General features: G+C 39.2%; 1 protein-coding gene and 1 long non-coding RNA gene across 2 annotated transcripts; one reads left to right on the plus strand and one right to left on the minus strand.

Moving 5' to 3' along the window:
* The first annotated feature begins 23,933 nt into the window (after positions 1-23,933).
* LOC145794692 (uncharacterized) lies at positions 23,934-31,109 on the plus strand. The gene is made up of 5 exons (XR_014334619.1): positions 23,934-24,623; positions 25,821-25,895; positions 26,013-26,084; positions 26,809-26,878; positions 30,759-31,109. It is a non-coding gene; the product is annotated as an uncharacterized LOC145794692 (long non-coding RNA).
* A 19,358-nt stretch (positions 31,110-50,467) lies between these two features.
* Positions 50,468-51,273, minus strand: LOC145795899 (uncharacterized). The gene is made up of 2 exons (XM_082880838.1): positions 50,848-51,273; positions 50,468-50,518 (listed from the first exon to the last, which is right to left on the minus strand). The coding sequence occupies exons 1-2, from the start codon at positions 51,271-51,273 to the stop codon at positions 50,468-50,470; spliced, it is 477 nt and encodes a 158-aa protein (XP_082736964.1).
* Positions 51,274-72,089: the final 20,816 nt, after the last annotated feature.

Here is a 72,089-nt window from a genome sequence, read left to right on the forward strand (position 1 = left end):
CAGTTTGATAAGAGCTCGTTCGAACTCGGTTCATAAAAATAAAAAATTTGCGTTCGAGTTTGAGCTCGAACTTATTAAAATTTTAACAAATAAGCCCAAACATACTAAAACTCAGCTCGCTTAACATTTATTATTTATATATTAAATAATGCAAAAATATGAATAAAAAATAAGATAATTATGTTATTTATATATTTAAAAAATGTAAATATAAATGATAGCTAACTATAGCTAATACATTTATATAATAGTGGTGGTAAATATTATTATTTTGGTAAAATATTTATTTTTTTTAAGTATGCTTATATATATTGTATACATAATTGTATAATCAAAATTTCAATTGCAACTTTAGTCTTATAGACAAGTTTGAATTTATAATTTTTTTTGCTCGTTAAGGCTCGTGACCAAGCTCCAGCTTGAATCAAGCCCAAGCCCACTCGACTCGAGCTTATTCGTTAAATTTTTATTGAGCTTGAGTTTGAGTTCAAGTTCGAACTCGTTAAAATCTTAATAAAAAAAAAACCCAAACATACAAAAATTTTGCTCAACTCGACTCGTTTACAACACTAGACAGCATCAACTTCAACTCTCTATATTACTCATTCATTACATGCAACATAAAACGTGTTGAAAATATGAGTTAATAATATTAAATTTTAAAATTAAAATAACATATGTGCATTTATGCACCGACAGATTTGATAGAATTTTATGAATTAAAATTCTCTCCATTCCATGGTTGTAATGGAGGATATTCATTATATCATCTAAGGGTTGTGAAATAAATATGCAAATTTATTAATATTTTAAATTTAGAAAGAATATAATTACAAACTCTTAGATATTGTATTGGAGATTTTCCATTACAATTTTGTAATGAAAATGGAAAGGATGACAATTTGAATTTTTTTCCTTGTTTACTACATTCAACATAAAAGCATAGCAATTATTATGATAGAGTAAATCTATACACATGCGGACGGATCCCACACTTTTCCGAGCGAATTGTGTCTGATTCTGTGTCTAGTTTATGTATTCCTAACATTGTATAATCATCATATATATGAGTTTATCAAGATTTAGAATTAAATTAACATATGTACATGTATGCATCAATAGATTTGATAGGATTTTTATTTCCTTTCCTTTTATCTATTTGAAAGCACTCATCCTTGTAATATATATACCTCTCATGTATGATTGTAGAACAGTACTAAACAATACAAACTCTTTCTCTCATATAGCTTTCTCTTTATCTGCTTCTCATTCTCATCCATATTGTAACATATACAATGGTGAGAACTGCTTCCACCATTTAGTTTCTATCTATATTTTTAGTGAAAAAAGTCATTACATTCTTACAAAAAAAGTTTTCTTTCTTCTTCTTTTGTGTGCGTGCATGCATTTGTGTGCACACATATGTCTAAGGATACAATTTGATGTTTTTCTTGCAGGAGATATTTCACATTGTTATAGTATGTTGCATTGCTGCATTTGGTGTAGGCATCGGAATAGAGGATGTTGGGGCAGTAACTTTTAATGTGATTGATTACGGTGCAGTTGGAAATGGTGTAACTAATGATACACAAGTAAATCTTCAAAGCATTCTAATTAAAAATATACAATGAAATAACAATATTTTGGAAAAATTATATACAAAAAATCCAAAAGTTTGAGTTTTGTAAAAATATAAATCTTAAGTTTTTAATTTTGTCAATTTAAACCATAATCTTTTGATTTGTTTTCAATCTGCACCATTTGCCTATTTTTGTTAATTAAAACTGATGAAATAAATATTCTAGTCATAAAACTCAATGAAAATGATATTTTAGACATGATTCATACATCTCCATTAACAAATGGTTTACATTGAAAAAAAAAAATAAAAAATTAGGATTTAAATTGATAAAATTAAAAATTTAGAGTTTATTTTGTTGCAAAACTCAAACCTTGTTTTTTTTTTTTTCCTTTTTCGTGGTAATTTTCCACAATATTTTTTAGTTGTTACTATTGCAAAGCTGCTTCTAGTTGTTGCTGCTGCTGCAGAGTTGTATTGGCTATTTGATTGGTGGTGTTTTGTTTTGTTTTTTTCCCCCCCTGTTTTCTTTTACATTCTTGGTTGTTTGATTGGACTCTCTCCAATCTTCGGCTAAGTGCTAGCATATGATTGTGCTAACTCTTCGGTGCCAACCTAGTTGGGATTGTTGAGTTTAGCTATGATGCTTAATACACTCCCCTGCTTTATTGATGTAAGTTATTCGCTTGTATATAACTTCTTCACCAGTAAAGTTCCATTTTTTGTTGATGAAAAAAAAAAAAAAAAAGGTTACCGGTTGGGTTGGGTTGGGTGTTCAAGAAAGTGGGTTTGGTGGTGTTCAATTGTGGTGAGTTTTTAGAAACGTCGGTTAAGGTGTTTAATATAAAGCATTGGGATGAATTACATAATAATAATAATAATAATAATAATAATAATAATAATAATAATAATAATAATAATAATAACAATAATTTAGGGTGTTCAACATTGGTTGTACAGTTGCCCCTCATAACTAAAGGTGGTTGTCGGCTTGCGGAAAGTGGTTTCAGAGGTGGTGGCCAAAGGAGGTCACTGGCGATGATGGTCGGATGTGGTAGCTAGTAGTGGGGATGAATGGTGGGTGGTGGCTAAAGGGGTTGGGAGAAGAAGGAAAGAATGGAATTTTTTTATTTTTTGTTTTTTACTTTTACTAAATAAGTGACGCTATTTTTTTGTTATTATAAAATTTTTAATAAAATTTATAAATTGTTTATAAGTTTTTTTTTTTTCATGAAAGTAGTTTTTGTTTACGCCATTCAATTTTATTTTATTTTTTGCAAATATAAATGTTAAAGTTATTTGGTATAACCGTTGTTTTTTTATATTTAAATAATCTTGTTTAGGCCAACATGGCTTGATAACCTAATGAATTATGCAAATTAAGGGAAGGAAAGAGAAAAAGAATTTGACAAAATTGTTTTTTTATATTATAATATATATATATATATATATGTATCAAAAAGGCATTTATGAAAGCATGGGAAGCTGTATGTAAAGCTACTGGAGCACCTACGCTCATTATACCAGCGGGAAAGAACTTCTTATTGACCCCTATTACCTTCGGAGGTTTCTGTAGCTCCAACACTATTACTGTTCAGGTATATAAGTTATCTTTTTATGAGTTTTTCATTTTCTCTCTTTCCTTTGATTTACTCTCCTATGACCCTATTAATATTGATGCTTTTTCTTTATTTTTTGTCATCGCAATGCACTTTTTTTTTTTTTTTGAGTTGTTAAATTTTTTTTGTTTTAGTGATAAGAAAAAGATTAATTTATAAATTGTATTGGGTTATTTTTGAACCATACATATTAGTAGCTCCATTTCCAAATCTCTTTATTTTTTGTGCAAACTTCGTTTTATTGGCAAGATGTGATTGACTTCATATGTGATTTATCACTCTTGACATTTGGAATAAGCACATAATCTCTCATGCTTTTACGACTAAAGTGTACTATCTATACTGTTAATAATTTAAGCAAAATGACTAAAATACCTTAGTATATTGGTAATCTCATCATGTAAATCACGACCATTTTTTGTCATTATTTTGAACTCAAAATGCTCCTTGTATTTTACTCCATGTGCAATACTTACCCACTTGATATTTGATATGTAATCACCTTATGTTCAAGAACACATTTTACACTGATAGTTAATGTAGACGGAATGTCTACTTGTATATTTTAGTCCAAAAGTATAAAGTGAAGTTGGCCCTTACTTTTTAAATTCTTATGTATTGGGCATTATGTATATATATATGGAAATTAAAATGGTTCTTTACAAGAAGAGTCCACACAATTTGGATTCTATACATCAATCTTTGCTCTACAAGAACAGTTCACATTATTTTTTGAACGAGCAGGTTGAAGGGAATATTGTTGCACCTAGCTCTCTGTCTCAATGGCCCAAGTTCGTTGGCTTAAGTAAGTGGATTTCTTTCCAATTTGTGAATGGGCTCATCATCAATGGAGGTGGACAAATCAATGGACAAGGTTCAATTTGGTGGAACGCTCCGGTGTGTGACCATAATACATATATATGCACACATAGTATATGTTTTTTCAATGTGCAGATATAATTTATTTTAATAATCAATTTTTTTTTTTATTTTTTATTTATTTTGTAAGTGTTCATCAAATATGAATTGAACAAAAAAATGACTACTTTTCTCTTTTTTCCAGGGAGGAGTCATCATCCGCCCAACGGTAACATGGATTTTTCAGCTATCAAAAATTTAAAATGAAAAAAAAAAATTGAAAACTTTCTCAACTTTAGAATTGTAAACTGTGCATTACATAAATAATTAGTAACTATATAATTTGTTTCAAAATTTCTAACAAAATGTTTGGTTTCAGTTTTCAAATTTATTTTTCAAAAAATTTCACTTTTTCATTTCCCGTATTTTTTTTTTGTTTTCATTGAATTTTTTAAATATTTTAAGCAAGTTTTTTTAATTTTTAGACACACCTAACATAAATACACTTAAAAAGGATAATATATGTGAACAAAAATCTTTTAAAAAAATTCACTAAATACCAAAAATACAAATAAAAAAATAATAATAAAAATCCAATACATTTTTCATATTTTTGTGTATTTTTTAATTTCTAAAATATTTTTCTTACAAATATTTTACTATTTAGATACATGTAAAAAAGTTTTTTAAAAAAAAATTGGTTAAAATTGAAAAAAGATTCCCTAAAAACAACCAAAAAAAACTCGAAAAACAAAAAATTAATTTTCAGAAAACTAAATTCAGAAAATTGAAACCAAAGACACTAATGATTTTTTTTTTTTTTATAGCCAAAACTTTGCAGAAAAAAATTGTGACCATTTAAATAATAGTGCAGGCTGTACACTTCAGCGGATGTAACAATCTTCAACTTAGTGGATTGCACTCTGTTAACCCCCCAAGAAATCATATTACAATAAATAATTGTAAAAATGTAATCATCTCTCATATTAATTTAAATGCACCGGGGAATAGTCCTAACACAGATGGAATTGACATTTCTGGATCTAGCCAAATTCAAATCCATGACTCAAACATCGCAACTGGTAAATAACTTGTCTTAATCATTTTCACGTTGTTATTATTGTTGTTATTGTTATTAAATTATAACAGGCTAATTTTAGTGAACTACTACATAAATAGGTGACGACTGCATTTCTATTCGTGGTAATTCCTCCCTTATAAACATTACTAGCATTACAGGTGGTCCATGCCATGGCATAAGGTAACCTGTCATAATCACAATCTTGATTTGCTTTTTATTTTTATTTTTTTATTATATCAAATTATATTATCTATACTATGTATTAAGGAAAAAGAGGTTGTTAGTGAGGAGTTTTGTGAGGGTTTCAATATCTCATACTGATTTTCTTGATTTTTTTTTAATTTTAAACAATTAAAAAAATATCCATAAACTAACTTCCATTTAACCATATAAAAATAAAATTCTAATTAGTACATGATTTATGTTTTTTAAAAGGAAAATATACTAATGCTTTTCAAAATATATATATTGTTTTGCTTTTAACTATAGGAAGCAATTCATCAGAATAAGAAAATAAAGATGTCCAATTTCAAATATTCAAAGATTGACTTCTTATGTACATATATTTTTATCTTTTCATAATTAGTCCAGGATTTATAATTTTTACAAAGAAAATGTCCCACTGCTTTTCAAAATACATTTTTGTTTTACTTTTAAATATAGGAAGCAATTTGCTAGAATAAGAAAATAAAGATGTCAAATTTTAAACATTCAAAAATTGGCTTCTTATGCACATATATTTCTATCTTTTGAGACACATAAATTTTCTTTAGAATAAATATTCAAATTTCTTATTCTCACAAAAAAAAAAAAAAAAAAAAAAAAAAAAAACCTTACAAATTGCAAAAATCTTGTGTTACACAAAAAATTAAAAATAATAAAATATTTTAGAAAAGTTTATCTGTATTTATATCTATCTGTAACAAAAAGCCATAGTTTCAAAAACCCATGTCTAATTTCCTTATTTTTTTAATTAAAAAAAATCTATTAGGTAATTATTCCATGATTTATGGCTTTGAAACAGAGAATATACTAAACTATTTTAAAATTAAATTAAAAAGAGAACACTTTTATCATAAATCTCGTAATTTACGGTGAAATTTTTTATTGTAGCTTTTTTGAGATTTAAAGTCTCACTCTAATTTTCTCAATTTTATTAAATTTTATAACCAGCTAAACTTCTGGCACAACAAAAGCACCAAGCTCTCTCCTATAGATAAAACAAAAGTGATGATATCCTTATAATAATGACATAAAGGGAATTACAAGGAAATTTTACTACAGTGTAAGGGGCATTGAAAGGAGTTTTTATTGATTATATGGCTATTTAAAAATCAAAGTATGTATGTGTATCTTTTTTCTTGGTTTAAGTATTTTTTTACTAGAAGATCAGCCGGTGGGGTACATTTTCTTTAGATTGGAAAAAAGTAATAATAAAAAAAAGAATTGGAACAGATGTGAAATTTTTGTAACTTTATGTCTATATAAATTTGAAAACAGTGGAAGGAGTAATTGATTAAGAGTCACAAAATTTAAATTAAAAGCCAAAATTGATTAAATTGAAATTGTAGGGAACAAAATGACATAAGTGGCAAAATGTAAGAATTATTAATGTAATTTGTTCATGTTTTATTAATTTCTTACTCATAATTTAACTTGTTTTTAATTTTTTTTCCCTTTTATTTAGTAACCTTTATATTTGGCAGCTATTGCAAAACTTTGAACGTATTTCATCATCAAATAATTTTTATTATTACTTTTGGCTTAAATGGATGAAAAATTAGAGTACACTTAATTGCATTCTTATTTGGATTGATTTGCATTTAAATTTGAAATAATTTAATTTGTTTAATTGACTTACAATTTATCATTACATTGTCAATGTTTCACATAATTTTTAATCTTTTGTGTTTATTATGCGCTACGCAGTGATTTTTTTTTTATATTTATTAAAATAAAATTAATATATCAAAAATATATATACATTAATTGTGCATAGCACGGGTTTAACGCTAGTTTTATATAAGGGAGTTTAGATATTTCACGATCTTCTATGAAAGAAAATTTAAAATAAAAACTTTCATTTAATTACCTAGGCTCTTCACATTATAGTTACATCTTTCTATTGATAAAATTAGTAGTTTTACAAACAATAAAAAATTTCACAAAAAGTTGTACATAAGAGTAATACATTGTTGACATTTAAACTGGTGAAATGTTAACTCCTATATAAGATGAATGCAATACTGTCAACACTGCATTTGGTACATGTGTTTGTATTGTTTTCTCAATATAAACAAACAAATTCAACTCTCTTTTCCTTTCTCTATCACTCTAGTGTGGGAAGCTTAGGACAAAACATGCAGATTTATGAAACAGTAGAGCAAATATATGTGGGGAATTCTACACTAACAGGAACTACAAATGGAGTAAGGATCAAGACATGGCAGGTACGCAAACATATATCAACACACACACATGTACACACATGGACAAATGTTTTGTCATCTACATATTTTGAAATTTTGGAGACATTAATTTTCTAATTTTGAAATTATCACATGTGCTATCTAGGGGGGATCCGGATATGCAAAGAATATCACATTTGAGCACATCACATTTTTTAGTGTTGGAAATCCCATCATCATCAATCAATCTTATAAGGACAATCCCGAAAATGACGAATTGGTAAAAACATTGAATCTTCATTTCTTAAGAAGAATTTTGAGTTTTTCCACATGCTTGTACATGCCAAAAGAACTAACATACTATTTTGATGGTAATGTGATTCATATTGAAGGAATCGGCAGTGCAAATAAGTGATGTGACTTATACGAATATCAATGGATCGTCTGTCAGTGACCAAGCAATTACTTTGAATTGCAGTGTGAGCAAACCTTGCACAAATATTGTACTGGGTCAAATTAACTTATTTTCTTCCATTCCTGGAAGGAAAATCACTTCCTTCTGCCAAAACGCCCATGGAACTTCCATTTCAACTATACCTAACGTAACTTGCTTATCGGGTTAAAGTAGTGTTTGTTGTAATAATTGGCACTGTTCCAACAACAATAGCATTGTTTAGCCTGTCATTATTAATAAGAGTATCTTGGGAGTTCCATCTCTTTGCAATATAAAGCATTGAATCCTCATGATTTTGACAATATTCAAATTCAATAGCATTATTAAATTACAAACACTTGGTAAATTTGAATCTTCATATAATTACATTCTAAATATGAAGAAAATTACAATATTTTATAATGAAAGTTACAAATGTTTGAACCCTTAAAAATGTGTGTATGTATGTATTCTACCACAACATTCATAAAATAATTGCAAAGTATAAAAATAGGATAAAGTACATTTGTGGTCATTAGAAGTATGTGTGCCTTGTCACATTGGTCTTTCAAATTTTAATTTTGTCAATTTTGTTATTAAAATTTTCATTTGAATCAATTTGGTCATATTTCAAATGAACTAACATAATGATAATAAAATACACATGTGGTTCCTAAGATATGGGTTCTATGTCATTTTGGTTCCAAATTTTTTTTATTTTGTTAATTTAGCCCCACAAATATAGATGAAAAAGATTAAACGCAACCTTACAATATTGAGGGATAAAATTGAAACTTTAAGGACTAATGAGACAAAATTTATACTTTAGGGACTGTGTTGAAATTTATGAGTATTCCGCTTATGATTTAAATGGTCATTTGAAATTGGATCAATTTGAAGCTCAAATCTCAATGAAATAGCTTTACCATTGCGCCAAGACTTGTCTTGAATTGGGGAATATGGAAAATATAGAGAGAGGATTAATGCTTGTGGGATATTAGACAAAGGAAAGAAAAGTTTGGTGTTCTAGTCTTGTTGGTGCTAGAAAGTCTATCTTTGTGTGTGTTGAAACTTTCTTACAAAGGAGTCTTTCATTGCTTGATTGGAAGGAGAGGTGGTACCATTCCTTTTGGTTGTATCTATCTATCTGTCACACCCCAAATTTTAATTACTTAGAAATATTACCAAAAGCCTTTAATTTAGGTCCAATCTTTTATATATATATATATATATATATGTCTATTACTCTTGAGTAATAGAAACATAATAATATATGTTCTCTCTCTCAATGAATACAATAATGGAAATAATACATGCCAAGTTTCTGCTGCAAAGCTACAAATAGATAAGATACATTATTCATTCTTTTTACATCTATGATGAAATTATACATAAAAGATACACGGATCCCATAACTCTTCAACTAATGAATCTGACTTTCTCTTCCTAAAAAAATGATAAAACAACGAGGGGTGAGCTTTTATGCCCAGTAGGAATCTCATAGTTCTACCAGAATAGCTAACACATAGATAAAAATGATCATGCATGCAAGGTGATACCATATAGTAAGGTGATATTTTTAAATTTCCAAAATAATATACGTAGAGTGCCATTTTCTCAAAATTTATTTGAATGTTTTAAAGAAACCTTTCATCTTTAAAAATTATTCCTCATCATCAGAAAAAACCATAATTCCACTTTTCAAACAAGTGTGCCTAAGGAACAATATCATTTTAAATTTATTAACCCAATTTCAAAATATTCTTCGTTTCATTTCCATTTTAATGTTCCTCTTTTAATTCCCTTCTACAATTCACAATTATTATATCTCCACAACCTCAACCTCAAAGTTCAAGTTCCCTTAATACTCAAAAACACCTCTCATACACACCATTCCCGCTTATCCATCCATTATTATGAAAACCCCGTAATGTAAAAATCAAAATCTCATTTTTATTCAATAGCGATTCTCCTACACTCAACTCCTACTTGTCTAACAACTACATCACATCCACATTTGCATTATTAATTATAATTCAACATAACACAAGAATGATAAACCCATTTAATTCAATTTCTCTATTAATTATAAATACAAAACTTTTAATCTTTCCTTATAGGTACAAACAACCCGGTGAGTTCATTAGCACCAATCCCTTATCCAATTACTATTTCATTATCCATTCTTTTCAAATAATTACCATATGCATCTTCCCTCCGTACCAAAGTACACATCAAATTGTAATGTCATAAATTCATCACAATGCACGCATACTATCACCGACTCAACACATTTCTCAACACATTCCACCTTTTGCCGATTTGATATGGCGGGATAGCAGGCACCCAATTCTTAACACCTTCCACTTTTTTCCTGTCACGCCCTCAAAATAAAGCATTTAAACCCAACATTCATGACGTAAGAGAATAAAGCATGTTCCCATTTATCAGAGTATTTAGTACAAAAAGTATTACATGTTGACAACAAAAGTAAATGCCCAATGGGCTTACAACTTTCCAAGCCAACACCTGGTTACAAAAAAGAGTCCTAACTCTGAACATATTAAGCCCTTGGCTTGAATTTACATGTAACACCAAAAATAACAAAAAAAAAAAAAAAAAAAAGTAATCAAAAGAGTCTTCAACTCCCAAGACCTCCCAAGCTATGTCCTTGGAGGTGGCATAACACATGAACCTGAAAATGATGTCCCATATAGGGTGAGCCAATGCCCAGTAGAGATATGCTAAACATAATATGAACGATAACTAAAACATTAGCATTCAACAAATGTTTAACTCATATAAACAAACATACATCACTTTCCATTTCATTATCCAAACCAATTCATAGATATGGTTCTCTATTTATCCAGACAGTTCATAATGAGACTACAACTCATATCAACAATACTTCGATTATGATCAATTAATATGAGACTACAACTCACATAATTAACACTTCAACACTTCCATTTCAAATAAGACTACAACTCATATTATCATCATTTCAATACTTCAATTTATCTACGTTATACAAACGCAATTAGGATTTCGGGGCTTTCACCCTGGACACTCCGGCCAACTTAGTTATCACTAGAGTCCATTCCCTATCTCCTCCCAAATCTGGTTTAGGAGTACATGCCCTATCTCCTCCCAAACAAAATACATATATAATGTATTTAAACACTTATCATATACAATGATCAAGCAAAGCACATATTCAATGTATTATTCCATCCGTCATATTCAATGACATACTCAATTGATTAGTTTAGCAGTTATCTCTAAAAAGATAATAAATTTATCAAACAGATATAATATTAACATTTTCATGGGTGAGTGATTTATTTATCTGACCACACCATTCAATCTCATAAATTCCCAATTTCATGATTCCCAACTCAATTTCACTTTTCCCCAAACTAATTATTCAAATTAATTATTCAATATAATTAGGGCATTTTCTCCCTTTTTCTCAACATTGACCCAAAGGTCCAAATACCATCAACAAACATCAACAACCTCATTTTAAGACCCAAATACATGTGTATCGTCAAAAGGAACAAAAACCCCTCTTTACACATTTCAAGTTTTGGAACCCTAACACCCAAAATTTTCCGATTTCAACATTTCTTCAAAATAACTATATGTTTATGTCAAAGACCATAAATATGAGTAGTAATCCCTACCTCAAATTTTGGAGCTCAAAGGAGAAGAAGGAAAAAACTCAACATGCTCCGATCACTAACTTTTTCGGATCAAAACGATGGCCACGCCAAGCTCCACACCTTTTACAAAGGGACTAGGGTGGAAGATCACCAGAGCTAGATGATTTCATAGAGAGAAGATGTATTCTAGAGAGAGGAGCTCTCAAATGAGGGTTTCAAAAAGCTAGAGAGAGAGAGAGACGGTCGAAAAGTGGTTCAAAAATGGCTTCTCTCGGACTGATATACATCACAGTCCGCTCGAGCGTGGAACGCCCCGCTCGAGCGTCAGACACAGACTCCCGCTCGAGCATGAAAAGCGACGCTCGAGCGTTGAATGCACACTTCTAGAAGTTCTGCAGACGAAGGTCCCTGCTCGAGCATCAAAGTGGACGCTCGAGCGTCCGATGACCTATAGGAAAAAAATACTGAGGGTTGAATAATCACGCTCGAGCGTCAAACTGCCCGCTCGAGCAAAGAAGCAAATACAAAAGGGCCCGTTCGAGTGTGAAAAGCCCTGCTCGAGCATGGAGGCCAAAATCTGGGCATTAACTCTTGGTTTCTACAGCGATCCCGGTTTCCCTCTCTTTATTTACTGTATTCCGGACTTACGTCCCGTGGAGTTGGTGGTTGTATGTCTTGTTGTCATCCTTTAATTCCTTATGTTTGAGTTTTAGGATATGTTGGGCGTGTTTCGAACAGGTTGGTTGAGCCTCAGTCCCTTGTTGCCCAGATTTTTGGTTGTCCGCTCGAGCGGACCATTTCACGCTCGAGCGGAGTTTTCACACTTCCAGTATCTGTGCCTCTGCAAAACTTCTGCAGATGTGTTTTTCACGCTCGAGCGGGTTTCCTTACGCTCGAGCGGGTTGCGCTTGAGCGGGCCTGTTGGCGCTCGAGCAGGATGTCCATTATCTGTGAAAATATTGGTGTAGACGCGCCCATGGGCCTCACTACAGTTCGGACTCAATTTGTGTCACGGTTCTTAATCTGAACCAAAGAGTCCAAATCCGGCAAATCGTTTTGAGAAACAGATTTTTGAAAAGAAGTGCCAAACATGGACTGCTTTGCCAGATACAGAGTCGCCACCTAAATATTTTATTTTGGGGAAATTTAGGATACCCTGACTCGGTGCCAAAGGCCACGTGTCCGTCATCACCAAAGTTGCCTCGGCTCGGGAACTTGGGTACGATTGGGGAAGGTCAGCTATGAGCACCCCCTCTCGCCCGATCCGAAGATCGGCCTCTACTAACCATGATATCCAATTTTGAAAACGTTATGTATTCTTAAACCGGTTATTAGTCTAGAATTACTATGTTATGCGCACAGCAAACAAATATAGACCAAATCGCCCAAATTGGAACAAAACATTTCATGCTTGTTTTGAAAATGGTTTGCTACTCGCAAGTAGGCTAAAATGCAGGTTTTGCCACCCTCGAGTGGGCTTTTAGAAAAGATGGTTTTGCCACTATCTAGTGGGCTTAAAACTCACAGTTTTAATGCGTTATCCCAATTTAGGTAATTTAACCTCCATCCACAGGCATTCAAGCAGTTATATCACATAAGCAGCTAGCCTCATGGTGATCATGCTGTTATGGCAACACTCACACGCATGCGGTATGCTAAAGCATAAATGCTTACCGAGTACTCCGAGCCAAAACAAAAACTAGTTAATAATCATATGCATGATCCTAGTTCATGTTAAGATGGCTAATGCAACACATGCGAGATGAAACTAAGATAGGCTCGGCTAATCTACAATGACATGTGAAATGCTACAACTAACACGTATTCAATTTGGAATTGAAATACAAATGCAGTTAGAATGATGCGCCGAGCCCGGTGCGTGCAAGACAAATGTATGAATGCACGCATGCATAGCATAAGGTACGCTAATTTAAATATGCCCTAGTCTACCATCATAAGCTGGTAAATAAAAGGGAAGAAAGACGTGGGGTTGGAAGACATACACACACTCACGCACACTTATTACACAATTGCCCTCGCTCGGAGAGTCCGAATAAATATTACAGTCTGAATAATAAACACATTAATTATTACAGACTTTCTAATTTACTTAACAGAATGAATGCAAAAAAAAAGAAAGGTGGCCACAGCCCCCGCCTCGGGATGTGCGAATGATGCATGGTCGAACCCGTCTCGCCCGAAAAGCCCGTACCATACCATTGCTGCCTCTGTTTTCACTGCCTTGCATCTCTGAAAAATTCCAAAGTTCTGGGACAGATTCCTTGCACACTGCAGAATACCATCGGCTGGAGGAAATTCCCATCGGCAATGTATAATTTCCATCGGCTGCTGATGGAGTTATCGGCCATTCACCAATGGCTGGTCAGCACTGAATTCTGCCAGTCGGCAGAAACTTCCTGTAGAAAACAGTTTTGACAGCAACAGAGGACAAACAATATATGGCATGGGATTTCAGGCACATGTGAGCTGGTCATATTCCCCATCATGTATTGAACTCAGGGAAGCATGGCCCTCGATCCTCGAGCCATCAATTGTGCATGATAGCCTAAGAGATCAAGCTTGCCATTTGATGCAAAAATGCATGCAACACACAAATGAGGACCGAGACCCTTCATGTCGAAGTCAAAGGCCCCGGTGACCGAGAGTTAAGACACGTTACATCACTTATAGTATGAACGCTCTTTAACCCTCACACTCGGCTTGACACCCCAAACCAAGTAATGCAAACATGACTCAAAAAAAACAACATGAGATTAAGATGCAAGGCATGCCAAATGCCATGCAACTATTATGGCAAGTATGCAATGCTAGGCATGCAAGATGCAAATGCAATGCAAACATGGACGATTTAAGCAATAGGATCATCATGTTACAACACCTAATGAAGCAATCATGCAACAAACATGAGACAAGCATGCAATGGTGTACTTAAACCACGAAGGGGCAGACCTCAATCCGCCCCAAAACAGTGGCCAAAAGTGCCCAAAATGGTGGACAAACACTCATGCCAACACGGAAGCCAATGGACCTAAGGCTAGGTCACATATGCAAACATACAAACATGATTTATGGGCTGAAATATGATCCTAAATGATGCCAAATCATGAGGATGGTCTAAGCTACACATGCTAGAGGCTAATATGCTCAAGGCTTACAAGCCAAAACACAAAGAGAGGACATCAAACGTGGCAAGCATGACTGAAACAGATGGCCAACAGGCCTTCAACATGGTAAAGTAATGCCAATACCTTCATGAAATTAGGCTAACACATGCAAGAATCATGACCTAAACACAAGATGCATTTCTAGGCCAAATAGAGGAATGTAAAGCAAGTATGTTAAGCATGCAAAAGGGCACAAATCCGACCAAAAACAAAGATAACATGTGACCTAGAAACACCAAAAAAAAACTCTGAAATAGGGCCAAAATCAATCAAGCATGCATGCTGCCCTTTAAGCCAAAAGGCAAGGAAATGAGGCAATGAAGGGAGAGGGGTGTCCCTCCCCTATACAAGACTTCAAACCACCTTTCTCACCACTGAAAATCTGCTGGTTTTCAGTAGTGAGAAGACTAAAACACTCAAGCAAACAAAGCCTCACAAAGGAAGCACCAAAAAGGCCAAATAAGGCCTAAGAGGGTGAGTTTGAACTCAAACCACAAAACACCCTTAATGAAAGTTCTTAAGCATGAAAATATAAGCTTTTTTTATGTTATGCACAAAACCTAAATCAGCAAGCAAGATAGGTAAAAAACTAGTGCTAGATAGGTAAAGAACAGTTGGTCCAGCTCTCTTCTTTTGATCAAAATCAGTCCAAAAACTCAAGAATCAACCCTCAAAGTGACTCAATCTCGGAGCAAGGTGTAATGGTGTGTGTATTAGTGCAAAAATAAGGTAAAAATGCACTTTTGGGCTACCAAACACACACTAAGGAAGGAGAGAGAGCGAAATATAGAGAGAGATGATGTATCTATATGTATATGCTCTGGTTTTTCTCTCAAACTTGCCAACCAAGAACAACGAGAAGACCTCTCCTCTTATAGAAGTCCTCCTTGCAAAGCTTTCCAAACAAGCTTCCTTAGAGGGAAATCCCTCCATACACGTGTATGGAGGGGAACAGAGTGGGTGCCAGCTATCACAGCTGGCACAAAATATCTACATAAAGTAGATGAACAGTAGTCGGCTGCTCAAAATTGCCATTTTGACAAAAAGGAGTGCCGACCGGCAACAAAGAATGCCGACCGGCAATATACATTGCCGATGGCAACAAAACACCAGCCGGTGGCCTCTGGCCATGGCCGGTGATGTGTGAGGATGCCTCCCAAGGCATTCCCTGCCCCTCCAAGGCAAAACACAAGTGTTTGGTGCAAAACCAGACACTAAACAGTCGAGTTCGGAGATCCTGGGGCAAGGCGCGTAGCCAAGACCTCCGGGAACTCCAAACGAACACAAACATGGATGATCACCGGGTGTTCAAACGGTGACGTCCAAATCTTAAGGGCGGTCAAAAATGGGGTGTCTACAGTTGCTCCTCTTTGACAGAACTCGAAAGTCATAACAATGACGGGAGTGAATATCAAAGCCCAGAGACAACCCATTTTTGACAAGACCGAAGACTCAGACAAACATGCAAGACAAACAAGGTATGCACCCGAAAGCAGGGGCAAAATGCACGACAATGCACAGAGCCAAACATAACTTATGATCATGCGAAGAAAGCTGTAACGGGGCACACATGCAACAGTTTTAAGCTAGCATAGACCAAACTGCACTACAATGCAGAGAGGGTGTAAGAGAATTATGCAATTCTCAATACGTTTCACTCGGAGGATACAATACCTGTGTGGCTCGTCTGGTTGCACCAACCTCAAATGAACCGTACATACAATATCGTGCCTGCAAAGAAAACAAACTTAACAAGTACAATACTGTTAGCAATATGCATAATAGTGTACTTGAAACGCGTGACAACGCAAAGCAAGTGGGAAGCGTAACAATGCTGTGAAGGCACAGACATGTAAGTGGAGCACGCGGTCTATGCAGGCAACGAAATTGATCATGAGCATGCGGTCTACGCAAGCAATGAGATTGAACATACACAGGCGGTCTACGCAAACAGAACATGTGATCTACGCAAGTAATGGAATTGATTACGAATATGCGATCTACGCAAGGAAAACATGCGGTCTACGCAAGTGAAACATGCGGTTTACGCAAGCAAAACATGCGGTCTATGCAAGGGAAACATGCGGTCCACACAAGCAAAACATGCGGTCTACGCAAGTGATGAAATTTGAACAAGCATGCGGTCTACGCAAGCAAGTCATGCGGTCTACGCAAGTAATGAAGTTGAACAAATCATGCGGTCCACGCAAGCAAAACATGCGGTCTACGCAGGTAAGGAAATTGAACAAACATGCGGTCTACGCAATCAAAACAAGCGGTCTACGCAGGTAATGAAGTTGAACAAATCATGCGGTCTACGCAAGCAAAACATCCGGTCTACTCAGGTTATGAAATTAAACATGAGCATGCGGTCTACGCAAGCAATGAGATTTGAATAATCATGTGGTCTACGCAATCAAGACATGCGGTCTACGCAAGTTATGAAATTGAACAAACATGCGGTCTACGCAAGCAAAACATGCGGTCTACGCAGGTAGTGTGTATGAGAAGAGTTGAATGCACACATGTAAGTAGAAGCATGTCATTCACGATGCTGGAATGTAAAGTACTGTAACACAGCATAATTGAAACGATTTGTGGAATTCACAAGACATGAAAAGGATACGGGACGGGACGTTCCTCGTACGTATTGAGCATTGCTCGCAGAAGTTGTGGCCTGAGGTCAACTCGAAGGTTCACGTTTCAAAAGTGTGCTTTCCCGCATTGCCTCGAGTGAGGAAGGCGCCAAACCATGTTGTTAACCCGAACAAAGGTGCGGAAGGTGCGTTGACCGCAAGGGGAGTTTTACTGGTATCAATTTCGACACTTTACTACCCTGCCATTCTATGCTTTACTTTTCCTTTTTTACTGGTAGTTTAAGCACATTGCACTACCTCGGGCAGGTTTTATTTTTTCCCAAAATTACATATTTTGCAAAACACGTGACGGGAATGAAACAACCATTTTGTTCAAAAGATGTTGCATTTGTAAACTTTCTATGCATCGCATCGCATCGCAAGGTACCACACCACAATGTGAACGAAATTTTGAACACTGAATATTCGCATCGTAACGATCAGGTAGTGAACCGACTTACAACTCGATAAGCAAAACAAAGGCATGATACAACCAAACAAGTGTGAGTACAACTCGAAAAACAAATCAAAAGCTCAAAGAGAGTGAAATACAACTCGATAAGCAAATGTTCAATGACTTGATAAGCAGACAGGTGTGACTCTGCAAGAATCGATCACCGGGGGAGGGATCGGAGGTGGTGGAGTTCCCCAATACCTAGCATAAACAGCTCAGGGAACCAGGGGGAAGCCCATCGGCCAGGGGTAGAGGCCATCAGCCACAAGGAATGGCCACCGGCCAAAAATTTGTTCGATCGGCAAAATACAATGGCCGGTCGGCAGAATATTTGGTCGGCCGGCTATGAATGAGGGAACCACCAGAATGTTGACACCTGTCCTCCACCAAACCTTATCTCCTACAAAAGACCTCAGCTTTATAGTTTTTCTCAATTCCACGCTGATTTGCTCTAATGGAAGAGTTTCTTGCTCAAAATCTCACAGCTTGGATTGCTAGCTTGGATGGATCGGAAAAGTTGAATTTCTGGGGTTTCGGCATAAATGCACTATTCACTCTGGGTCGTACCCCATTGCACCTCCCGTTTCTCCATGCTGCGGCAAGGTTTTGGAATCCGGTGACGCATGTCTTTAGCTTCACTGGGCAAGAGATATGTCCTACCTTTGAAGATTTCCGAACCTTAATGGAGTCTGAGCGCGACGAGGAGCTCCTGCCCCAACTTAATTTTGGCCATGCCCAATCCTTAGGGCGAATGTGTGGACTCAGTATGCGTGACGCTCGGTCTCTGATTTGTGACGGGATGCTGGACTTTACGAGTTTGACCGATCGGTTTTCTGATGCTGGTGATCGCAACAACCATTACTGGCAAGGCTTCCGGCGACACGCCCTCTGTTTGTGCATGCTATCTCATTTTCTATTTGTCTCAGGCTCCGGAGGGTCTAGTGTCCGGCTGACCGAGGTTGTCCAAGGCTTGAAGGAGGGCAAAAGCTATATCGCCATGACTCTGGCTTAAATGCCTTTTATTGTCATGAGACGACCAGATTAGCAGGGAGTCCACTACTACTACAGGTAATGTTTCCCACCCAACCTCACATTTGCATTGCTCACATCACTCGGCCCTCAAGCTCGGTCTTTTTTCACAAAACCCTATGCTCGCTTTCCTCTCCTCGTACATCTCTTTATTCTTTATTCTCTCATTTTTCAACCCTTCCCAAGTATGGTTGATGGACAAACTGCAGGTTGTGGACTCTTGCCCAGCGTATTCAGTTCGCGGCTACTTCTTTCGGCATCGCCTAGTCAATGCCTGGATGAGGGATGGTGGTTCGCTTGGATGTGCCGCTTGTCCGCAGACCGTATCGCTTGGCAGTGCCCTTGGCTGAGCCTTCCGGCAATGAGTTACAATATGCCCCGGCAGACTGGGATTCAATTGATCGGTCTCACTCACTGTGTATTCTACTTCCCATTCCGGATTCAACGCCAATTCGGCCATGATCAGACCTGCCCGCCTGAGGGGATAGAGTATCCTGCTGCATTCCCAGCCCGAGGCGCACAGCTTGCTTGGCAGGCCACCGCGTGGAGGACGAGAGAACTCCTGGCCCCCGCTCCTACTTTTAGTTGCACTTTGTCTGGCGAGTGCTTGGATTGGCTTAATGAGGAGGCACAGGTCGGGCCCATCTTGGCATCAGAGGCTTCGACCAGCTCTGGGAGGGGGCGCAGGAGCACTTGACTTGACTATGCCCCGGATTTATTGCTTTATTAGTACTTTCAAGTTTTCTTTATGAATGTAATAAAAAGCAACTTCGATTGTATGCAAGAGCAAGAGGACTCTGTTTTGAAATCAATGAAATTGAAGGTTGTGATACTGAAAATTTTCCGCTTTGGTCCAAAAATGGTCTTAGTCGTAAAAAGATTAATTTGAACAAAGTCAGCTTTTACTAAAACTTTTCAAAGACATTTTCAATGTGGATCAGAACTGGACACGCCTGAAATCTGTCACTGAGATGCACAACCCCGGATTCCTGCAACTGGAAAGTTGCCCCTAGTTTGAATAGTACCGCGGCACTGCATGGAAACGGAAAGTTGGCCCTAGTCTGAAGAGCGCTGCACCGGAGATCATAACCGAACCCTTGAATGCTGAATAGGCAAAGATGACCGAGATGATCAAATTGACAAAGTTGATCGGGGAAAAGGGTTATGGCTGAACTCGAGGATGAAGTTGCCTACGTATCCCAAAGATGGGAATCAAGCCTTACGTAGTTCAGGCTTAGGTTCACTCGAGTGTTTTCACTCTCCTTTTACGCTCTACCTTTTGCCAAGGTCGCCCTTTGCAGGTTTTCAACCTCGCGAGCTCAGTTTTTATATTTTCCAATTTTCAATGCTCTAACTTTTGCCTAGGTCGCCCTTTCGGGTTTTCGGCCTAGCGAGCCTCTCAAGGGTAATATTTCTTCAACTTGTCCATGTTGATCGGTTGGGAAAATTCCAGGCCATCTAGGTCCATCAGAACCACAGCTCCACCTGACCAGATAGCTTTGATGATGTAGGGACCAGTCCAATTAGGTCTGAACTTTCCCCTTGGGTCGTGGATGGGAGCTCGGTTGTCGTTGAGCACCAAATCTCCTTCCTTTAGATTCCTGGACTTAACTTTCTTGTCAAAAGCCCGGGCAATTCTGCGCTGATAACCTTGAACATGGTACAGTGCTTTCAGTCTTCTCTCATTAAAGAGCATGAGTTCCTCAAACCTGCTCTGCTGCCAATATGCTTCGGCTATTTAACACTCAGCCAATACTCGTAATGACGGAACCTCAACTTCGATAGCTAGAACGGCCTCCATCCCATAAACCAATAAATACGGAGTCGCTCCAGTAGAAGTTCTAATTGAAGTCCTGTAGCCCCACAGAGCAAACGACAGCTTATCTGGCCAATCACGGTAGGTCTCCACCATCTTCCGCAGTATATGCTTGATGTTCTTGTTGGCGGCCTCAACTGCTCCGTTGGTTTGCGGCCGGTATGTGGATGACTTATGAAAAGCCACGTTATATTTCTCCAACAAGTCAATTACTTCCTTCTTAAAGTGGGAACCATTATCCGAAATGATCTCATTTGGTACCCCGTAGCGACAGATGATGTTGTTCCTGATAAACTTTGCAATGTGCGACGCCTTCAACACCGCGTATGATTGGGCCTCGACCCACTTTGTGAAATAATCTATCGCGACCAGGATAAACTCATGCCCATTCGATCCCTTCGGAGTGACAGCCCTGATCACATCAATTCCCCAAACTGAAAATGGCCATGGTGAAGTCATGTTGTACAGCTTCGACGGTGGGATATTCATGCGATTTGCATGGATTTGACATTTGTGGCATCGCCGAACAAAACTGATACAATCCTCCTCCATGGTGGACTAGTAGTAACCCTGTCTGAGGATCTTCCGTGCTAGCATTACTCCATTCATGTGAGCACCGCACTCTCCTCCATAGATGGCTTCCATCAGGCGCTTCGATTCTTCGGCTTCGACACATAGCTTGTGCATTCCCAGATGGCCTCTCTTATACAGCTTACCCCCACAGATGATGAACTGGACGGCCATTCTTCTGATTGCCCTTTTATCCTTGGCATTTGCCCCTGGTGGATACGTCTCTTTCTCCATGAAGTTCCAAATGTCGTAATACCAGGGGTTGTCGTCCTGAGCCTCATCTATGGCGTAAATTGACTCATATGCTGGCGCAAACTTCTGGTCAATAATGACTGGACGGATCCGGACTCCGGACGGAATGTCTATCATGGAAGATAGAGTTGCTAGTGAATCTGCGAACCTGTTGTTCTCTCTTACTAGGTGGGTGAAATTTAGCTTCTCAAACCGAGGAATTAGCAAATCCAAGGTCCAGTGGTAAATTATCATCTTCTCCTCTTTGACTTTCCAGTCTCCTTTTGCTTGAGACACAACAAGGTTCGAGTCCCCAATGACGTCCAATCGCCTTGCCCCTAGTTCTAGGGCTGCTTCTAGGCTGGCAATGCATGCCTCATATTCTACTTCATTGTTCGAGACTTTGAACCGGAGCTTGAATGCTAAAGGTATACGCGAATCGTCAGGCGCTATCAACAACACTCCTATCCCGTACCCATACTGGTTTGACGCTCCGTCAAAGTACATCGTCCAAGTTTCATCTTCGACGTGCAGAATGGCTTCATCTCAGAATAGGTACTCAACCACCTCATCCCCTTCAACCGGGTGGTCGGCAAGGAACTCCGCTACCGCTCTTCCTTTTACTGACTTGCGTGTCACATACTTTAGATCAAATTCAGAAAGCAGCAGCAGCCAACGAGCTAGCCTTCCCGTAAGTGCCGATTTCTCGAAAAGATATTTGATGGGATCCAAGCATGAAACCAACATTACAGAGTGAGCTAACAGGTAATGCCGCAGTTTCCTGGTAGCCCATACCAAGGCTAAACAAGCCTTCTCCAATGGTGTGTAGCGGGTCTCGTAATCTAGCATCTTCTTGCTTAGATAGTAGATGGCCCTTTCCACTTTGTCCTCTGACTCTTGTGCGAGCATGCAGCCCATGGTAGTCTCAGTTACTGACAGGTACAATATCAACGATTTCCCCGGCTCTGGTGGCGACAACACGGGCGGGTTCTGTAAATATTCTTTGATCTGTTCAAAAGCTGCTTGACATCGGCCATCCCATTGGAATTTCTTTCCTTTCTTCAGGAGACCAAAGAGTGGTTCACAAGTCAAGGTTAGTTTTGAAATAAACCGTCTTATGAATTGCACTTTACCTAGAAAGCCTCGCACCTCCTTTTCAGTCCTTGGTGGTGGCATTTCTAAGATGGCCTTGATTTTGGAAGGGTCGACTTCGATGCCCCTTTGTGTAATCAAAACCCCAGCATTTTTCCCGCTGTAACACCGAACGTACACTTCTGAGGATTTAGCCACAACCGAAATTCTCTGATCCTTTGGAAAAACTTTTGTAAGGCGGTGTAGTGGCCTTCTCTTTCTTTGGACTTGACAATCATGTCATCCACGTACACCTCAACCTCTTTGTGGATCATATCATGCAATATTGTGGTCGCAGCCCGTTGATATGTGGCTCCAGCATTCTTCAACCCAAACGGCATCACTCTGTAACAGTATGTCCCCCACGGGGTGGTGAAAGCAGTCTTCTCCCGGTCTTCGGGTGCCATCACTATCTGATTGTAGCCTGAGAAACCATCCATAAACGAAAGCAAAGCATGCCCCACTGTGAAATCCACTAACTCATCAATATGTGGCAAAGGAAAGTCGTCCTTCAGACTAGCTCTATTCAAATCCCTGAAATCCACGCATACTCGGATCTTGCCATCCTTCTTCGGCACTGGAACAATGTTGGCCAACCAAGTTGGGTATTCGGATACCAACAGGAAGCCTGCATCGATTTGCTTGGTGACCTCTTCTTTAATTTTGATGGCCCAGTCCGGACGAATCCTTCTGAGCTTCTGTTTGATCGGTCGGGCCTCGGGGTCGAGAGGGATCCGGTGCTGTACAATCTCAGGATCGATTCCAGGCATGTCTTCGTAGGACCACGCGAAAACGTCTTTCAAATCTTTTAATAAAGCGACTAGGCGCTCGCGTTCCTCTGAAGACAACGTGGACCCGATCTGGACCAACTGCGGGTCCTTCTCAGTACCAACATTCACAGTAGTGATTTCATCCATTAAGGGTTTAACAAATCTTTCCTGCTCTTGATCAATTAATCGTTGCAAAACCAGAGGAATTTCTTCCTCGTCGTTTTCATCAAAATTTTGAAAATCCTGATTTAAGCAATAAATCAAAGGCATAGAAAAATACTCAGAAACCACATCCACATCATTCTCATTAAATACTTCCAAGCCGCCCGATTCTTCTGTTACAACAGACTCAAAAGAAAAAGAAAATGACGACGCAGACAGGACTGTGGCATCCGGGTTATCACCCCCAGGAATACTAGACTCACACTACAACAAAAATAGTCTTTAGAGACGAAAACTAATGACGAAATTTTTTTTTGTCACGAAATATGTATCTTTTAATGACGAAAATCATATTTCGTCTCCAAATATATCATTTTTAGAGACAAAAATAAAATTTCGTCACCAATCTAAATCATAATAAAAAAAATAGGTGACGAAATTATATTTCGTCATTATTTATATTTTTTTTGTAACCAAATATCTTCCCGCTAATATTTTCGGTGGGCGCCAAAATTAATAGACTTTTGATGACGAAAAAATTTGTCACAAATTATAAAATTATTAATGACAAATATATTTTTGTCACCAATAATTTGGTGATATTTTAATATCATTTAGTGACAAAACTATTTTTGTGGCCAATATTTTTATCTTTGGTGAAGAAATAATTTTGTCACCAAAATATAATTTAGTCACTAAATATTTTAGGGGAAATAAAAATGTTTTGTTACAATCGGTTCCTTTTCTCAATCACACACAATCATTTCTCGGTTCAAACCTATTTCTCTCACACACACACACACACACACACACACACACACACACACACACACACGTTATACACAGGGCCCTCACCGCCGCTGCTCACATTGGATCAACCCACCGCCGCTCTACCATTTCCGACAGCCCTCACCGCCGACAGCCCTCACTACCGCCGCCGTTAGCCCCCTCCTTTCCTCACCGCCGCTGCTGTGCCGATCGGAGAACACCGTTGTTAGTCTCTCTCTCTCTCTCTCTCTCTCTCTCTCTCTCTATGCTTAAAGGCTGTGGGTGATTTTGGTTGTTGATTACTTTTTAATTTACTCAAAATGAAAATTTTATGAGTGTTTTGATCAATTCGATGTAAAAAGAAAATGAAATTTTGGTTGATTTTTTGTGTTAGTTTTGATTTGATCCCTTCTGGCATTAGGGTTTAGTTGGAATGTCATCAATTTTTTGCAAATTTATTTACTTTAGAGGTTATCTCTACTGATATCTGAGGCTGTGGGTGATTTTGGTTGTTAATTACAATTTAATTTACAGGAAATTGGGGTTATGATTATGGGTGCTTCGATGGATTTGACGGGACTGATCAGTGTAAAAGAAAATGAAAAATTGGTTTAATTATGTGTTAGTTTTGATTTTATCCCCCTTCTGGCATTAGGGTTTAATTGGAATGTACTCAGATTTTTGTAAATTTATTTACTTGAGATTTTGTTATATTGATGGGACTTTAGTTTTGATTTAATGGTTTATCTCTTTATTTAGAGTTTGTAAGTTTTAGAATTTTATAGGATATGAATCATAAAATGAAAAGAATGTTGTTACGGATCTATAATCCTGCCCTATATATTATAGGTTGTTTGTCGCACTCCATTTTTTGACTTAAAATGATGTTCTTTTGCCCTAGAAGTCTCATCTCGGCAGACCTTGTGGTTAACTTTGCCTTCTCTCATCATATAACTCAAATCACCTTAGTTTGCATACATTCATACATATATACATGCCCTTGGTGGTTGCACTGTAGCTTCAAAAGTTTGATACTGATAGACATATCTCATGTCCCAGGTCTATAGGACTTGAATGGAAAATTTAATACCCAGAATAGAGGGAAAACAATGCAGCTGTTATGATCTGCTGTTCTATTCCAAGAATCAAAATGTTATGTTGTCATCTGTTGAGCAAAGTAATGACAGTTTTATGTTTGCTTTTGCGCAAAATTGTATGTTGTGTATCTTTTTCCATACGATGCAATATGAATTTATGAACAAATCATACAATTTTCACAACACTTGCACAATGAACTAGATTAAAACAACATTTTGACTACTTTTTTGTTCTTTCTATCACTTTATTTGGCTATTGGCTATTGGCTATTGGCTATGTTACCATATGGATAAGGCTTAGTGAGTTTATGAAGTTTGGTTCCAGGGATATGGTGTTGTTCTTGTTAATACTGATGAAGCAGGTACCTTGTTTGTGACAAATTATCGTCTTCTTTTTCTGGTAAGTGATGCGCATTATATTTTCTATTACAAATTGTTGTCTTCTTTTTCTTTTTAATTTGTTATAAGCAGTTGTTTAACTCCAATAGTTGAATAACATTTTTCCTTACTTTTCAAGAGTGAGGGATCCAGAAATATTATTGTTGTTGGCACTATTCCGCTAGCTGCAATTGAGAAGTTCAACAAAATTGTGAGTCTGATCCCTATTTCCTTTTTAATGAACTTTTTTTCTTCTTCTTCTTCTTCTTCTTCGTGTTCATGATGCATGATCTTCATTCGCTTATAAAAAGAAAAAGAAAAAAACGGGATCTTTATTCTTCAAATCTGTCACTCTGTCAGAGAACCAGAGTTGGTTTTGCAGTGCTAGGGAGTTAGTATGAGAGTGTTTTGAGGAATGAAATTAGGGTTCATGAGGAGCTATTTAATTTATTTATTGAAAACATAGTTGTTAAAACCAGGCCAGGATGGTAGTCTGATTCTCTGATCGGGTAAATGGGGTCCAACAGTCTTAGCATACGATTGACTTGGATATAATATATATATATATATATATTTTATTGCTTATTTATTTATTTAAATTATAGATACATTGAGTGAGTATTAAGATTGAGGGTAATGCTGGGAAAATGGAGACCAAATTTTACGTTAGTTATTGCATTTGATAGATAATGCTGAATTAGGACTCATTTAACCAACCTTAAATAGATGAGTGGAGGCTTTGCTGAGTTGAATTATGTGTGTTTACTCTAATAAAACTTGGCAATTATGCTTTGCACCTTGTACCTGCATTTTTGTAATTGTTGGCCAACTTCAAATTCTTCTCATTGTTCAAAATTGGGCAAGCCTTAATTATTTATCTTTCTTTGAGTATAAAATGATTAAATCTTCATATTTGTTGCTTTGTTGGGAGGTAGGCTATGAAGCTTCCATCAGCACCTCGGCAGTCTGACAGGACTCCATCACGGCGACTTCTCCAGGTCATAGGTACATTATTTTACAAATTGCTCGTTTGATTTCTTTGTCTTTAGTTCACTTTTTTTGGAGGTCAAGGTTTAACACATATGATTTCAATAATGTTTGTATTTGTTGGATTGAGATTGAATAGAAATGCTAGACTGAATGATGTTTGGAAACTTTTGGAATAGAAGCGTCTATTGTATGTAGGCATATTGATTGTTGGAATGGTGAAGGTTCTGGAAGTGATTTTAGTATTGGAGGCGGTTTAAGTGACAAGAGTGGAAATCAGTTTTCCTTTTTTTTTTTTTCAAAATAAAAAAATCTGTGTTCCCCTCTCCTTGTTACTTGTAAGCAAGAATTAGTTGATGCTGTGAAGGTTCACGGTTGTGGTTGGGGTGGTTGATGGTATTAAAGGTAGTTCTGGTTGCAATGGGTGGATTTTGATGCGGTCTGGTAATGGGAAAGTGGTGGTGTTATGGTAATGATGGTTTTGGTATTTAAAGCTAATATGTAGTGGAAGGAAGTTTTGATAGTTCATAGTCTTGGCCAAGAATTGTGATTGGATTTTTAAGAACATGCTTTGGGAAATCTCATCAGCTGTAGTAGGTCCAAAATTTTGTGTACAATGGAGTAAGGGTCCTTGAACTCGGAATGATTAAACAAACTTATTTACGCCATGTGCGTAAATGTAATAACTCAAAGATAATAACTAGTTGATTATGTGATTCATATTCCTAGTTAGCTTGGCAAGCCATGTGCGTCAATTTAAAAAGACTATTAAGTTTCGCCATCGTATGCAAAATTGTATGTTATGTTGTCATCGTATGCAAAATCGTGCAACAGCCACGAGATGGCCCAGGAAACACCTCAAACACCTCGGGACAGACCAATGTGAGTTGTGAAAACTTACGGAACTAGCACGGGACTCCCGGTTTGAAAACTAAGCCAAAAAATGCACTTTTCCACACTTAAGCTTGAAAATGGGCCTTCGGGGGCCAAAATCGTGCAACAGCCACGAGACGGCCCAGGGAACACCTCAAACACCTCGGGAGGGACCAATGTGAGTTATGGAAACTAACGGAACTAGCATGGGACTCTCGGTTTGAAAAGTAAGTCCAAAAATGTACTTTTTTACACTTAAGCTTGAAAATAGGTCTTCGGGGGCCAAAATCGTGCAACAGCCACGAGACGGCCTAGGAAACACCTCAAACACCTCGGGATGAACCAATATGAGCTGTGAAAACTTACGGAACTAGCACGGGACTCCCGGTTTGAAAACTAAGTCCAAAAATGCACTTTTTCACACTTAAGCTTGAAAATAGACCTTCGGGGGCCAAAATCGTGCAACAGCCACGAGACGACCGGGGAAACACCTCAAACACCTCGGGATGGACCAATGCGAGTTGTGAAAACTTACGGAACTAACACGAGACTCCCGGTTTGAAAACTAAGTCCAAAAATGCACTTTTCCACACTTAAGCTTGAAAATAGGCCTTCGGGAGCCAAAATCGTGCAAAAGCCACGAGATGGCCCGTGAAACACCTCAAACACCTCGGGACGGACCAATGTGAGTTGTGAAAACTTACGGAACTAGCACGGGACTCCCAGTTTGAAAACTAAGTCCAAAAATGCACTTTTCCACACTTAAGATTGAAAATAGGCCTTCGGGGGCCAAACTCGTGCAACAGCCACGAGACGGCCCAGGGAACACCTCAAACACCTCGGGAGGGACCAATGTGAGTTATGGAAACTAACGGAACTAGCATGGGACTCTCGGTTTGAAAAGTAAGTCCAAAAATGTACTTTTTTACACTTAAGCTTGAAAATAGGCCTTCGGGGGCCAAAATCGTGCAATAGCCACGAGACGGCCTGGGAAACACCTCAAACACCTCGGGATGAACCAATGTGAGTTGTGAAAACTTACGGAACTAGTACGGGACTCCCGGTTTGAAAACTAAGTCCAAAAATGCACTTTTTCACACTTAAGCTTGAAAATAGACCTTCGGGGGCCAAAATCGTGCAACAGCCACGAGACGACCCGGGAAACACCTCAAACACCTCGGGATGGACCAATGCGAGTTGTGAAAACTTACGGAACTAACACGAGACTCCCGGTTTGAAAACTAAGTCCAAAAATGCACTTTTCCACACTTAAGCTTGAAAATAGGCCTTCGGGAGCCAAAATCGTGCAAAAGCCACGAGATGGCCCGTGAAACACCTCGAACACCTCGGGACGGACCAATGTGAGTTGTGAAAACTTACGGAACTAGCACGGGACTCCCAGTTTGAAAACTAAGTCCAAAAATGCACTTTTCCACACTTAAGTTTGAAAATAGGCCTTCGGGGGCCAAAATCGTGCAACAGCCACGAGACGGCCCAGGGAACACCTCAAACACCTCGGGAGGGACCAATGTGAGTTATGGAAACTAACGGAACTAGCACAGGACTCGCAGCTTGAAAAGTAAGTCCAAAAATGCACGTTTTTACACTTAAGCTTGAAAATAGGCCTTCGGAGGCCAAAATCGTGCAACAGCCACGAGACGGCCCGAGAAACACCTCAAACACATCGGGATGGACCAATGTAAGTTGTGAAAACTTACGGAACTAGCATGGGACTCCTGGTTTGAAAACTAAGCCCAAAAATGCACTTTTCCACACTTAAGCTTGAAAATAGGCCTTCGGGAGCCAAAATCGTGCAAAAGCCACGAGATGGCCCGTGAAACACCTCAAACACCTCGGGACGGACCAATGTGAGTTGTGAAAACTTACGGAACTAGCACGGGACTCCCAGTTTGAAAACTAAGTCCAAAAATGCACTTTTCCACACTTAAGTTTGAAAATAGGCCTTCGGGGGCCAAACTCGTGCAACAGCCACGAGACGGCCCAGGGAACACCTCAAACACCTCGGGAGGGACCAATGTGAGTTATGGAAACTAACGGAACTAGCATGGGACTCTCGGTTTGAAAAGTAAGTCCAAAAATATACTTTTTTACACTTAAGCTTGAAAATAGGCCTTCGGGGGCCAAAATCGTGCAACAGCCACGAGACGGCCTGGGAAACACCTCAAACACCTCGGGATGAACCAATGTGAGTTGTGAAAACTTACGGAACTAGCACGGGACTCCCGGTTTGAAAACTAAGTCCAAAAATGCACTTTTTCACACTTAAGCATGAAAATAGACCTTCGGGGGCCAAAATCGTGCAACAGCCACGAGACGACCCGGGAAACACCTCAAACACCTCGGGATGGACCAATGCGAGTTGTGAAAACTTACGGAACTAGCACGGGACTCCCGGTTTGAAAACTAAGTCCAAAAATGCACTTTTTCACACTTAAGCTTGAAAATAGACCTTCGGGGGCCAAAATCATGCAACAGCCACGAGACGGCCCAGGGAACACCTCAAACACCTCGGGAGGGACCAATGTGAGTTATGGAAACTAACGGAACTAGCACAGGACTCGCAGCTTGAAAAGTAAGTCCAAAAATGCACGTTTTTACACTTAAGCTTGAAAATAGGCCTTCGGAGGCCAAAATCGTGCAACAGCCACGAGACGGCCCGGGAAACACCTCAAACACATCGGGATGGACCAATGTAAGTTTTGAAAACTTACGGAACTAGCATGGGACTCCTGGTTTGAAAACTAAGCCCAAAAATGCACTTTTTCACACTTGAGCTTGAGACCTTCGGGGGCCAAAATCGTGCAACAGCCACGAGACGGCCCGGGAAACACCTCAAACACCTCGGGATGGACCAATGTGAGTTATGGAAACTTACGGAACTAGCACGGGACTCTCGGTTTGAAAACTAAGTCCAAAAATGCATGTTAAATTGTATATGTTATGGATAAGATAATAATTGTCTAACTGACATTTTTTTTTTTTTTTGTGTTTCATTTTTTTGCAGATTCGAGATTTGATATGGACGTGTTTGGTAATTTGGAGGGCCGATGGTAGCTCATTTTGTGTTTTTGTTCATATTACCTTACATGTATTTTGGTTGTGTTGTAAATTTTATATTTTTGTTAGTATTACGGGGCATGTTTGGTAATCCGCCCTTGATATTTTATTTTTGGTGATATTAGTAGACATGTTTTTTGTTGGATATTAGGAGATGTGTTTGGTAATCTGCATACGGTTGATATTATATTTTTGTGGATATTAGTAGACGTTTTTTGTGGATATTTGGAGACATGTTTATAATCTGAATGCAGTTCATATTGTATTTTTGTGGATAGTGCTAAAATTCGATTGTGATGATTATGAAAATGAACAGATTTTTGTATTGATTTGTAATAGATATTTTATTGAACAGGTTATTGAAATGAGCAGGGAATTGTTACTGAAAAGAAAAAATTTCGGAAGAAAATAGTACCTCCATTTTCAAAATTTTTAATTTTTATTAGTGACGAAATAAAAAATGTCGCTATTAGTTTTAAAAAAACATGATGAATAATTTTGTCACTAATGATATAGTACGAAATCAAAAATTTCGTCATATTTGCTGAATATTTCATCGTTAAATTGAAATATTTGGTGACAAAATATTTTTTGTCATTGAATAAATTTTTTTTTTGCTCATTTTAGTGACGAATTTTTTTATCACCTTAATCCATATCATTGGTGAGGAAAACTTTCGTCACTAAAATATATTTGGTGACGAAATATTTCGTCGCAAAAAATAATTAAAATAAAATATTATTTAGTTTTGGTGACAAAATTGGTGCCTTAGAGGACGAAAAATTCAACATTTGGAGACGAAACATTTTGTCGCCAAAAATGAAAAATAGGTGACGAAACTGTTTTTCGTCACCAGGTACTTTTTGTGACGACGTATAGGCCACGAACGTGGTGACAAATTTTTTTCGTCACAGATCACTTTAGTGACGAAATTTTGATGTTTGGAGACAAAATCAATCTGTCACCAAAGACCTTTTTTGTTGTAGTGTCAGACTCAGTTGAGTTGGAACCTGATTCCGACTCACAAGACTCGGTGGAATCAGATTTCGGCTCACTACCTGACCCGGTGCTGCTTGATAAAAAACCTTCTTCATATTGCCAGATGAGAGAGGGTGCGATGGATGCATCCAAAATAGTTGATGGTAGGCCCGTAGCCGTTTCATTACCGATCATGCATACCGAGGAGTTGTCCCCCAAGCACTTCTGTTCGATCGGAGGATCTGAAAGTAGACATGCCAGTGCTACCCCCATTTCATTTTCAGCGTCCTCAGACTGCACTTCCTTACCTTGCTCAGCCTCGGCTAATGGGTCTGTCTGCTCTACGGCAATGTCATCCCCGGGTAACTGTAGATCAAAGAAAATCTCAAACCCCGGCACGCGCTTCCTCTCCACGTTCAGCCACGGCTCTGGGAAGTCACAGAACGGAAAGTCCTCCCCCTCCCGGACGAAGCGTCCGTTTAGGGTACCCTGAATGGGCCGGTGCATTAAGTCAAAGGGCTTCCCCATCTATTTCGCTCTGGCTCTTCCGACCATCTCCTTTCCTTTCCTTTTCCAGTCCCCTTTGGTGGGTAGATAACCCAATCTGAAGGTATGAGGGTTGTGTGGCACTTCGGCCAATGCCGCGACGCCTTTCCGGCCGCTCTTTCCCAATCCCATCCCGGGGATGTGCTGGAGCTTGTTCATGAGATAGACTGCTTGAGCACTGACATATACCCCTTCATTAGCTGCCATGATGTCCTGTACGACCCGAGCCTCAGCCAAGGTAAAACCTGATATGAACACATCTTCCATACCGTGCTCGATTTCTAGAACAGGCGTAGATACCTCCGGCGGTGGATGAATTGATGAGTTTCCGAAAACAATGGCTACTCCCTTCCCATAGGGGTATTTCACCACTTGATGTAGGGTGGAGGAGACCGCCTTTACCTGATGCAGCCACGGCCGCCCCAAAAGCAGGTTGAACGTTGCAGGAACCTCCAAGACGTGGAAATCTATCTCATGCTGTCCCGGCCCAACCTTTGTTTGAATCTTCATTGTCCCCATTACTTCCCGGGTTGTGTTGTCATACGCCCGATTCACCTGGGCCGTTGGCACAAAGTCCACGATTTTCAAACCGATCGCGTAGGCTGTCCTTGCCGGACAGACGTTGATGGCGGACCCTGTGTCGACAAGCACCACGGGTATCCATTTATCTCTGCACTCCACAGAGATGTAGAGTGGCTTGTTATGGTTCGCACCCTCGGGTGGCAGTTCTTTGTCAGAAAAGGTCAGCATCGGGGTAGCTCCTCCCGAAAAGACTAGGCCCACCAGCTGTTCAGGCGTGGTGTCTATAAAAAGCTTGGCTTTGTCCATGGCTGAAAGGATAGCCTGTCTATGTACTCGGGAAGATATAAGCAGCCCCCAGATGGAGATGTCTGCTTGTATCTTTTTCAATTGTCTCAACACGGCCTCATCCTCGAGTTGCTTTTCTTTTTGCTTCTCTGCCTCCCTATCTTTTCCAGACGCCTCTGGTTGATCTCGGTGTGGAGGCTTGAAATACCGTCCACTCCTGGTCATGTGATCGACTTCGCCGATATACTAGGTATCATCTGGTTGGTTACTCCCCAAATCTTCGTCTGTGTGGGCAAGACATAGATCATCGACTTCCCACCACATTCCATCTGCAGCCGACAGGCACCTGTCCGGTTTTGGCATGATTGTTCTCATACTCGCAGTACCTTCTACCCTTATGCTCGCGGCATTTTCCATTTCTGTGTTTATAGCAGTCTCAGTCCCCACATGGGCTTTTGCCTTCCTGATTCTCTCGGAATCTTCGAATCTTTCCTGTCCCGATTGTGTCAATGCAGCCGATTGTTCAATAATCCCCGTACTCGAAATGCTCCAATCTCGAGCGAAATTCTTGACACCGGCGCTCTCCGGCGATGCACTCTGTTCTTCAACCCTTCCGGCTGTCACTGATATTCTTTCCCCTGCCAGGCCTTGTTGTGGCTGAAGCTCCTCCACCACATCTGGTTGATCGTCTAACCATCCCGTAGCCTCTGTTGATTACTCATAATCGAACCAGTTGACGGCTAAATCCCCTGGATCTTGGTTATTGTAAAACTGGAGCTTGGCAAGGTCCTCTTCCACAGCCGTTACATCATCTGTTCCCTGTCCCAGACTGTCCCCTTGGATCACACACAGCTCCCCCTCGGTTGGTAGTTCCATATCTGGCCTGTCCTGGCCTACTGACAAAATGTAGTCACTCGGGCTATAAGCATTCCCAACACCACTCCCAGATTCCGTAGACTCTGGCTCAACAACCCCCTTCTCCTTTGGAGTCTTCTCTCTCCTGTTCTCGATAGTCACCACCATTGGCTTAGGTTGGGTTATGGAGATGTCCATCATGCAAAAATTGATGCAATCGGGAAGGAACACCTCCGGCTTAGGCACGTGGGAAGGAGTGATATAGATGCTAGGATCGTAAGGCACGACCCCAGCTTGGATGAAGTTGACTCTTTTGGGTGGTGGAGTTTGGTTATGTGTGGGGAGAGGGTTTGTAGTAACGTTGGGTTTCTCGGGAGGCAAAATCACCCCGTTATCGATGAGATCTTGAATCTCATGACGCAATCGGAAGCACAGGTCGGTGTCATGACCGTGCTGTTGGTGAAATACACAATATTTGGCTGGGTTGTGGACAGCGGGGAGTCATTCTGGTAAGGGCTGCAGCTCTAGGGGCTTCAGATGCCCCTTTCTGATTAAGACCCCCAAAGCTTTGGACAGGGGCATATAAAGTGGAGGGAAGGTTCTAGTGTTTTTGGGCGGGTATTTGACTGTTTGTGAGTTGCTTCCGGACGCACCGGAGAATGATGCGGCTGCCATAGTTCTTGAGGGAGGGTTGGTGGTGACCATACTCACTTCGGAGGTCTTGGTAGTTGTAGCGCCACTCGATCCTGCATTAGTGTTACGATTGAAAGTTCTGCGGGGTTGTTCCCGGTCATTATCAATCAATCCTTGCTTTAAGGCATCCTCAATCTGCACCCCCATTTCATGTATATCAGAAAAGGTTGGGAAGGGGAGTACAATCATCTTTTGCATCAACTTCGGCTGAAGATTGCGCACAATCATCCGAATCTGGTCTTTGTCTGTGGGCCTTAAGGTCATCATTGAAGCCTTAGCCGGCCATCTAGTTACGAATTCTGAGAAGCTTTCTTTGGGTTCTGGCCTCGTTGTCTCGAGATCCCGGGTCGTAATCTCGATCTGTGTATTGTATGAGTATTGCAAGATGAAGGCGTCAGCCATCTCATCCCAACTTCTCTTGACGTCATCCTCCAATTTGGCATACCATATGGCCACTACACCCGACAGGGTCCGGCCAAATAGAGACAAGCTTCTGCAGTCTAGTGAGGCCCATTGGCCTTAGGATGTCGGAAAACAATCTTAGGTGCACCATGGGGTCTCCAGACCCATCAAATCGATCAATGTGCGGCATCTTGAATCTGTCAGGCAGCGTCACGGCTGCGTCGGTATACCCATCTTCGATGTCAGGGATGGTCTTGACTCCCTGGGATCTTTTGAACATCTTTTCGAGCTTGCTCAGCTTTAATGCTGTGGGATCTGTCTCAAACTCGAAAGGAGAGTCCGGTGGGTTGGTGGGTGTTTTGGATAACTAGGGTTGGATTTGGGGTAGGATCGACGGTGGGAGTGGTTCGATGGGAATGTCCGTGTCATTCTGAACATTAGTTGTCTCCCCGAGGGTTGGAATTCCTGGCGGGGGAGGAACTTGTTGTGAAGCAGATGCTCCGTTTTGCTGTTGTAACCTCACGATTAACTCTGCTTGTTCGCTCACAACCGTGGCCTACTACTTGGCGAACTCTGTCTGCCGAACAGCATCCTGCTGCATCATTTTCATGCTCTCTTGGAGTTGGCGCACCATCTCCTCTAAACTAGCCATACTGTTCTGTTCTGACTGTATTATCGGTGTATGTTCCCTCTCTGTAGGTGAAACAGAACCCTGATCCCTACTGTACACAGGTGGGGTAGATAAAGTCCTCTGTACTGACTGTTGAACTGATGCCCTCTGCCTAGCTGTCCTCCATCTAGTAACCGGGGGTAGAGAGTGGTGCACTGGTTGTCCGTCTACCAGATCCTCAGATCGATGGAGTCGACGACCTCTAATCCAGAGTGCTTGGGGAATATCTACCGGGTTGGAAGCAATGGTGCTAAACTACCTAGCAAAAAGATAAATAAAGCAGTAAATAAACAAACAATCGAACAGCACAACGGCGTAGAATAAACACATACAACGCGCAGTTGGGGTATTCATAATACACAGTTGGTAAGCCGAACACACTGTTCGTCGATACTGATCACTGTTCCCCAGAATCACTGTTCCCAAAAACTTAACCTGATACCTGCAGATAACTGATTCTCATAAACTGATACTGATGCCCTCAGGTCTAATACTCAATCCTGCAAACTGATATGTACGTTCCTGTAGAGATACACTCTAAAAGCACATAGCAAGTAAAGAGAGAAAAAACACCCCAATGTTGGGGTAGGGTTTCCCTGTCCTATTTTGTCAGGAACCAGGATTTCACTATGCACACAGCGGTTTCAAACAACCTATAATCGGATAAGCAGCCTGTCCTAACTTGGAATGGTCACTATGGATCCGAATATGCACTAGGTTGAATGGTCGAAAAGGGTGCCCCAGTAAAACCGGGGTTTGTGTTCCCATACTGTCAGAGCCCATAACCGGTCAGCCTTATGGTCATGCCTTGACAAGACAAGCCTCTGGCAAACCGTTCAGGAATGGCAAATGGCAAACACAGTGTCCTAGACGTGCCAATGCACATGCAATGCAAAGAGACACATAACTGAAATCAAAACAGGATATCACGAGTTCGAGTCAAGCTCTCTAAGTCCCCAACAGAGTCGCCAGAAACTGTAGACGCGCCCATGGGCCTCACTACTGTTCGGACTCAATTTGTGTCACGGTTCTTAATCTGAACCAAAGAGTCCAAATCCGGCAAATCGTTTTGAGAAACAGATTTTTGAAAAGAAGTGCCAAACATGGACTACTTTGCCAGATACAGAGTCGCCACCTAAATATTTTATTTTGGGGGAATTTAGGAAACCCTGACTCGGTGCCAAAGGCCACGTGTCCGTCATCACCAAAGTTGCCTCCGCTCGGGAACTTGGGTACGATTGGGGAAGGTCAGCTATGAGCACCCCCTCTCGCCCAATCCGAAGATCGGCCTCTACTAACCATGATATCCAATTTTGAAAACGTTATGTGTTCTTAAACCGGTTATTAGTCTAGAATTACTATGTTATGCGCACAGCAAACAAATATAGACCAAATCGCCTAAATTGGAACAAAACATTTCATGCTTGTTTTGAAAATGGTTTGCTACTCGCAAGTAGGCTAAAATGCAGGTTTTGCCACCCTCGAGTGGGCTTTTAGAAAAGATGGTTTTGCCACTATCTAGTGGGCTTAAAACTTACAGTTTTAATGCGTTATCCCAATTTAGGTAATTTAACCTCCATCCACGGGCATTCAAGCAGTTATATCACATAAGCAGCTAGCCTCATGGTGATCATGCTATTATGGCAACACTCACACGCATGCGGTATGCTAAAGCATAAATGCTTACCGAGTACTCCGAGCCAAAACAAAAACTAGTTAATAATCATATGCATGATCCTAGTTCATGTTAAGATGGCTAATGCAACACATGCGAGATGCAACTAAGATAGGCTCAGCAAATCTACAATGACATGTGAAATGCTACAACTAACACGTATTCAATTTGGAATTGAAATACAAATGCAGTTAGAATGATGCGCCGAGCCCGGTGCATGCAAGACAAATGTATGAATGCACGCATGCATAGCATAAGGTATGCTAATTTAAATATGCCCTAGTCTACCATCATAAGCGGGTAAATAAAAGGGAAGAAAGACGTGGGATTGGAAGACATACACACACTCACGCACACTTATTACACAATTGCCCTCGCTCGGAGGGTCCGAATAAATATTACAGTTCGGATAATAAACACATTAATTATTACAGACTTTCTAATTTACTTAACAGAATGAATGCAAAAAAAAAAAAAGAAAGGTGGCCACAACCCCCGCCTCGGGATGCGCGAATGATGCATGCTCGAACCCGTCTCGCCCGGGAAGCCCGTACCATACCATTGCTGCCTCTGTTTTCACTACCTTGCTTCTCTGAAAAATTCCAAAGTTCTGGGAAAGATTCCTTGCACACTGTAGAATACCATCGGCTGGAGGAAATTCCCACTGGCAATGTATAATTTCCATCGGCTGCTGATGGAGTTATCGGCCATTCACCAATGGCTGGTCGGCACTGAATTCTGCCGGTCGGCAGAAACTTCCTGCAGAAGATAGTTTTGACAGCAACAGAGGACAGACAGTATATGGCATGGGATTTCAGGCACATGTGAGCATGGTCATATTCCCCATCATGTATTGAACTCAGGGAAGCATGGCCCTCGATCCTCGAGCCATCAATTGTGCATGATAGCCTAAGAGATCAAGCTTGCCATTTGATGTAAAAATGCATACAACACACAAATGAGGACCGAGACCCTATCATGTCAAAGTCAAAGGCCTCGGTGACCGAGAGTTAAGACACGTTACATCACTTATAGTATGAACGCTCCTTAACCCTCACACTCGGCTTGACACCCCAAACCAAGTAATGCAATGCATGTTATGCAAACATGACTCAAAAAAAAACAACATGAGATTAAGATGCAAGGCATGCCAAATGCCATGCAACTATTATGGCAAGTATGCAATGCTAGGCATGCAAGATGCAAATGCAATACAAACATGGACGATTTAAGCAATAGGATCATCATGTTACAACACCTAATGAAGCAATCATGCAACAAACATGAGACAAGAATGCAATGGTGGACTTAAACCACGAAGGGGCAGACCTCAATCCGCCCCAAAACAGTGGCCAAAAGTGCCCAAAATGGTGGACAAACACTCATGCCAACACGCAAGCCAATGGACCTAAGGCTAAAGCACAAAAAGGGGGCACTTTACTTCCACCAATATGACCATTCATGGCATGAATTAGACAAGTAAAAACAGAATTTTAGCATGCAAAAATGGACTCCAAAACCCACTAATATGGCAGCTTAAGTGGCTCCAATGAGATGCATGCACCAAAACTCATTTCTAGGCATAAAAGGGCACATCCTCAAAGCATGAAAGAGGTCACATATGCAAAGATACAAACATGATTTATGGGCTGAAATATGATCCTAAATGATGCCAAATCATGAGGATGGTCTAAGCTACACATGCTAGAGGCTAATATGCTCAAGGCTTACAAGCCAAAACACAAAGAGAGGACATCAAACGTGGCAAGCATGACTGAAAGAGATGGCCAACAGGCCTTAAACATGGTAAAGTAATGCCAATACCTTCATGAAATTAGGCTAACACATGCAAGAATCATGACCTAAACACAAGATGCATTTCTAGGCCAAATAGAGGAATGTAAAGCAAGTATGTTAAGCATGCAAAAGGGCACAAATCCGACCAAAAACAAAGATAACATGTGACCTAGAAACACCAAAAAAAACTCTGAAATAGGGCCAAAATCAATCAAGCATGCATGTTGCCCTTTAAGCCAAAAGGCAAGGAAATGAGGCAATGAAGGGAGAGGGGTGTCCCTCCCCTATACAAGACTTCAAACCACCTTCCTCACCACTGAAAATCTGCTGGTTTTCAGTAGTGAGAAGACTAAAACACTCAAGAAAACAAAGCCTCACAAAGGAAGCACCAAAAAGGCCAAATAAGGCCTAAGAGGGTGAGTTTGAACTCAAACCACAAAACACCCTTAATGAAAGTTCTTAAGCATGAAAATATAACCTTTTTTTATGTTATGCACAAAACCTAAATCAGCAAGCAAGATAGGTAAAAAACTAGTGCAAGTTTGGGGAAACTAAAGCAAAGTGATTACCCTTGAAGAACCTTTGAAGAACAGTTGGTCCAGCCCTCTTCTTTTGATCAAAATCAGTCCAAAAACTCAAGAATCAACCCTCAAAGTGACTCAATCTTGGAGCAAGGTGTAATGGTGTGTGTATTAGTGCAAAAATAAGGTAAAAATGCACTTTTGGGCTACCAAACACACACTAAGGAAGGAGAGAGAGGGAAATATAGAGACAGATGATGTATCTATATGTATATGCTCTGGTTTTTCTCTCAAACTTGCCAACCAAGAACAAGGAGAAGACCTCTCCTCTTATAGAAGTCCTCCTTGGAAAGCTTTCCAAACAAGCTTCCTTAGAGGGAAATCCCTCCATACACGTGTATGGAGGGGAACAGAGTGGGTGCCAGCTATCACAGCTGGCACAAAATATCTACATAAAGTAGATGAACAGTAGTCGGCTGCTCAAAATTGCTATTTTGACAAAAAGGAGTGCCGACCGGCAACAAAGAATGCCGACCGGCAATATACATTGCCGATGGCAACAAAACACCAGCTGGGGGCCTCTGGCCATGGCCGGTGATGTGTGGGGATGCCTCACAAGGCATTCCCTGCCCCTCCAAGGCAAAACACAGGTGTTTGGTGCAAAACAAGACACTAAACAGTCGAGTTCGGAGATCCTGGGGCAAGGCGCGTAGCCGAGACCTCCGGGAACTCCAAACGAACACAAACATGGATGATCACCGGGTGTTCAAACGATGACGTCCAAGTCTTGAGGGCGGTCAAAAATGGGGTGTCTACAATTGGGAGAGGAGAATCTATGCTCGAGCGAACTGGTTTTCGCGCTCGAGCGGATGTACTTTATTCTTGTGTTTTGGAGCTCGAGCGGGACTTCTTGTGCTCGAGCGGGTCCAGTTTTTGTGCTTGACGCTCGAGCGTTCTATTATCTGCTCGAGCGGGTCATGCGTATATCAGTTGGCAGCTGGGCATTTTTGAATCACTTTTCACTTTTCTTTTCTCTCTCTTACTTTCCCAAAATATCTTTTGAGAGCTCCTCTCTCTAGAATCTCCCTTCTCTCTTAGGATTGATCTAGTTAGAGTGTTCTCCTACCCTTTGGCCTTTACAAAAAGTGTGCTGATCGTCGAGGGCTACGTTTTGATCCGAAAAGTTTAGAGTTTGGAGCACTTTGAGTTTGGTCTTCTTCTCCGTTTGAGCTCTAACTTCGAGGTAGGGATATCTTACTCCATTTTATGAGCTTTGTCTTTAAATTTTGGCATTTTGATATGTTGGGGGTTGTTGGGTAATTTGAGAAGGTTTTGGGGTCTTTGTGTAATTTCAAAAGATGGGGTTTCAAACATATAAACCTTTATGTATGTAATACATTGGGAAATGGACTTGGTGTTAGATTATTGATGGAAAACGGAACCTTAGGGTTGGTGTTGTGAATATGGAAAAAAGCCCTAATTGTTATGATAAATTAATTTGTATAATTAATTTAGGGAAATGAGAAATTGAATAGGAAATATTGAAATTGGAGAGGTACGGGATCAAAGAGTGTTGTTGGATTAATTTATCGCTCACCTAGATAAAATGTTGATACTTTACCCATTTGGTGCATTTATTTTCTGTTTAGAAATAACTGCTTTGGGCTATCGGTGGAGGATAGTTTTAATTGTTGTAGACAATGCATGATGATTAGGCAAACTAAAACTAATCCATTGGATATGCTATCGAATATAACGGTTGATATAATGCATCAAATTTTGTATTGGTTGATTAAATTTGTATATGATAATTGCTTATATACATTGTATTGTGTGGGAGGAGATGGGGGATGTATTCCACGGTTTATTGGAAGATGGGGGATGGACCTCTAAACCGGATTTTGTTTGAGATTGATACAACACTACAATGTGTATCATTTGTGAATTGTAGAAGTGTTTTGTTTGACATTGTGTAGACGTCCCCGAACGCCCCGGGAGGATGAGTCCCGTTCTGTTCATTTGGGGTTACTACAGTTCGGACTCGACTTGTGTCACGGTTCTTAATCTGAACCAAAGAGTCCAAATCTGGCAAATCATTTTGAGAAACAGATTTTTGAAAAAGTAGTGCCAAACATGGACTGCTTTGCCAGATACAGAGTCGCCACCTAAATATTTTTTATGGGAGAATTTAGGAAACCCTGACTCGGTGCCGAAGGCCACATGTCCGTCATCACCGGAGTTGTCTCAGCTCGGGAGCTTGGGTACGATCGGGGAAGGTCAGCTATGAGCACCCCCTTTCGCCCGGTCCGAAGACCGGCCTCTACTAACCGTGATATCCGTTTTGAGAACTTTATGTGTTCTTAAACCAATTGTTTAGCCTAGAATTACTATGTTATGCGCGCAGCAAACAAGTATAGACCAAATTGCCCAAATTGGAATAAAACATTTTTATGTTTGTTTCGAAATTGGTTTGCTACTCGCAAGTAGGCTAAAATGCGGATTTTGCCACCCTCACGTGGGCTTTTTAGAAAAGACGATTTTGCCACTTATCTAGTGGGTTTAAAACTCACAGTTTTAATACATTATTCCAATTTAGGTAATTTAACCTCCATCCACAGGCATTCAAGCAGTTTATATCACATAAGCAGCTAGCCTCATGGTAATCATGCTATCATGGTAACATTCACACGCATGCGATATGCTAAAGCATAAAAGCTTACCTAGTACTCCGTGCCAAAACAATAAACTAGTTAGCAAAATGTGCGTGTCCTAGTTCATGTTAATTTGCCTAATGCAACGCATACAAGATGCAATTTAGATAGGCTCGGTTAACCTAATAATGGCATATGTAATGTGATCAATTATCACATATTCGATTTGTAGATTGAAATACAAATGCAGTTAGCGTGATGTACCGAGCCTAATGCATGTAATACTAATGAATGCACGCATGCACAGCATAAGGTATGCTAATTTCAAAAAATGCCCTAATCTACCATCATAAGCAGGTAAATAAAAGGGAAGAAAGAAATGGGGATTGGAAGACATGCACACACTCACCCACACTTATTACATATTTACCCTCACTCAGAGGGTCCAAATGAATATTACAGTCCCAAAATAATAAACAAACGAAATTATTACAAAAAATTCTAATTAATTAAGAGAAAAGATACAAAAGAAAGGAGAGGGTGGCCGCAGCCTCTGCCTCGGGATGCGCAGATGATGCATGCTCGGAACTTGACTCGCCCGAAAAACCCGTACCGTACCCCTGCCACCTCTGTTTGTACTGCCTTGTCTCTCTGAAAATTGCCCAAGTCCTGGAGCAGGTTCCTTACACACTGCAGAGCACCACCGGCCAGACAGAATTTCCACCGGCACTCTACAATTTTCATCGGCTGTTCTTGGATTCATCGGCACTTAAAAGATTGTCGGTCGGCACTAAATTCTGCCGGTCGGCAGAAACTTCCTGCAGAAGACAGTTTGACAGCAAACAGAGAATAGACAGTGCATGGCATGGGGTTTTCAGGTATATGTAAGCATGGCCATACTTCCTATCATGTTTTGAACTCAAGGAAGCATGTCCTTCGATCTTCGAGCCACCAATGGTGCATGGTTGCTCAAGGAATCAAATTTGCCATTTGATATAAAGATGCATGCAACAAACAAAATGAAAACCGAAGCCTTATCAAGTTGGAATCAAAGGCCCCGGTGACCGGGAATCGAGGCACATTACATCACTTGAAGTATGAATGTTCCTTGATTCCCACACTTAGTTTGACACCCCAAACCAAGTAAATGCAATGCATGTTATGCAAACACGGCTCAAAATGCAACATGATGCCAAGATGCAAGGCACAATACGTACTATGCAACTAACATGACAAATGTGTAATGCCAAGCATGCAAGATGCAAATGTGATGCGAATATGGACCAATTTGGGAATGGGATTCACATGCTACGAGGCTTGATGGAACAACCATACAACAAACATGAAGCAAGCATGCAATGGGGGGGCCTTGAACCATAAAAGGACAGACCTTAGTCCACCCCAAAATAGCATCAAAAAGTGCTCAAAATGTTGGGCAACATCTCATGTTAACAAGCAAACTTACGGTCCTAAGGTTAAGGCACAAAAAGGAGACAACTTACCCCCACCAACATGACTTCTCATGGCATGATTTAGACAAATAAGAACAGAAATTTACATGCAAGATGGGACTCCGAAACCTCCTAGTATGGCAGCTACAATACCTCTCATGAAATGCTACCACCAAGACTCTTTCCTAGGCATAAGAGAGTACACCCCCAAGGCATGAAAGAGGTCAAGCATGCACACATGCAAACATGATTCTTGGACTAAAATAGCATGGCAAACAACTTCAACTCATTAAAGTGGATCAACTAAGGCGTGCTAGTGATTCATGTACTTGAGGGCTCACAAGCCAAAATGCATGGAAACCATATCAAACATGTCAAACATGACCAAATGGATAACCAACAGGTTTTAAGCATGAAAAAATAGTGCTAACATCTTCATGGAACCAACCCAACACACACAAGAATCATGGCCTAATCATGAGATACACTTCTAAGCAAAATGGAGCAATACAAAGCAAGTATTACAAGCATACAAAGAGGCACAAATCCAGCCGAAAACAGAGATCCCACATGACCTAAAAACACCCAAAAAGTTCTGAAATGAAGCAAAAAACCAAGCAAGCATGCATGTCACCCTTTTGGACCACAACTCAAGGAAACAAGACCATAAAGGGAGAGGGGTGTCCCTCCCCTATGCAAGACTTCAAACCAACTTTTTCAACACTAAAAATACACTGATTTCCAGTGGTGAAGGGATCAAGATACAAACATGACCAAAGCTTAACCAAAGAGGCAACAAAAGTGGCCAAACAAGGCCTAATAGAGTGAGTTTGCACTCAAAACACCAAACCACCTTAATGAAAGTTCTAAAGCATGAAAATATAAACCTTTTTTATGTTATACACAAGAGCGAAAACAGCAAGCAAGATAGGTAGAAAACTATTGCAAGTTTGGGGAATAAAAAGCAAGATGCTCACCCTTGAAGAACCTTTGAAGAACAAATGGTCTAGCCCTCTTCTTTTGATCAAAACCAGTCCAAAAACTCAAGAAACAACCCTCCAAGTCCCTCAATCTCGGAATAAGGTGTAATAGTGTGTGTAATGGTGCAAAAGTAAGGTAAAAACCACCTTTTGAGCTAAGAAACACACGCAAAGGAGGAGAGAGAGGGAGATATAGAGATGATATGTATCTATATCTCAAAGCTCTGGTTTTTGGTTGCCAAAGTCTAACCTAGATCCAAGAGGAAAGCCCCTCTCTTAAAGGACTCCCTCTTGCAAAGCTTATACAACAAGCTTGGCTAGAGGGAGATCCCTCCATACACGTGTATGGGGGGGGGAAGAGTTGGTGCCAGCTATCACAGCTGGCACAAAATATCTCCATAAAGTGGATGAACAGTGGTCGGTTGCCCAAAAATGTCACTTCGACAAAAAACAGTGCCGACCGGCAACAAAATATGCCGACCGGCAATAAAATGTGCCGACCGGCAATCAAAAGTGCCGATGGAAGCAAAAACCAGCCGGTGGCCTCTAGCCACTGCTGGTGGTGGGTGGGGATGGTCCACAAACCCTACCCTGCCTCTCAAAGGCAAGACAAGAGTGTTCGGTGCAAAACCAGACACTAAACGGTCAAGTTCGGAGATCCTGAGGCAGGGCGCGCGAGCCGAGACCTCCGGGAACTCCAAACGAACACGAACATGGATGATCACCGAGTGTTCAAACGGTGACGTCCAAGTCTTGAGGACGGTCAAAAATGGGGTGTCTACACATTGATATAGCACTAAAATGTGTATCTTGCCTTGATTAATTAAATTTGTATATGCTTATATACATTGTATTGTGTGGGAGGAGATGGGAGGTGTACTCCACGGTTTATTGGAAGATAGGGGATGGACCTCTAAACCGGATTTTGTTTGAGATTGATACAGCACTAAAATGTGTATCATTTGTGAAGCATGGAAGTGTTTGTTTGATTTGATATAGCACTAAAATGTATATCATTATTATTTGTGAAGTATGGACGTGATTTTTATGTGTTATTGATACAGCCCCAAAATGTGTATCCACCATGAATCTCGAAAGTATTCTAGTGATGAGTCATAATCTCATTAAATTGTTGGCCAAATTCTGAGTCTTGTTTTCAAACATGGAGTCGAATAAGAAATGAAAAATGAATTGTAACATGGACGTGACTGTCATGAAACCGTAATATGACATAAGTTGGAATATAAGTGTGGACCATCTATTGAATGTTATTATTTTAGTCATTGCTTATGCTTGGTTTAGTATATCTCTACTGGGCTGTGGCTCACCCTATATGGGACTTCATTTTCAGGTACCGACGGTATGTCACCTTCAAGAACATAGCTTGGGAGGCTAGAGGCTGACAAACTACTTTTGTTGTTTTGTTTTCTTTGGATGTATTTCATGTAAATTCAAGCCAAGGGCCTAATATGTATTTGAGTTAGTACTCTCATTTTGTAACCAAGTGTTGACTTGGAAAGTTGTAAGCCTATAGGACAGTTACTTTTGTTGTCAACGTGTAATGCATTTCGTAAGGATACTCTGATGATTGTAATATAATATCTTTTCCTGTAACTTGACTGTATGATATTATGGGTTTATTATTGAGGGCGTTACAATTTCTAAACACAACCAACCTGTTTCAAACCTGCCTAACATATCCCAAACTCAAGTACAAAGAATTAAAAGACGGAGATGCGATAAAGACACAATATAATCCACGGAACCGAGTCCGGAATACAATTAAACAATGAAGGGAAAAACCAGGATTTCTATATTGCCGGCTATTATACAGTGGGAAGTGAACTCCTAAAAACCATTTTCAACTTTAAAATAAAACATCTGTTTTTCCACTTTTGTCAGCTATTTTATGGCGGAACTATGTGGACACCCAAAAACATTTTTCCCTCATTTATCCAGCGATAAGCCTAGACAGGGCATTTGGGCACCTTTAATTCAAAACTGTCCCCACATTTGCCGGCTATTATGTGGTGGGACGTGGGCCTCCAAAAACCTTTTCCAACTCCCGCGCGGGTACCAACACAACACCACCCAACATAACTCAACAAAACTCAACATGATTCAACACAACTCAACATGATTCAACACAATGCAATATAGTTCAACACAATTCAATATAATTCAACATAATTCAATTCAACACCACTAAATGCAATCCAACATAATTCAAGATGAACTCTTAAACCGCAACTTCAATATTTCATCACAACATCCATATCATCCATACCATCAACAATTTCTTCCCCCAAAACTTTGTTTCATATTATCACATAATTTAAAATATCAACAATAAGCGTTCAATCGCAACTTTTACATGAATTTCCAAACACTTCCAAAATTCAATTAAACTTGTATATGTGCAATTCAATACCTCAATTTCATGATTCTACTTTCATTTTAGGCAAAACCATTATTGTCTTCTTGTGCCAAGCTAGGGTTTTAAGAGAAATTAAAGCTCGTCACCCAAACACTTTTTATTCCAATTCTTCTATTAATTTTAACCCCAATTTCATAAGCCCATAATCATAACCCAAAATTTAAACCCCAACAGTTCAAACTCTAAACCCCCAATCTCATGATTTATCATAATATGCTCAAAATTACAAATTTTGTATTTATATAAGAAAATACCACAAATCTATCTATAAATAGGAGTATTGAAGAAGAACTAGAACCCCTACCTCAAGGATCAACCAAGAAATTAAGGCTCCAAGAAGAATCCTTCGCAAATCCAAAATCCAATCGGTTGAAAATGTTGAGCTTCATGTATTCTTCACTTTTTGGTAAGAGATCTTGGCCAAATCTTTGAGAAATGTAAGCTATTTGGGTCAAGAAATCAAGGGCTTTCAGACCCAGGGTGAGAGGAAGGAAGAGGGAAAAGGAAAGTGCAAAAAATGATCTAAAAAATGACTTTTTAAGCTACTGAATTTGCGCAGTCCGCTCGAGGTCCACTTTCTGCGCTCGAGCGTACTTGCTTCCACTTTCTGCGCTACTGAAATCACTTTTTAAACTTCTAACGGCGATAACTCTCTCACCCGGACTTCGTTTTAGGTCATTCTTGTCTCCAAATCGAAGCCCAGAAAACAAGCTTTCCAATGGTTCTAGCCTCACACCCAAATTCAAAGTATGGAAAAAGAAAAGGGCAAAAGTGTGACGGCTATTCGTAGGAAAATTATCTGAATTAATGTTTTTGGTTCAATCCTACTTTACCACCATGTTACCACTTCAACCAATGTCCCAAAATAAAACAAGGGGGCTCCAAACACAATAATAAAAATGTCAAGAGCAATCCCACTGGTCTCAGAAATTCAGACTCAACCAGGTAGACCGCTCGAGCGTCTAATTTTGCGCTTGAGCGAACAAACTAACAATGTGACAATTTGTTTCCAGGTCCGCTCAAGCGGGGAAATCGCCGCTCGAGCATAGAATTGTTACCCTCAGTATTTTGTATCGTTGCAGGCGTGTCCGCTCAAGCGTAGGAAGTCCCGTTCGAGCGTGAAATGCTAGCCCCTAGTAATTACACTATAGCACTGCAAAACCTTTGAGACCCCTCTTTCTACGCTCGAGCGGGGAAGCTGTCCCTCGAGCAGGCCTTCTTGATCATGTCTAGATGCTCAAGCGTGGGAAGTCACGCTCGAGGGGGGAGCGCGATGACAGCTTTTTAACACAGCAACTTTAGATGATTTTCACACTTCCCTTTCTCTTTCCTTGATCTCCTCTCTCTCTCTCTCCTCTCTTGGAATCCCTAGATCTCCATTTACAAATAGCTTCCATACCATTGAGATAGTTGGGGATGAAGAACACTTGAAGGATAGCATTATCTTCCGATTGGATTGGGGATTTGCGATGGGGTCGTGAAGGAGTTCGAATTTGGGGCTTGATGGTTGACGTAGGGATATCTTTATTCTTGTATCTCTTCATTTTTGAGGAAATTTCATGGTATTATGTGTGATTGAAACCCTAATTGAAGTTTTGATTGAATAAAACCCACTTTCCCTGTAATTACTCTTTCACTCAACATTTTGCTTGAAATTCCTAAATTTCTCTCTCCAATATAAGTGAAGATATAGTTAAAGAACTAGATTTGTGACTAGGGGAAGAAACCCCCAAAATTTAGAGAAACCCTATGTTCCCAATTGGTTAGAAAATTGCCTAGTTAGTGAAATACTCAAGTAATTCATGACATTGGTGAGGAGATAACGTGTGGGCGTTGATGTAATTAAAGTAATGATAGCTTGAATGCTATTGGCCCTTGAGTTTTATATGTGATGATGGTACATGATGTTGATTGTGGGATTGACATGTGTTTTAATGTTTGAGCATGCATAAGTCTATGTGTGGGTTAGTAATGTGTAAAAGTGGTGCCGTGTTGTACCCGCGTGGGGAGTTTTAAAAGGTGCCCAATTGCCCTGTCTAGGCTTATCGGTGGACGAATGTGGGAAAACGTGTTTGGGTGTCCACACAGTCCCGCCGTATAGTAGCCGGCGAATGTGGGGGTTGTGTGTTAAAAGACACGGTTGTTCCCAATTGAGCTCATGCGATGGGATGCATGTAAACTGATTTCTTGGTTATGAATGTTTCTTCATGTAACTAGTTATCATAACATAAATTTATCTAAATTAAATTATAAGGACTCTTGTGAGATATAGACTATAAATATATGTTTGGTTGCTGAAATACCTTTGTTTGGGTTGTTATTTCACATGGATACCATATTTTGTTCAACGAAGTAGATATCTGGATAAATGTATTCCTACTGGGCATCTCGCTCAACCCTAACTTATTTTTCAGGGATTGAGGAAGGTCTACCTCGATGAAGCACCGGTTCAAATGCTAGATCTAGCTTACTTTGGGGAGTGAAGTGAAGTCAAGAACATCTTGTGTCTGTGTGTAATTTTTGGGGATTTTGTAATGGAACTTTTGTTTTTAATTCTATATTAATGTACGCCTTGAGGGCTCATGTTTTGTTAAGTTATCTAGGTCATTGAACTAGGACAGGACCTTGAGCACTGTGGAAATGTAATATTTGAATTGTAATTACTTAAGTCTCAGTTCACGGGCAAAGATGACCCATTTTGGGATAATATGATTATGTTGCCAATGTGATAACAGGGTTAATTTTCAGGGCGTTGCAAACAAAGCCGACCGCTCGAGCGACCTCTCATGCGCTCTAGCGAAAATTCACAACTCTCAGAATCTTAGACAGACTGCAAAAGTACTGGAAGCCTCACAGGTTTGCTCGAGCGTTACCTCTTATGCTCGAGCGGAGGGAAAAATTTTGCAGTGTTACACTATCTATCTACACAGGTTTGGAATATATATGAGGCTTTTGGATCAATCTCTTATCTTTTGACATTGGGCTAGTCAACTTCATCAATTGCTTCAATTTTTTTGATCAGCAAAACATAAGCTTTATTGATGAAAAAGCACAATGCATGCAAAAATTACATCAACAAAGCAGGGAAATGCAAAAGGCAACATAGCTAACCTCAACAATCCCATCTAGGTTGGCATCGCAAAGGAAGCACAATCATATGCTAGCACTTGAACTAAGATTGGTGAGAAACCAATCAAAAATACCCAAAGAAAAACATAACAGCTATAAAATCAGCAAAATAATCCTACATCGACAACAACAACAAAACATCAGCAACAGCAGCAAGAGATCTCTACAGCAGCAACAAACTAGTGAGCAGTGACAAACCAGTGAGCAACTCCACCCAACAAACACTTCCAAGCAACAAACAACAACCATTCAACCAGAAAGCCAACTGGTGATGGCAAACAAACCAACTAAACAGAGCCTCAGTTGCAGGACACCAGACTTGATCCATAACATTGAACCTCCATTTTTGATACAATACTTCACCAGTTGCAAATTAAAGATCAAGTTATTTATAGAAAACTCTACTTGAATTGGTGATGCTTTGAGCCATATAGAAACTCTAACCTTCACTATTTCACACAGATCTTCCAAATTTGGTTGAGAATCATTAAAAACACAATCATTTCTATGCTTCCACGTAGACCAGAGAGTAGCCAAAGGTATAACCATCCAAATTTTCTTCTCTAGCTTCTTCATTCTACAACCAGACCACCATTGCAACAATCCATGCACTGAACCTGGTAACACCCTCTGCAATCCCCACCATTGTACAATGTTGGACCAAAACAACCAAGCAAAAGGATAGGAAAGTAAAATATGTTCCACTGTTTCAACCCCATTATGACAGAACACACAATCAAGATTTGAACTCCCTGCTAGGATTCCAATTCTATGGAGGAAACTAGAAGTTTTAACCCTACCAAGCCAAGCCAGCCACCCAAAGAATTGCACTTTGAGAGCAGCAAAGTTGTTCCAAATTAAGACAGCCATTGGTACTGCAAGTCCCAGACTGCTTCAATGGTGTTGGGTTGGCAGTGTCAAGACCCGAACCCGCCCCCGTGGGTTAAGGAAATAACCGGCCAGTAATCATGAGATTACCTACGGCCTCAACCCAAACCAAACGTATTTTAACAGAGTCAATAGGGGCCAAACGGAAGCAATTTAAAGCTTTGTCCATAGAGCTGTGCTTATATGGCACATCATAACAAACCATCCATATGCATATTAATAACTTACAACAAAATATGTACTACATAAGGTTCTGTACATACAGGATCATATAAGTCTAAGTCAACCCATCATGACTATATACAACAGATGCAAAGTCTTCGCCGACATGACAGAATAATAATACATAACAAAAGGACGAAGACAGGTCTCGTGCATGAGACACAAGGGCTGACTTGCCAAAAACCTTTGTTGTTCCACATAGACTTCACTGGGGCTGGGTTGGGACTTCTCTAGGCTCACCTACAAACACATGAATGAGCGTGAGCGATAGCTCAGTGAATAATATCAAATACAGAAGTTATACAAACGATATGTAGAACAGCATGCTTCAAACGGCCTTGGGCCCAATTCATATTTCTATTTAACATTTATACACAATTTTGGTCAAGTGACTGCGATTCCGAACAAACTGGCCTTTGGCCCATTTAAACTTTCATTTGTGTCAAAACGGCCTTTAGCCTATTCAGATGACAAACTGGCCTTTGGCCCATTCATTCGTTCATGTCGAAATGGCCTCTGGCCCATTCATTCATGTCAAAACGGCCTCCTGCCCATTCATTCCTGTCAAAACAGCCTCCGGCCTATTCTTTCATGTCAAAACGGCCTCCGGCCCATTCACTCATGTCAAAACGGCCTTCGGCCCATTCTTTCATGTCAAAACAGCCTTCGGCCCATTCATTCTATTATTTAGATCAGACTGGCCTCTGGCCCACTTATTTGGTATAGCAAACATTGTCCACAAATCGAATCAATGAACTTAAAAAACTTACATAGAAGTAAGCAATTGGACAACAACATATTTCAGATATCTCTGTTAAGATATTACTCACAGCAATCGGTTGGTTGGTTCACCCTGGAGCTCGACCCTACACATTCCATGAACACAAAAGGGTTAAAAACAATTCAATCCGTTCTAAATTCACATTTTCCTCTTTATGCTTCATTCTTATCTATTTAACTCAATTACAATGCTCAATGCATGCCAAAGAATACTAGGAAGTGAAAGAGAGCAGAAAATGAAACACATAATGTCTTTTCAAAATTTCAAAAAACAGGGTCCCCGCTCGAGCGTGAACTTCCCCGCTCGAGCCCACCCTTGAGGCTTGCAAAAGTACTGGATGCATCAAATTTATGCTCGAGCTTGAAGTCTAGTGCTCGAGCGGAAGGCCTCGCTACATGGCTCCCCACTCGAGCCTGAAATTATCCCGCTCGAGCGGACACCATGTCTGCAAAAAGTGCTGGATGCATCAAAATTACGCTCGAGTGTGAGGTCTGGCGCTCGAGCTGAAGGTCTGTCTATAAAGTTCCCCACTCGAGCGTGAACTTACCCGCTCGAGCGGACATCCAAGTCTGCAAAAAAATACTCAGAGCACGAAATTCACACCCGAGCGGCGGTTTCCCCGCTCAAGCGAACATCAATTTTTTTTGGGTTTTCTTGAACATGTTCTTGAGCTTCAATTTGATGTTCAAAGGTTCCAAATGTATGATTTTGGCTCAAACTTCACATATACATATTCTAACATGGTATAAACACCAAATTACAACCCAATGGAGCTCAATTTCACAATTTAATCACATGCATGTCTCAAATTAACTCAAACTCATCAACAACACACTAGATTCAAACATGCAAGACTCAAACTCCTATGATTTGCACTTGCATATGAAATACACACAATAACCTCAACTTAATTGGTGAAGAGATGATCAAATACATGGTCATCAATCAAACTCAACATGGATCACATACTTTATGCTCAAACATGGAAATTTATGGCAATTTCTTGCATGCATGTGTTCTATGACTTTAAATTCTACAAATACAACTGAATTTCCTTATAATCAAACTAATTCATGTTCTTGACCATTAATCAAACTTGAATTCACAATTCACAACATTAAACTCATGAATTCACTTACCTAGAGGTTCAATCTTCCAAACTATAGCAAATTCTTGAGTTTAATCTTGAAATTCCCCAAACCTTGAGCCAAGATTACACAATTCTCTCCCTCTCTCTCTCTATGGTCGGCCCTCTCTCTTCTTTGAGTTCAAAATCAGCCAAAATGGAGCTAAAGAGAGAATTGTGGGTATAGTGCCTTATTACAACAAATCCCACTAACTACAATTTAATAATAATAAATAAATGGGCACTAATTCATCAATTAAATCAATTAATTCTGATCTGATTCAATTTCTAATTAAATTTCATTGTAGGTTCTAAAAATTACGCTAATCACATTGGCACAATCAATTTCGGGTTATGTGGCCGATAAGGCCTTCAATTTAATTTCCAAAGCAGACAATCAAACAGATATTCCTACGGTGAACATATAGAAATTCAAAACCACATATTTTCACATAATGGCTCACAAAATCATATTAAACACATAATCATGCTCATATTAAGGACCAATTAACATATTACGGAACAGGGATATCACAGTCTTCCCCCTTTTAGGAAGTTTGGTCCTCCAAACTTATTTTACCGTCGTCTGGAAATAAATGTGGATAGCGTAGTCGCATTTCCTCTTCTTTTTCCCATGTAGCATCCGTCCCATAATGTTTCTTCCATTCCACTTTCACCATTGGGATGGACTTGCTTCTCAATTGTTTCACTTGCCGATCAACAATTCGTTCCGGCCATTCGGCGTATTCCATATTTTCATCAATAGCTACCCGGTGATAATCAATCACATGAAATGGGTCTCGGAGGTAACCCCTCAACATCGACACATGAAACACGTCATGGATTTGTTCAAATCCCGGTGGCAAAGCAACTCTATGGGCAATTGGGACAAGCCTTTCCAGAATCTGAAATGGCCCAATGTAATGGGGCGACAACTTGCCCTTCTTTCCAAACCTGACTTGGCCTTTCATCGGAGATACACGGATGAACACATGGCCACCAACCTCATATTGAAGAGGTCTTCTCTGAACATCTACATAATTCTTTTGTCGGTCCTGAGCTGTTTTGAGCCTTTGCCGAATAATCTTGATTTTCTCAGAAGTGTCTTGCACAATTTCAGGCCCAAGTAAAGCTCTATCCTCGACTTCTGTCCAACAAATAGAAGTTGTTCTTGTGTGCAAACTCTGTAAGTGGCAAATAGTCTTCCCAACTCCCCTGAAAGTCCAAAACACACATCCGAAGCATATCTTCCAAAGTCTGTATTGTTCGTTCTGATTGCCCATCGGTCTGTGGATGGAATGCAATACTGAATCTTAGTTCTGTCCCCATAGCTTCCTGCAAACTCTTCCACAATCTAGATACAAATTTTGGATCTCTATCCGACACAATGGATACCGGAACTCCGTGTAAATGGACAATCTCATCAACGTAAATGGTAGCCAATCTATAAGCATTAAACGTGGTTCTAACTGGTAGAAAATGTGCAGATTTAGTCAGTCTATCAACTACAACCCGAATAGAATCCATACCTCAAGAAGTCTGAGGTAGGCCAACAACGAAATCCATAGTCACATGCTCCCACTTCCATTTAGGAGTAGGGAGAGGTTGAAGTAGACCACCTGGTTTCTGATGTTTAGCTTTAACGTGCTGATATTGAAGACACTTGGACACATATTCTGCAATTTCCATGTTCATTTTAGGCCACCAATAGGTTTGTTTCAGATCCCGATGCATTTTATTGTTACCCGGATGCATAGCAAATATGGATCTGTGGGCTTTATCTAAAACCCTCTTCCTTAGTTCTGGAATGTTTGGGACACACATTCGGTTTCGAAATTTTAACACTTCATTTTCAATACTGAACTCTGCCTTCGAACTTGTCTCAAATTCATCAATCACTTTCTTGAGGAATTCATCATTTTTTTGTATCTGCTTGATTTCATCAAAGATTGCCGGCTCGGCGGTAATAACGGCTATCAATTCGCCCTGTTCACACATTACCACTTCAATTTCAGACTTCTCAAAATCTTGCAAGATTTCTTTCTGTTCAGTAAGCAAACAAGCCATACTCCCCGTTGCTTTCCTGCTCAAGGCATCAGCAACTGTGTTAGCATTCTCGGGGTGATACTGAATCTCTAAATCATAATCCTTTATCAGTTCCAGCCATCTCCTCTGTCGCATATTCAACTCTTTCTGTGTGAAAAAGTATTTCAAACCTTTGTGATCCGTGTAGACTTCACACTTTGCTCCATACAGATAATGCCGCCAGATTTTCAAAGCAAAAACAACTGCGGCCAATTCTAGGTCATGCGTTAGATAATTCTTCTCGTGTGGCCTCAATTGTCGGGAAGCGTAAGCAATAACTTTTCCGTTCTGCATTAACACACAACCCAAACCTTTATAAGACGCATCACTGAAAATTACAAAATTTTTCGTACCTGAAGGTAGTGTCAAAATTGGTGCATTGGTCAATCTCGTTTTCAGTTCATAGAAGGCAGATTCTCTTTCGTCGTTCCATTCAAACGGTTGGCCTTTACGTGTCAATTGGGTAAGAGGCACAGCTAATTTCGAAAAGTCCTTCACAAACCTCTTGTAGTACCCAGCTAAGCCCATAAAACTATGGACTTCTGTCACATTGGTCGGTGTAGGCCAACTCACAATTGCCTCTATTTTCTGTGGGTCCGCTGAAATTCCTTCCTTGTTGATTACATGCCCTAAGAAAACAACTTGATCCAACCAAAACTCACATTTCTTTAGTTTAGCAAATAATTTCCTCTCCCGAAGTATTTGTAGGACGGTTCTCAAATGATGTTCATGTTCAAGTCTATCCTTGGAATATATCAAAATGTCCTCAATAAAAACCACAACAAATTCGTCAAGGTAGGTTTTAAAACTTTGGTTCATTAAGTCCATAAATGCTGCCGGAGCATTAGTCACTCCAAATGGCATAACAAGAAACTCAAAATGTCCATACCTCGTTCTGAATGCGATTTTCTCGACATCCTCTGCCTTAACTTTCAGCTGATGATATCCGGACCTCAAATCAATCTTAGAAAACACCTGTGATCCCTGCAACTGGTCAAATAAGTCATCAATACGGGGTAGGGGATATTTGTTCTTTATTGTTACCTTGTTCAATTCCCGATAATCGATGCACAAACGTAAAGTTCCATCATTCTTTTTCACAAACAATACTGGTGCACCCCAAGGTGAAGTGCTAGGTCGAATAAACCCCTTGTCAAGCAGGTCCTGCAACTGTTCTTTCAATTCTTTCATTTCGGCAGTAGCCATTCTGTAGGGAGTTTTTGAAATGGGCTGGGTGCCTGGCACAGTTTCATTACTAAACTTTATTTCCCTATCTATTAATTTCCCTGGTAATTCATTTGGGAACACATCTGGAAATTCTCTAACAATAGGGATATCATTCAGTTCAACATTCACAGATTGTTCAGATAACACATAGCACAAATAACCTTGGCACCCCTTCCTGATCAGTTTACATGTTTTCATTGCAGATATCAAATAAGGCGGAGGCACTACCCCATTACCCACAAACACAATCTCTTTCTATTCTAGTGGTTTAAACACAACCCGTTTTGTCACACAATCAATGGTGGCACAATATTTGGTCAACCAATCCATGCCCAAAATTACATCAAGATGTCTAAAATTCAAGGGCAACAAATCCATATATAGGATAGCATCCTCAACACGTATATCACAAAACCGGTTTATAGATTCACACCATACAGATTCCCCAGATGGAGCAGACACACATAGCAGATATGGCAGTAATTCTAAGGGTCTATTCAGTCTAGATGCAAATGCATATGTCACAAAAGAGTGTGTGGATCCGGAGTCAATTAACACAAAAGCATCCTAATTACATATAGAAATAGTACCTGAGACAACTGCGTTGGCATTCCGTGTATCACCCGGAACAAGCGCAAAAACTCTCCCCTATCTCACGGTATCCCCGGTGGTGGCAGATCTCAAAGTATTTCTCAGCTTTGGGATCGATGCAGTGGAACTAGTAGCTATCTTTCCACCATTATGATTACAATCTCGGGCCATATGCCCTTGTTTTCCACATTTGAAGCAGGCTCCTAATGCACGGTAACAAACTCCACGGTGCCTTTTGCTACAAATGTTGCACATGGGAGCTGTGTCTCGGGAAGAATTCGAAGTATTTGAGGAGCCCGTGTTTTGCTTTTTCAGAAATTTCTTCTTTGAAAAGAAGCCTTGCCTTTTGTTGCCTTTCCATTCTGTTGTTGGCTTAGCCTGTCTAGCTATGTTAGCCTCTGATATGATAGCCCTGTCTAGCACCCCAATGTAGGCTTCCAGCTTCAAGACACCCTCTCTAAAATGTCACTTCGAAGCCCACCTTCAAAATGTCTCGTTTTCTTGTAATCGGTATCAATCACATGAGGTGCAAACCTGGCCAATTCAGTGAATTTGGCCTCATACTCGGCTACAGTCATACTATCTTGCCTTAGTTCCATGAACTCTACTACTTTCCTATCTCGAACACATTGTGGGAAGTACTTGTCGTAGAAAATTTCCAAAAATTTCACCCAGTCAACATCCTTGTGATTTTCTCGCATTAACAACCACCATCTTCTTGCCTCGTCTTCTAACATAAAAGTGGCTAGAAGCACTTTCTGGGTCTCCGAGCAAGGGAACACTTCAAACAATTTCTCAATGCTGAGAACCCATGCCTCGGCTTTCAACGGATCTAATCCACCATGGAACTGTGGTGGTTTCATCTTCTTGAATTCTTTGGTGAGAGCTATTATCCGATCATCATTCTGATTATCAGGCACGGGTGGTGCCGGAGGTGGAGGTGGCGGGTGTGGTTGCTGCCACTATTGTTGCCACTCCTATTGCTGTCTCAAAGCTTCTGCCATTTCCTGTATCAGTCTTTCCATTCTGTCTATTCTGGCAGTAGAGGATTCTTCTATCTCATCACCTCTTGTTCTCACCATCTGATTAAACTTACATTATACTTCATACAAAGGATTTACAAGTATGCATATATTAAAGAGCATACATATTCAAATAATTTGCAATGCAAGCAAATCATAACTTATAACGCATAGTTGTTCATATCAAAACATTTAAGCATATACTTGATGCTTTCAAATTCAGACTTATCACATGAATGCATCCTAGATCTTTTCTTGACGCTTATTGCTCATTTGGACAAGTGTGTGAGTTATTAACTTGCACTCTGATACCACTCTGTCATCACTCGAGCCCGCCCCCGTGGGTTAAGGACATAACCGGCCAGTAATCATGAGATTACCTATGGCCTCAACCCAAACCAAACGTATTTTAACAGAGTTAACGGGGGCCAAATGGAAGCAATTTAAAGCTTTGTCCATAGAGCTGTGCTTATATGGCACATCATAACAAACCATCCATATGCATATTAATAACTCACAGCAAAATATGTACTACATAAGGTTCTGTACATACAAGATCATATAAGTCTAAGTCAACCCATTATGACTACATACAACAGATGCAAAGTCTTCGCCAACATGACAGAATAATAATACATAACAAAAGGGCAAAGACGGGTCTCGTGCGTGAGACACAAGGGGTGACTCTCCAAAAACCTTTGTTGTTCCCTATAGACTTCACTGGGGCTGGGTTTGGACTTCTCTGGGCTCACCTACAAACACATGAATGAGCATGAGCGATGGCCCAGCGAATAATATCAAATACAGAAGTTATACAAACGATATGTAGAACAACATGCTTCAAACGGCCTTGGGCCCAATTCATATTTCTATTTAACATTTATACACAATTTTGGTCAAGTGACTGCGATTCCGAACAAACTGGCCTTTGGCCCATTTAAACTTTCATTTGTGTCAAAACGGCCTCCGGCTCATTCTTTCATGTCAAGACGGCCTCCGGGCCATTCATTCATGTCAAAACGGCCTCTGGCCCATTCTTTCATGTCAAAACGGCCTCCGACCCATTCATTCTATTATTTAGATCAGACCGGTCTCTGGCTCACTCATTTGGTATTGCAAACATTGTCCACCAATCGAATCAATAAACTTATAAAACTTACATAGAAGTAAGCAATTGGACAACAACATATTTTAGATATCTCTGTTAAGATATTACTCACAGTGATCGGTTGGTTGGTTTGCCCTGGAGCTCGACCCTACACATTCCATGAGCGTGAAAGGGTCACAAACAATTCAATCCGTTCTAAATTCACATTTTTCTCTTTAGGCTTCATTCTTATCTCTTTAACTCAATTACAATGCTCAATGCATGCCTAAGAGTACTAGGAAGTGAAAGAGAACAGAAAATGAAACACAAAATATCTTTTCAAAATTTCAGAAAACAGGGTCCTCGCTCGAGCATGGACTTCCCCGCTCGAGCGTACCCTTGAGGCCTACAAAAGCACTGGATGCATTAAATTTACACTCGAGCTTGAAGTCTAGCGCTCGAGCGGAAGGCCTCACTACATGGCTTATAGCGATCCTGGTTGTCCCTTTACTGTTCTGTTGTATTCCGGACTCGGTTCCGTGGAGTTGGTAGTTGTATCTATCTTATTGTCGTCCTTTAATTCCATTTGTTTGAGTTTTAGGATGTGTTGGGCATGTTTCGAACAGGTGGGTTGAACCTTGGTCTAAAATCTTGTTGCCAGGTTTTTGGTCGTTCCGCTCGAGCGGGCCTTGTTGCGTTCGAGCGGAGATTGCACGCTCCCAGTATTTCATGTCCCTGCAAAACTTCTGCAAGTGTGATTTTTACGCTCGAGCGGTCGCGCTCGAGCGGGTACTCTGGCGCTCGAACAGGTAGTACTTTTTGGTGTAAGTTCTGGGAGGGGGAAATCTACGCTCGAGCGGACTGGTTTTCGCTCTCGAGCGAATGTACTTTATTTTTATGTCTTGGCGCTCGAGCGGGCCTTTTTGCGCTCGAGCGTACCTAGTTTTTTGTTCTTGACGCTCGAGCGTTGTGTTCTCCGCTCGAGCGGGAATGTCGTATATCAGTTGGCAGCTGGGCATTTTAAAATCACTTTTTACATTCTCTCTCTCTCTCTTACTTTCTAAAAAGATATTTTGAGAGCTCCTCTCTCTAGAAACTCCCTTCTCTCTAGGGTTTGATCTAGTTAGAGTGTCCCCCTATCCTCCGGCCTTTGTAAAAAGTGTGTTGATCGTCGAGGGCTCCATTTTGATCCGTGGATCTTTGAGTTTGGAGCATTTTGGTCTTCTTCAACTTTCCCGTTTGAGCTCTAACTTCGAGGTAGGGATACCCTACTCCTCTTTATGAACTTTGTCTTTGAATTTTAGCATTTCGATATGTTGGGGGTTGTTGTGTAATTTTGAGAAAGTTTGGGTCTTTGTGTAATTTTGCGAAAGATGGGGTTTTATTTATAATTAAACCTATATGCATGTTTGGCATGGAGAAATGACATAGATGATGACTATGGATAAAAGTGGAACCTTGGAGTTGTTATGTTAATTATGGGAAAATGCCCTAATTAGTTGGATAAATTAATTTGTATAATTAATTTTGAGAAATGAGGAATTGAATTGAGAGTATTCAAATTGAAAGAGATTATGGGATTAACGGGTGTAGTTGGATTCACTTAATCGCTCACCCAGGTTGAATGTTGATAATATATCCATTTGTGCATTTATTTCCTGTTTAGAAATAACTGCTTTGGGCTATCGGTGGAGTATAGTCATGATTGTTGTAGACAATGCATGATGATTAGGCAAACTGAAACTAATCGATTGAGTATGCTATCGAATATAGCGGTTGGAATAATACATCGACTTTATGTATTGGTTGCTTATGTATATGATCTATGTTTATATACATTGTGGGTGTGTGGGAGGAGATAGGGGATGTACTCCACGGTTTAGGGGAAGATAGGGGATGGACCTCTAAACTAGATTTCGTGTGACATTGATACAGCACTACAATGTGTATCAAGTCTTGATTATGGAAGTGTTTACATTGATTTGATATAGCACTAAAATGTATATCGTTATCAATTGTGAAGTATAGAAGTGTTTCTATATTATGTTGATACAGCACCAAAATGTGTATCGTTCGTATAGTATGGAAGTGGGTTATGTGTTATAGATACAGCATCAAAATGTGTATCCATCATGAATTTTGAAAGTGTTTTAAAAGATGAGTCTTATTCTCATCAAGTTATTTGGCTAAGTTTTGAGCCTTGTTTTCAAACTCAAAGTTGAAAAAGAAATGACAAATGAAATGTAACATGGACTTAAATGTCATGAAACCAGAATGTGATATAAGTGAGTGTATCGGTGTTGACCATCTATCAACTGCTAATCTTTTAGTCATTGTTCATAGCTGGTTTAGCGTATTTCTACTGGGCTGTGGCTCACCCTTTATGGGACATCATTTTCAGGTACAGGTAGCATGCCATCTCCAAGGACATAGCTTGGGAGGCTAGAGGTAGACAGACTGCTTTATTATTTGCTTTCTTTTGACGTATTACATGCAAATTCAAGTCAAAGGCTTAATTTGTATTGAGTTAGTACTCTTCTTTTTGTGACGAAGTGTTAACTTGGAAAGCTGTAAGCCCGTAGGGCATTTGCTTTTGTTGTTAACATGTAATACTTTTGTAAAAACTACTCAGATTAATGGAAAGATGATTGGTTCCTTTGTATCAATGCATGTCTAAAGAGATGGGTTTTATGTATTTTTTTTAGGGCGTTACATGGCTTCCCGCTCGAGCGTGAAATTACCCCGCTCGAGCGGACACCATGTCTGCAAAAAGTGCTGGATGCATCAAAATTACGCTCGAGCGTGAGGTCTGGCACTCGAGCTGAAGGTCTATCTATAAAGTTCCCCTCTCGAGCATGAACTTACGCGCTCGAACAGACATCCAAGTCTGCAGAAAAATACTGGGAGCACTAAATTTACGCTCGAGGGGCGGTTTTCCTGCTCGAGCGGACATCAAATTTTTCTGGGTTTTCCAGAACATGTTCTCGGGCTTCAATTTGATGTTCAAAGGTTCCAAATACATGATTTTGGCTCCAACTTCACATATACATATTCTAACATGGTATAAACACCAAATTACAACACAATGGAGCTCAATTTCACAATTTAATCACATGCATGTCTGAAATTAACTCAAACTCATCACCAACACACTAGATTCAAACATGCAAGACTCAAACTCCCATGATTTGTACTTGCATGTGAAATATACACAATAACCTCAACTTAATTGGTGAAGAGATGATCAAATACATGGTCATCAATCAAACTCAACATAGATCACATACTTTATGCTCAAACATGGATATTTATGGCAATTTCTTACATGCATGTGTTTTAAGACTTTAAATTCTACAAATAAAAATCAATTTCCCTATAATCAAACTAATTCATGTTCTTGACCATTAATCAAACTTGAATTCACAATTCACAACATTAAACTCACGAATTCACTTACCTAGAGGTTCAATCTTCCAAACTATAACAAATTCTGGAGTTTAATCTTCAAATTCCCCAAACCTTGAGCCAAGATTTCACAATTCTCTCCCTCTCTCTCTATAGTCGGCCCTCTCTATTCTTTGAGTTCAAAATCAGCCAAAATGGAGCTAAAGAGAGAATTGAGGGTGTAGTGACTTATTACAACAAATCCCACTAACTCCAATTTAATAATAATAAATAATTGGGCACTAATTCATCAATTAAATCAATTAATTCTGATCTAAATCAATTTCCAATTCAATTTCATCGTAGGTTCTAAAAATTACGCTAATCACAATGGCACAATCAATTTCGGGTTCTGTGGCCGATAAGGCCTTCAATTTAATTTCCAAAGCAGACAATCAAACAGATATTCCTACTGTGAACAGATAAAAATTCAAAACCACATATTTTCACATAATGGCTCACAAAATCATATTAAACACATAATCATGCTCATATTAAGGACCAATTAACATATTATGGAACAAGGATATCACAGGCAATGAATGCAAAAAGTAAGAGATGGAGAGAGAAAGAGAGAAATCTATATTCACACTAAATTATTGAGGGTTTCCAGGATTAGTCCTAACAGATGCGTTTGATGTGGGGTTAGGGTTTTTGTGGAATTATTAAGGGAAGAATCAAGTTTCTCTATTGTCCTTACTCTTACTGGATAGGTCCAGTTTGTACATTGTGAGCCAATCTTGTGTCCACTTCGATAATTCAAGTTGTTTATCTTCTAAAATCTATTAAGTAAATCATTTATGTAAAAAATTAAATTGATCAGACATAGTCATATGATCAAACCATGTTTGTTTTAAAAATAATGAACTATAAGTATGATTTTGATAATAGATTGTCAAATTTTAAAGAACAATATGATTTGATCATTTGGGTATCAATGTCTTATCAATTTAATTTTTTTGTACGAAAAATCTATTCAATAAATCTTACAAGGTAAATGGTTCAGATCACCGAAATAGGTTCACAATATGTCAACTGAACATCTCCGATCCAATTAAAGAGCAAATAGAAACTCTTTCACTTAAAAAAAAGACGTGTTATATTTTTATTAATGTGAAAGGTAGCTTCTATAAATATCTTTTGCTTCTTATGGTTTTACTTTATTTAATATTTTGATTTTATTTTATTATTTTTTCAGGTAAGTTCTTATGGGTTTTCTATATGTGAGAAACTTAAAACTAAATTAGAAATTTTCTTATCTTATGTTTTAATTTTGGTTTTTCTAAGGAAATCACAGAGGATTTGCATGGTAGTACATGGAAAACAAAGGTCAAATATAATGGAAGGACTGAAAATTATGAGGATGGCTAGTCTTCGATTGCCAATTTGGACTAGACCATCCAGTCTTTTTAGTGGGCCTATATTTTGGTTCTAGTTCAATGATTTAAATGTTCACATGAGTTCGTCAAGTAAATTATTTATATTTAAAAATTAAATTGATCGAATGATCATAACTACATGTTTGAATTAATTGTTTATTAAAGAAAATGAACAATTATATTTAAAATTACACTCATCGTCCATTTTTTGCATACAAAATTGATGAAAATATATAATTATTGCTTCCGATCAACTTAATTTTTTGTAAGAATAATTTACTCAACTAATTTTAAAATGTAAATATTTCAAATCATTGAATTTAAGTCAAAAGAAATAAGCCAACTAAAAAGACTACCCAAATTTACAAACTTAAGAGGAGCCTATCTCGAAAATTATATATCTCTTTTTTTTAAAGAAAAGAAACCATAGATGGTGTTGACTCGGTAATTCCCATTCCTACCAACTTCCAAAAACAAATGGGTGATTAATTAATTATTTTTTTATTAGTTGGATCTGAACGTAATGGTCTGGTTTACAATAATTTTCATATTGTAAGTGTTGCTAAACACTAAAGGCATGATTGGTTAAGCTTTTATTTTATTTGTTTATGTGTTTTTTAAAAAATTTAGCTATTAAAAAAAAGCAAAGAAAAGAATTTCTGAAATATTTTTGTAAACAGTTTGCCAATTTTATTTATTTATTTATATATTATTATTATTATTATTATTATTATTATTATTATTATTAGAAAAATTAAAACAAAAATACAACCAGACATGACCAATTTTCTCACCTCTTTTGAGATATTGAAAATTGCAAAGAGTAAGAAATTGTTAAAATCAAGAAAAGTAAGAAAGTCAAGTCAATTTAAAGGTAAAAATAATTACAGGCATATATAAATAGGGGTCTGATTTCTCTATAATTGTCACATTTTCTCTGTAATAAATGTGATTATACATAGATTCCATTAACATTTTCTTTGCAAGTTCTAATGTGATCGATTTCTTTGTTTTAATTTAATTATTTTTTTTATTTTTTTTATTTCTTTGTAAGAGGTGTGAACTGGGGGCCCATAAAGGTGCTGGGTTGATTGGCATGGTGGGCATAACCAAATCGGTGGAATGTTTTCCTAATGATCTTAGTTTTTTTTATTAATTATTTTTTAAAAAAATTATTTTTAAACTTCTAATGTACCTAAAAAAAATTTAATGATCTTAGGTGTTGCATTCCCTTAGTATGTATATATATATTTGATTAATATATATATATACAAATGAAATAAAATAAAATGATAAAATACAAATATTATTTCATTTTGAAAAAGTATTAGGATTTTGTATATATTTAAAAGTAATAATATCCATCATAAGACATGAAAAATTAAATAAAAAAGGGTTAATTACACCAACACCCCTCCACTGTTAACAAATATCACTTTATCCCTTTATATATAAATTCGTACATTTTGATCACCTCAACTTTAAAAATCTTATAATTACACGATTTTTTAGAGGTGGTCTAAAAAGGATGAAAGTGATACATTTTCATAATTGAAAAGGTGAAGTGATATTCATTAATAGTTAAGGGAATAGTGCTTTAATTAACAAATAACATATATAATTGTTCACATCAAATTTAGAGATCATGTTTTAAAAATTTTAGGCATTTTCCTTTCTCATTTTAGTTAGGTTCATTTCCTACCATATGGTCACAATATGAACTCGAGCTAAACTCGAGCAATATAAAGCGTAAGAACACTAATGCCTGAGTTATAAGCTTGAGATTTCTTTTTACACTAGTGAATAAGCTTAAGATTTCATGTATCATATCATGTTATTTGCATAAATATATATACAACCCAAAATCCAACTGATAACCAACATCAGTTATAGCTTCCACAACAAACTAGTGAAAGGCTTAATAAAAAAGGGTTATAAAACTAAAGCGTGGCAAAAAGTTTGATTTTCAAAATTTTGGCCAAGGCATTCTACTGTCAACCCTACTGTATATAATGTGTCTCAAACATCTATATTTTTCACTAAGCATAATTTTTTTTTTTATTTTATAAATATTCATTTGGTTACTTGTATACAATGGTGAGAAGTGCTTCCACCACTTACAAACTAAAAACCATGATTTCCATTCTTGCAAATAATTTGTTTTTCTTCTTTCTCTTGATGTATGTGTGTATGCATTAGTGCAAAACTGTGTATGTCTGAGGATACACTTTGATGTTTTTCTTGCAGAAGCTATTTGTCATTCTTATGGTATGTTGTATTGCTACATTTGGCTTAGGCATTCAAGTGAAAGATGTTGGAACATTAGATACTTTAAACGTGGTTGATTATGGTGCAGTCGAAGATGGTGAAATAGAGGATTCACTAGTATATCTTCAAACCAATTCTGTTGAAATAAATAATGCCATTTGCTAATAGCTAAAACATTTAGAGCAAGACAATGTTAAATGTGTATATCAGAGTAAGATGGTCCTATATAGCGATCCCGGGTTTACCCTTGTTGTACAGTGATCCGGACATGTGTCCGTGGATGTTGGTAGTTGTTTATTATCTTGTTTGCATCCTCTTTACTTTGTATATTGAGTTATGGGATGTGTTGGGCAGGTTTGTTTCAGGTTGGTTGTGTTTGGGAGCCTAGTGTTGCTGCCCAGATTTTTGGACCTTCGCTCGAGCGAGGAGTTGGTCGCTCGAGCGAGAGTTGAGTTTGTGTCTGGTGGGTCGAGCCAGAGTGGCTTCGCTCGAGCGAGTGATGGCGTCTGGTTCTGGACCTGAGAGTTGTGTTTCTTGGCTCGAGCGAGCTTTTCTTGGCTCGAGCGGTCTGGTTTGTTCTTCGCTCGAGCGAGAGGTCTGTCGCTCGAGCGTGCTTCTGGTTGCAGACCTGAGGGTTTGAGTTGTTGGCTCGAGAGAGCATTCTTTCGCTCGAGCGCACTTTTGAGTTTTTGGCTCGAGCGAGAACTTATTGGCTCGAGCGAGAGTTTTCCGTGTCTGGTCGCTCGAGCGACAAAGGCTTCACTCGAGCGAGCGTGTTTTATATCAGCGGACAGTAGCGATTTTGAACTTCACTTTTTCACTTTCTTTTTTGATCAAACCCTAGATTCGAGACCCTCTCTCTCTAAACTTACACTCTCTCTAAGAATTGATCTCCCCAGAGTGTGAATCTAGCCTAGGGCCTTTGTTAAAAAGATAGAGGGCGTTGAGAGCTTTGTTTTAATCTGAAAAAGTTGGGATTTGGAACACGTTGATCTTCGAGTCTTCATCTCCTTTTTGGCTCAAACTTCGAGGTAGGGATATCCTACTCCTCTCTATGGATGTTGTCTTTAAATTTTAGTATTTTGAGATGTTGGGGTTGGTTTGGTAATTTGGTAAAAGTTTGGGGCTTTTGTGCAATTTTACAAAAGTTGGGGTTTTATTCATAATAAACCAAGATGCATGATTGGAGTAGAGAAATGGAATAAATGTTGAATCATTGATGAAAATGGGACCTAAGGGTTGAAATGGTAATTATGGATAACAACCTAATTACATTGTTTAATTAATTGGGATAATTAATTGTGAGAAATGAGGAAATGAAATGTTGATTGAATATCCATTGTGCATTTATTTTCTGTTTAGAAATAACTGCTTTGGGCTATCGGTGGAGGATAGTCGTGATTGTTATAGACAATGCATGATGATTAGGCAAACGGAAACTAATCAATGGAATGTGTCATGGAATTTGACGGTTGATAGAATACATTAACTGTATGTATTGAGTGATTGTATATAAAACCAATGTGTTTGTATACGTTATGTGTAGAGGAGGAGATGGGGGATGTACTCCGCGGTTTAGGGGAAGATAGGGGATGTACCTCTAAACCGGATAGTGTTGGGAGAAGATAGGGGATGAACTCCGTAGATACAGCTCATATGCTTGTCTAAAGAAGTGAAGATAGAGCTTATATGCTTATCTTTGTGAAGTGTGGATATAGCTTATATGCTTATCTGTGGATATTGTGGTTATACATATCTGTTGTAGAATGTGGATATAGCTTATTTGCTTATCTGAGAATGTGGATATTGTTGTTATACATATCTGTTGAGAATGTGGTTAGTGCTTATATGCCTATCCGTTCAAAAAGGGAAAATGAAAAGTAACTTGGACTCATAAGTCGTATGACATAAATATGTGATTTATGTGAATGTATCAGTGTTGGCCATCTATCAATTGCTAATATTTTAGTCATAGTTCATGGTTGGTTTAGTGTATTTCTACTGGGCTATGGCTCACCCTATATGGGAATATCATTTTCAGGTGCAGGTAGCATGCCACCTCCAAGGACATAGCTTGGGAGGCTAGAGGCGGACATACTTTTGTCGTTTTACTTTTTGATGTATTACATGTAAATTCAGGCCAAGGGCTTAATGTGTATGAGTTAGTACTCTTTTGTTGTAACTAAGTGTTAACTTGGAAAGCTGTAATCCTGTAAGGCATTTTGCTTTTGTTGTTAACATGTAATACTTTTGTATGAAACTCTGATGTATTAAAGAATGTGGTTATTTTAATATGTCAATGCATGTCTTATTTGATGGGTTTAATGTTATTATTTTGGGGACGTTGCATCCTATGTCCAAATACCAAAACCTAATTAAAAATAATATAATGAGTAAGCACGCGTAACATGCTTTTGTGGTGCACATGAACAAGAATGTTGAGGTAAGAAATAACAATATTTTTTCTTTTAGTTTTTAATGCTTTAAGACTAATTGGTTGTTAAACATACCTAGTATCGTGTGCGAATGATTGGAAATTTTTATCAATTCTTGTTTTAGGAAAGAAGATCAGTGAGAAGTCAGAGAAAGAGAGGTTAGGAGTGGATTCGTATGAGAGAGAGAGAGAGAGAAACTCAGACCTGAAGAAGTAAATGATAGTGGGTAAAGGATATGGGGAAGAAAAAGGTAAGTGAATTCCTTAGTAACAGGCAGTTTAAAAAATCATCATCATCATCACCCCTCCATAAAACCTTGCCGATCGCCACTGCTATAGCTAGTGTTGCCGATTATTGTTGCCACTACTAGCCCTACCGGCCACTATCGATCTTTTCCTCTCAAATAGCCACCGCTTGCCGATTTGTTTCGCTTCTCCGGTGGCGCTCCCACCTAGAAAACAATCATCATCTAAGAAAAGTCGATAAGAAAAACAACTGTTTGGAAACAAATGGATACCATCGTTAGCGACGACTGATTAGACTTTCAACTCTACCATCCATTAACATTCAAATAAGGCCTTTACCATCCTCTCTGACCTTTCTGATTTCAATTGGGTTTTGTGATTTGGGAAAAGCCAAGAGTGGGAGCTAGTCATGATTTTCCCAGTTAAAAGTTTTCGCACTCCATCTGTTTGATAAAATGACTCAGTGAAAATGTAATGGCACAAGGAGGGAATGGAGGTTGGATTCCAATAGTGAGGCGGCAGATAGGACGTGGAGCGCAAGGCAAGGAAGCTAAGCATGGACTGTTCACTGTATTTGTGGATAACTTACCCATAGCTATGGATGCTAAAACTATGCTCAAACTTTTCACACAATTTGGCATAGTAAAGGATGTCTTTATTCCCTTCAAAAGGACAATGACAAACTCAAGATTTGGATTTGTGAGATTTGATTGCCCTATAGCAGCAAACATTGCCATTCAAAAAGTGAATAGTCTGTTGGTAGATGAAAGGGTGCTAAAAGTTAAAAAAGCTACCAATGACAGGAGCAACAGAGATGAACAGAGCGTGAGAGAACCCCATACCATTAGAAGACCTCCTGAAACTAATAGAAATAGGGGTGAAGTTCCTTATACTGGCCTAAGATCATTTGTTGAAGTATTAAAAGGGGACACACCCACTGTTGCTGGGAAAGCAAGTTTGACCATAAAATCCAATGAAGTCGGTCATGGATGGCTCGGTGATAGTGTAATAGTCAGGCTTAATACTGAATACTCTACTATTAACATTGAAAATGTCTTGAAGGATAAATGTTTGGATCATGTAATGGTCGAAAAAGGGGGAGGACGAGATATAGTATTAACCTTCAAATCTCAAGAGGAGCTGAAATCAAATATTTGCAATATCAAAGAATGGTTTAAGGAATGGAGTCAGTTTGTGGTGAAATGGAAGCCAGGATTTTATCTTGACCAAGAGAGATGTGTGTGGTTGAGGTGTTTTGGCATACCCTTAAATCTCTAGAATAGGGGCACACTCAACAACATTAGAAGTGTGTGGGGTACTGTTCTTAGCTTGGATCGAGATATTTGTCAACTAAAGTCCTTCTCCCATACCAGAATCAGAGTGGCTACATCTTGTTTGGAGATTATTAACAAAACTTTATTTTTGGAGTGCAAGGGTAAACTACATCCCATTCTTGTGTGTGAAGATCATTTAGCAGAGTTTTGTAGCAAGAAGCACCATTGCTTGGAAGAGTACAGCTTTAACAAAATCTGCGGTAGTGTTGTGGAAGGATCAATTCCAGAGGAGTGTTACAAGGAGAAGGAGGTAAAAAGTGTGATGGAGGTAAACATAGTTGTTGAGGAGTCAAAGTGGGATGGAGGTTTGAGCAAAGAAGAGGAGGTATGTACCAAGGAGGTAGAACAGAGGACAGGGCCTAGTGATTGCCATTTGGAAGAGGTGGTAAACACAGTTGTAGAAGAGACCATGTTAGAGGAGCCAGTGCACAGACCAAAACTTAATGTTGAGCAAGTCTTTACACCTGGTTTTCTCAGAAGCTTCAGTGGATCTAGAGATGGAATTGGGCTTGATATCAATATTGAAGTGGATTTGGCCCAAGCACTTAGTAAGAATTTAAATCGGAAGGGATTTCTGAGCCTAAATCATTCAGGCTTAGGTAGGCAACCTACTTTTGTCCTAAAACTCCTGCCGAATGAGAAGAAAAAAAAGAAAGAAGATGGTTCCGCAAGAGGGGTTCACCAGCTTTACTAGACTTCATGGGCATAAAGTTGCAACAGTCAGCAAGCACACTTCTAAGTCTATCATCTTCAGATCAGCAGCAGCTGTGAAGCACGTTCAGATCTATCTGAGAGTGTTCCTAGTCCGAACAATATTCTCCTCAATGAAGCTAAAGCCACTATACAATTGGGAAAATCTCTTGGCATCAATTTCAATGGGACAGAAGATAATGTTCTGAACAAGATTATTGAGCTAGAGCTAAAAGACAAAAAGAGATCCAAATATGAGGGTTAGGTCTAAGAAGATATAGGATGGCAACAAGTAAGCATAGGTGGAGGATTTAGTGGGTTCTAAACAACTGTTAAGCTTGTTTTTGGGTGGTAGCAACAAGTGATTATGGTCTTGTGAGCTAGTGTTGGTTTTTCACCAACACTTTGCTTGGTTTCCTTTTTTTCCTTTTTTCTTTCTCATCCTTATTGATGTATTATCATATGTAATGTATGGTTTCTCCATCAATAAATATTTTATTTGCTGATCAAAATTCTTGATTTAGGATCCTTACAAGATCATGGCATGTTAGTGAAAAAAAGGGAGTGGTTATAGCGTTTCTGGTGTAGAACCGACCCATTTTGTATTTTAGAATCGGGTGTCATACCCTCATATGGTTGTTCATGTCTTTTCCCTCTTATTCTTCCTTAAATTTGGTTATGGTATTATGTTGGTCTTGTTTGGAACAGGTTGGTTGCTTGATTTTCGAATCTTTGGTGCCTAGATTTTTGTTCCTCCGCTCGAGCGAGCTTTACAAGTTCTCAATATTTTTGTAAACCTGCAAAATAATGGAAGAATGTATTCTATGCTCGAGCGGCCAATCTTGAGCTCGAGCGATGTCTT

This window comes from Camellia sinensis, chromosome 7, assembly GCF_055761805.1.
Source record: "Camellia sinensis isolate YWXY chromosome 7, ASM5576180v1, whole genome shotgun sequence".
NCBI classification, from domain to species: domain Eukaryota; kingdom Viridiplantae; phylum Streptophyta; class Magnoliopsida; order Ericales; family Theaceae; genus Camellia; species Camellia sinensis.

What these genes read in the sequence shown, in the direction of transcription:
- LOC145795899 (XM_082880838.1), bottom strand. Translation starts at nt 51,273, where the DNA reads ATGGCTGTCTTAATTTGGAACAACTTTGCTGCTCTCAAAGTGCAATTC. An exon ending in ATCTGTGTGAAATAGTGAAG is followed by an intron (nt 50,519 to 50,847) that starts GTTAGAGTTTCT and finishes TTGTCGATGTAG; the next exon opens with GATTATTTTGCTGATTTTAT.